The sequence below is a fragment of the Cucurbita pepo genome, chromosome 19, assembly GCF_057944985.1.
Source record: "Cucurbita pepo subsp. pepo isolate OVF chromosome 19, ASM5794498v1, whole genome shotgun sequence".
NCBI classification, from domain to species: domain Eukaryota; kingdom Viridiplantae; phylum Streptophyta; class Magnoliopsida; order Cucurbitales; family Cucurbitaceae; genus Cucurbita; species Cucurbita pepo.
Window position 1 is genome coordinate 8,167,367 of NC_141816.1, and position 54,406 is coordinate 8,221,772.

Here is a 54,406-nt window from a genome sequence, read left to right on the forward strand (position 1 = left end):
TTCTCCCGAATAAAAAGAATATTATTTTAATTATAAATACATGATTGTTTTGTAAGAGAACTGACAATTATTATTATTATTATTTTCACTCCTCACGGCTCACGCGGGAAATATCAATACACAATAAACGAAAAAAAGGAAAAAAAAGAAAAGAATCCGACGTGGCGGATCCTGATGTGGGCCCCACCAGCATCGTTTTTACGAGCTTGTCTTCTTCTTCCATTTCGAGCGCCGAAGCGTCGCGCTCATTTTCTCTCTATTCCTTCTCTCTCAGCTCTCTGAAAGCCCGTGAAATTTCTTTTACCTCTGCATCAAAATGTATATAAATCTCTTCTCACAACGGTGATTTTGTAGGGTTGGCATTCCTTGAATTTCAGCCATGGGGATTGGGATCAAACCTGGTATTCTTGTTTCTCTTCAATTCCTTTTCATCTTCCTCGTTTTTCCTTTTTGTTGGTGCTGAAATCATTACAATGTATCGATTTTTAATGGCCGAGAAAGTGGAGAAGGATTTGGTCTTGGATGTTTGATTTCTAAGAAATTCGTATCTGATTGTTTTGTTTGTCTCTTGCGTTATTGATATCCCTCTCGGTTGGAAAAACGATTGAGATTGAATTTAATTTCGGTTTTTCTTTTTCCTATTTGCTTGATGTTTAATGGTATTGATGAATAGCAAGAAACTGCATTCATTTTGATGCTAGGGTCACTGCATTTTCAATCGAAGATTTATGTGGTTTTTTAGGATATATGAAATGATTTTGATTGAATCTTCTCGTGGTTTTTGATATTAGGCGTGAGGGACCTGGAGAAAAGGCTGCGGCTATCGGTCAGCACTAGCAATCTGTATGAGCTGCAGCCTCCACCTACTCCGACCACACCTACTTTGGTGCTGTCCAACTCGAGCAAGACCTTGCTCGTATCAAATTCCAGCAAGTCTTTGGTTTTATCAAATTCTGGCAAGAGGTTGGATAAGAAGAAGTATGTAAAGCAGGTGACAGGCAGACACAATGATACTGAGCTGCACTTGGCTGCACAGAGGGGTGATTTGACTGCTGTGAGACAGATTTTGGGTGAAATCGATGCTCAGATGGTTGGAACTTTGAGTGGAGCAGATTTTGATGCAGAGGTTGCAGAGATAAGGTCTGCTATTGTGAATGAGGTGAATGAGTTGGGAGAGACGGCATTGTTTACAGCAGCAGAGAAGGGGCATTTGGATATTGTGAAGGAGCTGTTACAGTATTCCACTAAGGAGGGCATGACTATGAAGAATAGGTCTGGTTTTGATCCTTTCCATATTGCTGCAAGTCAGGGTCACGAAGGTATCTTACTGCTCCTATGCAAGCTTCTTTTCTTTTGTTTCTGTCATTTTTCTTACTCTAAGTTTGTCCTTAATCACAGCCTTTTCTGCGTGTATTTATTGTTGGATTGAGTTTTCATGTCTTAGTCTTATTGGGAAAATACCAATCCATGAACTTGTACCATTCCAACAGTCCTGATCAACCAATTTTCGGGGGCTGGACATGATTGCGTTCACAAATCTATTGCTCGATTCCCCGAGTTCAATCAGGCAATAGATTCGACCACGGAAGTCCAGAAATGCTCGTGTTAAAATGCATGCTCTGCTTATTGATCTATAAATGGACTGAAAAATAGTATAGGCATTCGATCAAGTAATATGGATGTAGCTATTGCTTACCGTATATGGTATCCTACTATCTTTCCCTTTGATCGTGCCACATTTTCAGTTGAGTGCTGCCTAGTCTAGAATTGACTCATTTAAGTAGAAATGAGAACTCTGAATAAAAAAGTGACCCTTATAAGTTTAGAACAAAATGCACGATTTGGATGATACTTTTGCAGTTTTTAATAACATAGAATGACGTGTTTCTACTATTGTAAATGCACATGGTTTCTAAAGAGCTGTGGTTGTACCTTCATAAGCATATGGATGATGTAATTTCAATTCAACTCAGTTAGTAATTATCTTTTGCAGCCATCGTCCAGGTATTGTTAGAGCACGATCCGGGACTGAGTAAAACAGTTGGCCAATCAAATGCAACTCCTATTATTTCCGCTGCTACAAGAGGCCATATTGGAGTAGTCAATGTGTTGCTTTCAACAGATTCTAGCTCGCTAGAGATATCCAGGTCCAACGGGAAGAATGCATTACATTTAGCAGCTCGACAAGGGCATGTTGAAATTGTGAGAGCTTTGCTTCACAAGGATCCACAACTAGCACGGAGGAATGATAAGAAAGGGCAGACGGCATTGCATATGGCTGTAAAAGGAACCAGCTGTGAAGTGGTGAAGCTGCTTCTTAGTGCAGATCCAGCTCTTGTCATGCTTCCTGACAGGTTCGGCAATACTGCATTACATGTTGCAACCAGGAAAAGAAGGGCAGAGGTATCAATTGTCATGCATTTTCCGTATTTGACCATGGTCATGGACTGAACATTCTTCTTGTTTTACTTTCTTGTTTTGGTTTTTAGTTTTTCAATTAAGTTTGAGATAAACATGGTTAGTGTAATATCCCAAGTCCATCGCTAGTAGATATTGTCCTCTTTGGGCTTTCCCTTTTAGGCTTCCCCTCGAGGTTTTTATAACGCGTTTGCTAGGGAGAGGTTTCCACCCTTTTATAAAGAGTGCGATCTCACAATCCACCCCTCTTCGGAGCCCAGTGTCCTCGCTGACACTCGTTCCCCTCTCTAATCATTGTGGGATCTCACAATCCAACCTCCTTCGAGGCCCAGCGTCCTTGCTGGCACACCGCCCGGTGTTTGGCTCTGATACCATTTGTAACAACCCAAACCCACCGTTAGTACATATTTCCTCTTTGGCCTTTTCCTTTCGAACTTCCCCTCAAGGTTTTTAAAACGTGTCTGCTAGGGAGAGGTTTCCACACCCTTATAAGAATGCGATCTCACAATCCACCCCTCTTCGGGGCCCAGTGTCCTCGCTAGCACTCGTTCCCCTCTCTAATCGATGTAGGGTCTCACAATCCACCTCCCTTCAAGGACGCTGAGTGAGTCGTATCAGGTAGTTTAAGTTAGTTATTTAACCAATTCTCAGGCAGCTGAATTTATGCATCGAGTTTGTCACATTAGCCTAAGCCTGCTTGACAACATTACAAATTATTAGCTATTGCTTTTTACTAGATAAATACGTGTTAGGAACTACGGACCTCCACAATGGTATGATATTGTCCCCTTTGAGCATGAGCTCTCATGGCTTTCCTTTTCGTTTTCTGAAAAGGTCTCGTACCAATGAAGATGTATGCCTTACTTATAAAAATCCATGATCAACTCCTTAATTAGCCGATGGGGACTCCTCTCCCAACAATCCTCAACAATACTTGCCTTAGATAGAGTCTCTTTACTAAAATATACAATATTCCTGTTCATCAATGTTCCACGGTTAGATCATTATGGTGCTTTCTATATAAGAAAAAAGTCTTTTGAACTACATTCTTATTTGTAATTGTATTTGCATGACTTTCTTTTCCTAAGAAAACTAGACATTTGATTTGTTTACATAATAATTTGTTCCACGGTTAGATCATTATGGTGCTTTCTATATAAGAAAAAAGTCTTTTGAACTACATTCTTATTTGTAATTGTATTTGCATGACTTTCTTTTCCTAAGAAAACTAGACATTTGATTTGTTTACATAATAATTTGTAAATGTGGAAGATTTCGAAACATGTGAGATACTAAATACCAGCTGCATCAGGTAGAAAGGAAAATTTCGAAGTGCATATTCTTCAGTTTCTTTTTATTGGAACCATTTTGGGTGTGAATGATCTTAGATAATTAATATTACTGAATTTCGTTACAAAAGTATCTCTCATGAATCCTTAAAATCTCTTGCAGATTGTCAATGAGTTAGTACGGGTTCGGGATACAAATGTGAATGCATTGACTAGAGACCTTAAAACGCCCCTCGACATTGCCGAAGGACTTCCGCTGTCTGAAGAGACCTCGGAGATTAAAGATTGCTTGGCACGTTGTGGGGCAGTAAGTGCAAATGATCTCAACCAACGTCGAGATGAGCTAAGACAAACAGTGACAGAGATAAAAAAGGATGTCCATATTCAGCTCGAACAAGCTCGCAAGACGAACAGGAACATGACTGGGATTGCTAAGGAACTTCGGAAGCTTCATAGAGCTGGAATCAACAATGCAACCAACTCGATCACAGTGGTTGCTGTGCTCTTTGCAACAGTTGCATTCGCAGCAATCTTCACAGTTCCGGGCGGTGACGACCGTAATGGTATGGCTGTGATGGTAGGCAGTCCAGCATTCCAAGTGTTCTTCATTTTCAATGCCATCGCCCTGTTCACATCCTTGGCAGTTGTTGTGGTACAAATAACAATTGTGAGAGGAGAGACTAAATCAGAGAGACGAGTTGTGGAAGTGATCAATAAGTTGATGTGGTTGGCATCCGTCTGCACTACAATAGCATTTGTTTCTTCATCTTACATAGTCGTTGGACGGCGTAACCTATGGGCAGCAGTTCTCATTTCCATCATCGGTGGCGTGACGATGGCGGGAATTCTCGGTGCAATGACATACTATGTGATCAAGTCCAAACGAATCCGAAGAGTAAGGAAAAAGATGAAGCTTATGAGGGATGGTAACCATTCGTGGCATCATTCCGAGTCCGATTCGGAAGTAAATCCTATCTATGCCATTTGATATGATCCTACACACATTTCAAACATGGTTATGTTGCAAAATCACCCGCCCCATTGCAGTTCTCAGCGGCTAAGGAACTTGCGCTGTGCCAAAGGATGTATTGCTATCACTCCTGGTTCCCATTTTCAGACCATCATTCCTCCACTGATGCAGTCTCTTTTCTTGAACAGATAATGAAGCATATCTGATCCCAAAGCCCATTGGGTTAAGACTTCTGGGATGTCTTAGGCCGATCTTGGAGGCTTAGCTGATTTGAATCGTCCAAGGCAGCTTCAAATATCATCCATTAACGGGTAATTCATAACTCTATGCTCTAATTGTAATTAATACATAGAGAATCTGTTATTTATGACTAAAAGAAAACTAACAAAGGAAAAGAAAATAGTGAAGAGAATTGATTGGTTGTAAAGTGAAATTTTGTACCTTTTGTTTTGCTCTTACTTTTCATGAAGGAAGCCATTGTTAGTGAAGACTAAGGATTCAATTTTGATCATATTAACTTCATTTTAAATATGTTTAAATGTCTAAAATGCCTTTTCGTATATCAATCTTTTATACAGTTTAAATGCTACATAAATTTATTCTTTTTCATTCTCTCCTTGTTTGCTTGACATGTTGATGATGAGGTTATGTGGATAAATTATGCTCCTTTTAGTTGATATATATGATGGTCATTGTGATTTGTTGCCCTGTTTGTAGGAGGGGTATGTTAGCAAATAAATAATTTACCTGTGTGTTAGGGTGAAAAACCCCCCCGCCCACGTGCGAGGTTGGCCACGCGACACAACATAGCTGACTTTAGGTTAAGCACTTGGTACCCCAACCTTAGGTCAAGGTGAAAGAAACCACCCACAAGTACTATGCTCAAGCTCACTTTGAGAATACTTTTAAGTTTATACTAATTTAGCTGACTTTAGGTTAAGCACTTGGTACCCCAACCTTAGGTCAAGGTGAAAGAAACCACCCACAAGTACTATGCTCAAGCTCACTTTGAGAATACTTTTAAGTTTATACTAATTTAGCTGACTTTAGGTTAAGCACTTGGTACCCCAACCTTAGGTCAAGGTGAAAGAAACCACCCACAAGTACTATGCTCAAGCTCACTTTGAGAATACTTTTAAGTTTATACTAATTTCAACATCAAAGCACGTTTGGTAGAACACCACACCCAGTTACCTTTCATAGCCATTTGATCCTTTGGACTTATCCTAGTTGTGTAAGTCTGGCTTACGTGCATAACGAACTCTTGGGTTGAAAACTTTCGGGTTGGGTTGGGTTGGGTTGGGTTACCAATCTAATCAACCCAAACTTTTGGGTTGGTCCAAAAAAATCTCTCAACCCAACCCAACTCAGACAATGAATACGGTAAGTTTCTTAATGTAATTTATAAACTTTTGTTCGGTTCGGGTCAACCTAAAGTTTTTGACCTATAAACTTGAAATCGAATCAGTTCGAGTTCAGAAAACTCCTATAATTTGGGTTGGGTCGGTCCGGATTATCGGGTTGATTGTACACTCCTACACAACAACAATGAATAAAATTTATTATTTTCATAAGATATGTGCATATTAGACATTTGTAGTTGACCTAATTCGGAAATTATTCTACTGTGCTGTAAAGACGTTATAAACCTCCGTTGTAAGGAGGGATTTAAGCTTCCAACCTCAAACAAAAAAAAGCATTGAAATAACCTTTTGAAAGTATGATCTACGATATTAAAAAAAACAAAACACGAAAGTACGAGACAAAATGTTTATGCTCTCTAACGAGTCATATCACGGTTAAAGTTAAGAATGTCGTGAGATTGATCGATGAAGTGAGAAGCATAAAAAGCTGTTTTCAAAGCATTTATAAGAGAACAAGGCTTTGTACATTGACACATAACTCTGCAAAAAAAAAAAAAAAAAAAAAAAAAAAAAAAAAAAAAAAAAAAACTCAAACCAAATTTCAATGTAATCTAAAACAGTCACTCTTTTGTTCTCAACTCTGAAAACTTTACACACTTTTTAAAAATATTTGAATGAACCTTTGTGGGACTGTACTATCTGACCATGAACCTAATATCAACATATTTAAAATACTTTGAAAATGATAGAATTAGAGCGACAAAGTTGAATGGCTTACGCAATTGCTTATTAGATATGTTTGTTCTCGACTTCTGGTGTACCTCGGTACATGTTTATCGTTTAGTCGATAGGAGCTCGTACTTACTTTCTAACCTACCTCGTTTTCATGGGTTTAGCTTGATATTGTCGGTACTACATTGTAGCGACGATATTTCTCAAAAGTAATTTGGCGCTTCTGGTCGCGCCTCTTGAGTTGCCCTGTCTCGATATTGTGTTGATTGGGGGTTATCATGGAAGTAGTGCTCTGAGGAAAGATTCCTGATACGCTCTCCAGAAGATTTGTTCGGAGTTGTTCACTTTCATTTGAGAAAGGAGTTTGATAAAAAAGAGTTTGGGAATGTCCCGTGTAGTTAACAAACATTGAGTTTGGAGTTGAGACAACATGGATATCAAAGAGGGAAGTTTAGTTTGGATACCAAATTTGAGAATAATCAAGGCATTTTTAGTGATTCGGCGTGCCCCTACACTAGACGCTTCACCGAGTTGGTCTTAGAGAAAATAGAACGAGTAGCCCTAGCCTTAGTCTGATTAAGAGTTTGAATTGTTCTATTGCCAAACTACAACGAGAGTTTTGCCTTTTGGCCACACCAGTCATGTTCCAGTGGCTCGGATGAGTAACTACACTCAACCAATCATTAAAATTCATTTCTTTTCGGTTCAACAACGTACGAGATAATGATTCGAACCTCTAGCCTTTAGATCGATCAAAGGTGCAGTATCTTATTTAAGACGAGATAGCTATTAAAACCGTCTTAAGTTACTCATAAACACAATCCAAAACAAAGATAAAGATCAAATGTAAAGAAAACTGAAATGTGGACCAATTGAACAAAGCGTTCGTTCTCATCGAACCCATTTCAAATCCCTAAACATAACTCGAACGAAACGTGAAAATAAAGACGAGATTTCTTTCGGGGAAGAAGATGACAAGTTAGAGTCCAAAAACATATCTGCAAGAAATAATGTTGAGATGCTTTGAATTGAACATTTTCTTTTCTGACAGTCTCCACATGTTCTTCTGCCTTGGTTGCTCCCAATAATGCCATCCTCAAACAAACCTCTTCCTCTTCTTAAACATATCTCCAAACTTCTTTCTCTTGCTTCTTTTCGGGCTTTGTTTAACGATATCAATTTTTGTTTTAGTCTCTTCGTCCCTGCCTGCCTAAGGACTTATGTGTATGTTTTGGAACAGGAACATTCACCTTTTGTAACAAGTAGACCCATGCATCGTACGGTACAATGGGAGGGTTTTGTACCTCCTTTAGATATCTCGAGCCTTTGTGCTCCCAATGTCGAGCTAGAACGAAAGCTCTCGAGAAAATAGAGATAAACCCATTTGCTCATATAAGTTTTACAAAAGAATTACCTCCTTTAGATATCTCGAGCCTCTGTGCTCCTAATGTCGAGCTAGAACGCAAGCTCTCGAGAAAATAGAGATAAACCCATTTACTCATATAATTTTACTAAAGAATGAGTCATTTTCACGGTTACCATATGACTAGATCTTAGTACCAGTCCCTAACAATCAAAGACGCATCGTAAACCTATCAATGAAGCAACAACTGGTACTAGAGGAGCGATCATGAACTGGACACAAGAATTTGTCAGTATTTTCAATGAAATCCTCTTATTTTTGTGGTTCAGGATCGTAGGAGGTCAATATAAACATATCTCGATGACTGTTTAACTCAAGCTTAACTTATTTTTAAGCAAAAAATTTCAAATTTTGAACCGTTATTAAGTCAAAAATCAAACGTTTTAAAAATTTAGGTCTAATTTAAAACAAGTGGTTGGTATACTTACCGAACAAAATCTCCATAGAATCAACCAAATCTTATATTTTATTAATAGCCAAAATATTTATTTATTATTATTTTTTTTTTGTTTTCTTGTGTTGTTTGGTGAATGAGAAATGTGTAAATAAATCAGGTTATGAGAAGAAGATTTATAATTTATTTATTTTTATTTTTATATTCATGAAGAAAACAAAAATATAAATAAATAAATATTATTTGATTTTAAATGTTTTTTTTGTCTTGCGCTAATGAAGGACAATTCAAGTACTTTCACTTAAAATATTATTATATGAATTGTTATATATATATATTATATTTTATCCTTATTGCTAATTTTTTAATAGGAGTGTTTATGGATCGAGTTGGGTCGGAGGTGTGAGACTACGCAGGTGACCTAATAGTTAGCTAGCACTTATAGGTAACTATCTCGGATTTAAAGTGATTTTATGACCCAATGGAACGGTTGTCAGCTAACCTTCCATAAATGATGTTTTAATATGTGGATGTCATATTGTCCTAACAAATTTTAAGAGGTAGCGCCTCAATCCAAGATACTAGACCAAGATACTAGACGGACGAGTTCATATATTTTTTTAGACTCAACTAATTGTTCGAGTTGTAATTTTTCAACTCAAGCAACTTCAGTTAAATAGTGAATTGAACTTAATCCAATCATAGAATATTTGGGTCGGGTTGCTTTGGGTTGTTTTTGTCAATTATTCAATTTTTTAATTTTAATAAAGGTAAATATATATTTTAAAAATTAAAATAGTAATGAAATAAATAACATAATATTATATATATATATATATATATATATATTAATATTTTTTAAAATTAACAATAAATTTAGGTTGATTTAGTTATTCTAAATTAGTTTTACGGGAATCTACAAACCAACTTAATCGAATCAAAACAAGCTAATGACTCAACAAGCTAATGACTCAACCAGGGTTAAGTGTTGGTTGAGTTTGAGTTTTTTTTTAAGACTCCTACAATTTTAATTCTTTGGTTTGAGATCATAAAATATTTGTGTTCGGTATTCTAATATTAATTCAACTTATTAACGCGTATATTATCGACTAAAACGTCAAAATTTTAAACTTTCACATGATGTGTCATTACTTAAAAAAGCAATAAACGCTTTAATTATCAAACTATATTCAGATTGGACAATTAAAACGCTAAAATAATGTTTGAAAAGCTTTAATTTTTATGGATCAAACATCAAATTTTGTATACTTTAATCATAACATAACCTTTAAAGAAATAAATATATATTCAAGATCTATTTAGCATGTGAGGCAGCTAAGTATGGAAATCATCAAACTTTTCTTTTTCTTTTTCTTTTTTTTTTTCCTCAATTTTTTTAAAAAAAATGTATAACCGTCAATCCTACTACTAGCTGATATTGTCTGTTATTGTCTGTTATGTATCACCGTTAGTCTCACGATTTTAAAACGCGTCTATTACAGAGAGATTTCCACATCCCTTCTCCCACGGATGTGGACCCCACAATTTTTCTCGTGATTAAAGCGAAAGAAAATAAATAAATAAATAAATAAAATAATGGTGAGTGTATGCAAATTGGGATATTCTTCCATGGTTGATTGTTTGAGAGTGTGAAGCTGTATAAAGCTGCCTCACAGTTCAGACACCATTTGGAATCTATGAAATTAAAAAGGTTTTTTTTTTAATTATTTTTATTTTTATTTTCTCATTTAAAAAAAAAAAAAAAAAACTTTATTATTATATTTTTTATTTAAAAAAGAAATTGTTTTAATATTTTTTATTTAAAAAAGAAATTGTTTTAATATTTTTTATTTAAAAAAGAAATTGTTTTAATATTTTTTATTTAAAAAAGAAATTGTTTTACTGAGCAGACAATGATAGACATGTTTACTTGTGTGTTCTTTTTAGCTGTCAATGAGTGGAGAAGAGAGAGTACTTCAAAAAACTATGATAATTATGAAAAATATGAACTAAAGGAACCCAAATTTTGGACACTTTTTTTTGTACTTTGGGGGGAGGGGGGTGCCCTTCACATCTATTCTCGGGTTATAAACGTATGTCTTTGACTAAAAGATCAAAGGTTTGAGCCACCCTATGGCTCGAGTAAAGGAGGGTTACATGAACGAACTAATACTATATTCAAATGAGACTGATTTTGAAAATATGAAATTGTGGTTACGAAATTGTGCAAGTACTTAATCGTAAGAACTTCAAAATCAAACATGTTTTGTTTGGACTTTCAAGTGTGGAATTCGGGTTCCAAATCCCAGTTCAAATTCTGGGTATTGGCCGTGGATTGCCTCCATCCTTAGAAACAGATCAAGTCAATTAGAAAACGTAGTCATACCATAGAAAAACATCGGGATTATCAAGTATCGAATTAGGGTTTTAATCCCAATTCAAATTCTGGGTATTGGGCGTGGATTGCCTCCGCCCTTAGAAACAGTTCAAGTCAATTAGAAAACATAGTCATACCATAGAAAAATATCGGGACCATCAAGTATTGGATTAGGATTCTAATCCCAATTCAAATTTGGGGTATTGGGTGTGGATTGCCTCCACTCTTAAAAACAGTTATTGCCTCCACTCTTAGAAACAGTTCAGGTGAATTAAGAAACGTAGTCATATCATAGGAAAGTGTCGAGACCAGTAACGATTGATTTCAGATTTCAAATCCCGATTCAAATTCTGGGTATTGGACGTTACACGATGTAGCAACAAGAACAAATCATAATCGTATGAGAGATGTTTAAGAAAGTAATTAACAATCTAATTATGATTTAGAGCTTAATCTAACAAAAACAACTTACAACAACCAGCCAAGAAGAATCAAACCAAAAAAGAGGAGAAAAAAAAGTGACAAAACTCCAAAGAATTCAAACAAAGAGCTGTTTGATTCAACTCAAACAACTATACAAATTTGTACAGAAAAAACAGAGCATTCAAACAACAGAGTATCCATTTATGAGCTTTTTTTCTTCCCTTTTTTCGCCATCAAATCCTGCAAAGCTCTGAACTTTTTTGATCCCCACGAGCTAAGATCTTTGAAGCTGAAAGAGAACATGTTTGTTCTTGAGATTCAAACAGCTTTTGTGAATGTTTACAGTGAGCTATTGCCCCTTCAATGCAGCTCTCAATCTCTGAATTTGAGCTGATACTTCTCTTAAACAGCAACAGATCCGAAAACCCATTTGAACTAAACGAAAATGATGAAGAAAGAGATGAAGAACTTGAAGAACAAGATGAAGAACTGCTCTGAATCGCCCCAGAAAATGACTTTCTGTGATGAAATTCCTCAACTTTTGGGATCTTCCATTTGTTATAATCAATTCTACCAAATGGATTCTTTTTGGTAACTTTAAGGAACTTTTCTGAACTTCCCCTGTTTTCAAAAATGGTCTCTGTTCCTTCGTTGAACGCAGATTTGGAACAGAGCTTGTTAGAACAAGCTGATTTACTGAACAGAGTCGTGAAATAAGCCATTGATGATTGCTTGAATTGCTTCATTTTCTTTGACCATGATTTTCTTGGTGGGGTTTCCTCTTTGAATCGTAACAAGAACTCATCTGGTTTTAGCTCACAGCTCGGTCTGCATGACTCACTGAGTGAGAAATTGTATGACTCGGGAGGTGGAGATTTAATGGTGATGAAAGGAAACTGAAAGTTTTCTGAAAAAGATTGGTTTTTTCTTGATGGGTTTTGGGAGATTGGGCTGTGGATGAGTTTTTGGATCATTTGTAAACGGGGAGGGAGGTGGAGAGGGAGTAATTTTCCTTTGTAGAACAGTTCATCGGCCGGCGAAGTTCTGGCCTCTGTTTCGCCGGGGAATGACGTCATTTGGACTTGGAACTCGAAATCTCTTGTAGCCGCCGTTGCCGGCGGCGGCGGCGGTGGGGATCCAATGGAATAGCGGAATAAGTTGGAAGAAAGGGAAGAGGTGAGTTCCATGTCTATATAGTCTTCTTCCGGTGGAGGGGCGACGAATGGAGCTTCGACGGTGGTCATTACAGTGCGACGGTGGAGAAGGCGGAGGAGAGAAACAGAGAGGGGAGAGAGTGGCGGAGGAGAGAAACAGGGAGGGAACAGGAGAGAGATCTATATATATATATATACACATTATATTTCCCAAAGTAAAAATAATTATAAAATAATATTTTGATTTTTTAGTTTAACCTGTCAAAATTTCAAAACAGGCTAAATTATTAATAAAAATGTCACTTTCTAAAAAAAAATTAATTTTTTTTTTTAAAATTTCAATAATACTATTATATTTTCAAATTTTTTTTTTTTTTTTGTTAATTTTAGTTTTAATAATGTTTCAAAAATACCATTAATCTTTAAAAAAAGTTTGATTAATATATTTAACTCTTTTTAAAAAGTTAAAAAATATATGGTCCGTTGGTACACCCTTTCCTCTGTGATAAAAAAAAAGTTCATAAAAATTATTACCGTCAAGACAAAAATTCATGAGTTATCTACAAACGTCTTAATGATATTTTAAAAAGTTTATAGGTATTTTCGAGATGTGGTACTAACCGTAAATGTATTTTTTTTTTTAAAGTTGAATGGTATTAATAATTTTTTTGAAAAAGAGTTTTTTTTTAAACACAAAAGTTCAAATATATTTTTTAAAATAATTTTGAAAAGTTAAAAGGTATTTTTCAAACTTTTAAAAATTTAAGTATTTTTTTTTAGATAAAATGCAAAGTTTAAGGATATTAGCCGGCTTTTAATCATACCATACAAATTAAAAATTTAATAAAAAAAAATCTTATTTTTAGAAAATTGAACTAAAATAATTTTAAATGTAAAATTAGTAGAAATGAAATAATTTAAGCTTATGTATATGCTCAAAATTATATAATGTTTGGAAAAATTACTAATGATTCTAAAAACTTTTAAATGAAATTATTTGTTTAATAAAGTGTTTTAAAATATACATTTTTTCTGAAAATGCATAACAATTTTTAATTATTTATTTTATAGTGATTTTAAGTGTATAATAATTTAAACTTTTATAAGCAATTTAGAGGGAATTATATAAAATAAAATTAATTAAATTTAATTTGTATAATAATGATAATAGAACAAGAAAGTTGAAACCTCTTTTGAAAACGTCCATCTTTCTCATCACCTTTTTGGTATAACGTTTTTTCATCATATATGATTTAGACATATCAATATTTTTGTTCTCTTTAAAAATTATTAATAAATTTTACAAAATAATAAAATAAATTATTATTATTATTATTATTATTATTATTCACATGTAAACTAATTTTAGTTATTTAAATTGAATATTTAGAATATGTATATCTAAATATTTAGTGGAAAATAATGATAAAAAGTTAGGTTACAAACACATCACCTGTCTTGCAATATTTTTGTTTCAATCAATTAAATGACAATTTGACTTTAATTACCATTTAAAACTGAGAAAGATAATAACTTAGGGTAATTGTTTCTTTAATTATAGACCTAAAATTACACTTTATATTATTTATATATATAAAAGTAAATAAATAAATAATAATACATGCATCGAATACTTCCAAGGACTAAAAATGTAGGAGAAAGAGAACAAATCTTTTCTTTTATTTATTCTTAGCAGCAATTCAGCCACGTGTATAAATCTCATGCTAACTTAGAGGCCCAATGGGGAAATTTAAATAATTTCATATTTTAAAAAAATAATTAAAAAACTTTTACCATTTTGAATAGGTTCATAAGTATATTATCATTTCTTCTTATTTAAAAATGATGAAACTACATGTCAAAAATCAAATATCTTACTTATCTTAATCAAAAGTACAGTAAAATTTTCAAAATATATACTGATCAATGCTTATGTAAATATTGTAATATACCATGATAAACATGAGTGCTCGTGGAAACACTTTAGGAATTTACATGGATGCTCGTGGAGACACTTTAAGAACATTAGAGGATACCCTTCGTGCTCGTGGAGACACTTCAAGAACATTAGGGGATACCCTACATTTTTAACATTTAAAATTTCTACTGTTATTTTTCTCCAACCACAAAATTTCTGGACATATATGGTTTTATTATTCATGTCCTGCTTTCCCATATCTGTTATTATCAGAAAAATATATATATAATACATCAGATTTGAATAATTTTTTTGCATATGCTCCTCCTCGTTTTGACCTGGTCAAACATGTCGGAAGATCAAACCTTCCTTTGGTTCTTAATTAATTAATTAATCATAATACTAATTGTAAACCAAAGTTCAAAATATTGAATGAAGAGAGAGAGGGGGAACTTCAAAAGCGTTCCATTCTCTCTCATCCACTTTTTAGGAATTTGAATCCCAATCATCTCGCTAAACATGACTCAACTAGATAAATGCATGCATATAATCAGAGTCAGACGTATTTGAATCTCAATCATCTCGCTAAACATAACTCATAAATCAATTAGATAAAGGCATAAATCAAAGTCAGACGTAGTTCACCATAATTTAGCGACTTCTAAAACAACACATTAGATTTTTCGATCGCGACAAAAGAGGGGGAAAGAAAAGGTATAATTTCAAAGAGATGGTGTCACGTGGTAACCAAATAGGCAGTGGGTCTCAGCTGGTTCTCATGCAGTGATAAGGCTTCCACATGCAATACATGATGATGCAGTGTTAGTAGCCTTTGTGTGGGTGTGGGTGTGTGTGTGTGTGTTGTGTGGTCCGGACTCAAAAACTGCACTCTGCAAACAGTAAACCAGAAACTGGACCATACTACCCACCAGCTTTAAATGATTGTTCCATTTCAGCTTAAAGACAGTACACAATCTACAGTACACAGGACATTCTCGATGGCTACTTCCCACCCCAAACCAAAATAAAATAAAATAAAAACAAAATAACAAAAATTTATTTGTTTCAAGGTATAATAATGTATATACAAAATTTCATCAATACAAAGAATTTACACTTGTATTATTGCTTGCTTCAGGAATCTTCCTGGTAAATGGCTTTTTTTTTTTTTTTTTTTTTTTTTTTTTTTTTTCTGTAACAGGCTACTATATGGGCAGGGGGGGTGGTGTAATCATTAAGCGTTACAATAATTTCATGCATTCTCTTAATTTTTTTCTTGCAGTTTATAAAGAATTGAGTTTAAGTATGTACCCGATGAAGTTTCATATTCTTTGGTGGTTGGATGGTGCATCATAGTCCCTTCCGAGTTCGTCAAATTCCCAGTCGTTTATCTCGTCAATTGAGTCGTATGTATCCATCCCCTCGTCCGAATCTAGTTTTGCTATTTCTGCTTCCATGCTAAAATTCTTTGTTCTCTTTACTAAGGAGGAGTCATCCATTTCTTCATAATTTGATCTTCGTACTTCGGCTGTCTGTTTGGACACGGAAGCCAAACTTGAAGTTCTACGTATCCTGTCTTTGACTCGTAACTCTGGTTTTTGCCTAAAAGTTTCGATCAACAATCTCGGTCTCTTGATGGATTCAAATTCTTTTTTTATTTTTTCAAGTGCATCAAATAACTCTTGTACTCGCAGGCCAAGATTCCTGGATCAAGAGTTCATTGTGTAGCCAAAAGTGCCTAAATTAGCAGTCAAGGGCTGAAAAAGTGGAAAACATTGACAACGAATGCATCCTATTTCCTTGCCTAGAAAACACTATGGTAGTACCTGACAACTCCTTTTGTATCGTAGAATTGCATTCTTACTGTATCCACAGTGCTTAAGGTGGAAACAAACTGGCCAGTGAAGAAAGTAAGGAAGTAGACAGACCAGAAATTAAAATTAGATAAACATATTGCACAATTGAAAGACTAAAAACTAAACACTTGCCACCAATTAGAGATTGTGAGTGACAAATGCAGCTTAGTTTTAAGGGCAATAGACCAAATTAGCACCCTATGAATGAAAAGGAAGTTATCAGCATTCATAATGCCACCAATAATAACATACCTTAGATTCGATATCCAAATATTCCTCTTCGAGCTTTTTCCGTTCATTATTGACATCTAAATCTCTATCATCAATATTGGACATTGCATCTGACCTGAGAGAAGTTGGTCTCAGCAGCCTGGTTAATTATATCACACAGTTATTCTCATAAGAATAAAATATTTTTTAAAAGAACCATACCCCTTCATTGAACTCAAGTTCTCCTCAAGTATCCTGATACAAGAAAGTGAGGGCTCCAACTTTCCCTAAGGAGAATAGATGGGTCAATGTGCATGACAGTCATAAGGCAGTAAACTATATCCCATAGAAGCAGTGAATGGCAACTGATGAGGATAAAATAAACAAACTAGATAGCCCCTAACCGGTACCTTGTAAGAAGTGAGAAGGCTGGTGACCAACTTCACAAAATAATCTCCATATTTTTCCAGCTCACCACTTGAAAAAGAGAAGAAAAAAACAATCGAGCAGTTCACTGATACTAGAATGGGAGTGAAACTTAAAAGGGAAAAACATAGTAGATGATTCCATTTATTTGATTCCAAAACAAGCGACATAACTCAAATTACAAATAATATTTAAGCAAATATGATTAACATACTTGACATTCTCCTCCTTTTGTTGTCTTTGGGATGTCTGGAGGTTCCATGTATGCTCTAAAAAGGTTTTACATGCATTTACAGCATTGGCTTCTACTTTATATGAAGCAACAGATCTGAACAGCTCATCTTCCTGTAACCAAAGAAAATCGGTACATAAAGTAAACTAACGAGAGGAGGAAAAACCCATCAAGTTGACACTTTATTGCAAGGGGATATTAATTAACGAGAGCACAATAAATAGCTTGATTACCTTTGTCTTCAAGTGCACAAGTATCTGGTTACTCGCTTCATCAAAATGCTCTCTTTCTTCTTTTGCATTATGAAGGCGCATACGAGCAGCAGACAACAAAGCATTGACCTGAAACAAAACATACATCCCAATAGAAGCTGATAAGTAAAAACAAGGTTCAAGCAGCATGGTGAACAGAGAGTTAAAAATGGCGTGGCAAATATTGGATAAACTCACGAGGAAAATCCAATTCTAAATGTTACTTCACCTATTATCCACATGATAAACAAATATCTGTACTCAATTCAGTCATCAATAAGAGTATATAAGAGTCTAAACGTTACTGGAACTATAATTCAATTGTGTTGTGCCGCCTCGTCTTACTTCATCTTTGTAGTATGGCTGCAGAGGAGTTCATAATAAAGTTCTGCATGCTTCTCGGAATAACCAGTTGAAAATTAAAGGCTTCAGAAATCTTCCACCATAATAGCTCAGCAAAAAGACGAACAAGAGATGATCCAAATCTTCACTATTTTTTTTTTTTTTACTAGAAACAAACCTTGCAAATGGAGAAACTAACAATTTTTCACCAACCACCAGAAGTACTTGTCTAGCAGGACAAGATCAAGTATCAAGATTAAATGAGGTGTGATGATTTCTATCTCTTTCACATATCTTGAAACTGAGAATTCAACTGATTTTTTTTTTCTCCCACACAATAGCTTTGTTTAATTATCAACCAAGATAGACCATAGCTTTGTTTAATTATCAACCAAGATAGACCAAATCTAGGAAATGCTATGGATAAAAAATAGTTCTAAAAAGTGAATCTTGTGCACTGCAGTGAATTTTTGTTTTTGGTTGGCATATTTCATAAATTAAAAGGATCATGTAATAGTCTTGAAAGAGTTATTAAGTGCCACAGGGTTTAGGTAGAAGATCAAGTTTAAGCAACTTAATTGAAAGATTGTTGAAAAAAAAAAAGAAATACCTGGAAGGAAAGAAAAGAGAAGGGATTCAATTCAAGCACTCATCTTCACTCAAGAAAGTCAAACTTCAAAAAGAAATCGTCTCACACAACGCATAAGTGAGACTGTCAATGCTCAAGCAAAGGAGAAAAAATAAGCAAAGAATAATCCACTGAAATTAATAAAGACAGAATGCATAAGCGTGGAAGCTACGAGCTCACACAAGAGAGCACAAGGTTCTGCACAAGTGAATCAAGGCAATGGCAAGTCCTGAAGATTTAAAAGCACATAGGCGATTGTTGCAGCTCTTACAAGCAAAGGCTCTCAAAATAATGTTTGCATTTTTAGAAGCAAAACAGTCGTAAATTTCATGACAACCAAATTGGTTCGACTAAGAAAATGAGAAACCTATTAATCAAGCTCTTGCACGATACTCTGAATATTCATTTAGAACTCAATAGGGATGTAATAGAACTTTTTTCCAGAGTACTTAGGTGCCGCTAACCTCCAAATAGTCATACTTTTTTGTCCTTCGATAAAAGTTTCAGAGATTTGAAGACTTTCTTTCTCCCGTCCAAGTAAGTGGTTTGTCTTACTGGGAGAACCTAGAAAGCAACTAGTTCTTCAATTTTCAGATGGAGATTGGACAATTTTCTACATAGGTTGTTGAATTGTGGGAGACATATTCAATGCATCATTCAAGGCTAGCTTAGTCTAGTTTGTAACCCAAATGTGAGAATAACTGCTGAGAAATGCTTTTTGATGCGATCAACCAGAACATTTTCTCAATGTGGGGGTGAATCTATGATCACAAAGTTGTAAATTTCTCTAGCAAATAACAAGCATCAGTCCATAGTGATATACCAGACATGGATGCTTTCCATGTTACATATGATTGCTCATGTAAATAGGACGTGCATTTTTTTAATGAGGAAAAAAGATTGAGTTCCTTCAAATAAAAATGATGATAGTGTAAAAAGTGTGCAGAAGAAGGATATAGGAAAGACTCCAAACCAGCCATTCCTGGTGCTGCTAGCCTTTCTAACTGTTAAGGGTTATTGATGAAAAGAAAATGATATCTAAAGTTCTGTTAGCTGGTTTATTGGAAGAGTTTATGTGATGTCCCACATTGGTTGGGGAGGAGAACAAATCACCCTTTATAAGGGTGTGGAAACCTTCCCCTAGCAGACGCGTTTTAAAGCCTTGAGGGGAAGCCCGAAAGGGAAAGCCCAAAGAGGACAATATCTGCTAGCGGTGGATCTGGGTCGTTACAAATGGTATCAGAGCCAGTCACCGGACGATGTGCCGGCGTTCTCGCTGTTCCCCGAAGGGGGGTAGACACGAGGCGGTGTGCCAGTAAGGATGCTGGGCCCCAAAGGGGGGTGGATTTGGGGGCGGTCCCACATCGATTGGATAAAGGAACGAGTGCCAGCGAGGACGCTGGGCCCCGAAGGGGGGTGGATTGTGATGTCCCACATTGGTTGGGGAGGAGAACAAATCACCCTTTATAAGGGTGTGGAAACCTTCCCCTAGCAGACGCGTTTTAAAGCCTTGAGGGGAAGCCCGAAAGGGAAAGCCCAAAGAGGACAATATCTGCTAGCGGTGGATCTGGGTCGTTACAGTTTAATGATTTAACGCATATCTCTACTTAAGTGCCGCTTCTAACACACTTGTTATTGAACAGAATTTTTACTTCAGCACTAATCTACTTATCTCATTTTTCAGATAAGCTCTATTCTCGTAGATTAGCTGACCCACCGCCCCTATGAGATATTCGATAATGAACAAAACATTTAGTAAAGCACTAATCTACTTACCTCATATTATCAAATAAGCTTTCTTCTCATGATTTCTATCTATCAATTGTGCACCTTGTACGTCTCTGCGACTAATGAATTAGGTACTGGAGCCTTACTTCAAAGAGTGGTTTGTTTTGATATAATGTTAGTGCATAACAAAACAAGGGAGACCCATTTGACCCATCAGAGACAAGTATCATTACCCATAGAACGTTCAACTTCAAGGTGCTGCAATTGTTCGTGGAAAGGGCGCTGCAGTAAATAAACCTATATTTACAGCTATCAGAGAATGAGAAAAGTTTCAAACCATGAAGCAAGTCAAAAACTTTTCTGGGTCTTGCCACTTTCTATAAAAAGTTCATTAGTGGTTTTAACTCCATCATCACTAAACTTATAGGCTGTGTCAGAAAAGGAAGATTTCAATAGGCAAACAAAAGAAGTGCTTTGAACAAGATCTATATGACATAACAGTCGTGGATCTTACTAGATTTCTCACCCGTTTGAAGTTCCTGCTGATGCCTCGTGTACGGCAGTTGATATCATTCTATCTTAAGAAGGGAGAAGCTACATAGTATGTATTGTTGAAACGTCAGTGATTCTCATCAAACACACCAAAGTATTTACTCATGGCTTTATACCACCTTCCCATTAAAAAATGTATGGGAAAAAATTTCACGACAAATCACCATAAGAGTAAGGAAACTAGATTGATGAGAGAAGGAAAGAGGTAGACCACAGAATCTGTTCAACATGGCAGAAAAAGAAAACAAACCTTTTTTAATTCAGCTTCCAGTTGATCCTTTTGGTTTTCAAGATCTCCAATCTCATCTGTCAATTCCTGAAAAATATCAAATATGATGTTTCATTATGATGAGTAACAAAACCGACAAGTGATCACTATACTAACACAATCATGATAGGAAGCACTTTTAATTCAAGCATGCAACTAAGCTGTTATGCTCATTATGAATAGAATTTTTATTGCTGAGAAACAAATTTCATTGATAAATAAAATATACCAAAAGGGGAAAGAAGTGAAAAGAGGAGAGGGCGCCCAACTAGAAGTCGCAAGAGTAATATAACCCCATTCCTCTCAGAAACATTCCTCATCATCAAAAATTGGAAATTTTGAATAGGTAGCATAATTTTTTAAAATATTTACTGATATTATTTTAGATAAAAAAAATGATGTTTTTTCTTATTAGAAACTAATATATATTTATAGAAAGGAAAACAATAGCCTTGGGGGAGGCCCTGAAGAAACTACAAAAGAAAGGCCTTTCAATTGTAATAAATAATTAAAATACTACTTAAAAACAAACAATGGTAAATATTATCTTTTTTTTATGAAAATAATAAATAAATAAAACTTATTAATCATTATTAACTTTTAACAGTGAATCAATATGTTTTTATTTTATATGATAGTAATTCAAGCATAAATGGGTAAATAACCTTTAATTGATTAACTATAATAATAACAATTATTGACTGTATATCACTTATTGACCTATATTGATTGATCTGCATATTGATTATCTGTAATACCCTATTAATCTACGCATTGATATTGATTAACCACAATCACAAAGTAACCTTCAAAATGGTTAATTTGAATGACTGATACGTGTTCTGATTTTTGCCACATTGTAATTATCTTTTTAGTTGCTATATTTGAAATATTTTATTTTAATTCTTCCAAATTTGCATTAACTTCTTTCATTCCGATCAAAACTTCCAAAAAAGTAGCAAGGAGGCCACAAAGCCACAAAAGTCCCCTTCTTTTCTGGAATGGAAAGCCATAAATCAGCTGATAAATAAACATAGGTACTACTCGATCATGGAAAGCAAAGACCAAAAAGATTTTTTTAAAAAAAAGGTTGTTCCAAATAGATTTTGTAAGCTTGCAGTATAACAAACAAATGCCAAGTCATTTCCTCAATTTGCTTACATAAATACACCACCCGGGCCTAGACAACAACATAAATGTCTTCTTTAAGTAACAAAAATATATGCTCCCTAGCAGAATTTTTTTTAAAAAAAATCCAAAATAGGAACTCATGGAGAAGGACCCGAATGATTTAAGTTCCACAATCCGAGTCCAAGAAAGAATTACATTATTCAATTTTGAAAATAAGCACATTTCTCAATTTCCTGATCTATTAGAGATCTTCTAAAAAGAGATTCAAAGAATTCAAGATATTATTCCAAACCTTCAAGCGTAACACCTTTTGTATCAACCCAAGCACATAACCTTCGAAAAAACAAGACAAAAACTATCATTTATCATACTAACAGTCTTCCCAAAACCTCACTGAAGCTCCCTTTCATCTAGTTGGATGGAAAGATGAAGTTTGAAATTGCTAATTCATTTTCCAATTTAAAAACGTGGGACTTTAGAGACGAATAGGGAGAGGAGCCTGTAAAAGATACAGAGAAATCACTTCCATATTCACTCAAAATTACTTGACGCAAAAAAATGCTCTCTCTAGGAAACCTCCAAAATCATTTTGAGAAAATGCTGCGTTTTTGTGCCTTAAGTTGCAAATATTTAAACCTCCCAAGTTAGAGATAGAATCCCATCTCACCAAGTGACTCTTCAAACACCTCCCAAGAAGTCTCCGAATAGATATTTGAAGGCATATTTGTCATTAGCAGAGATTAGCGAAAAATGGTAATAAATAGAGTGAGGTAGGTGGTCAAAGGTAGACAGAAATTGGAGAGCAATTTTCGGGAAGTCCAAGTCTCTCTAAGTACACTAAGGTTATTGTAGATTTTCTTGTTATTTCAATAATTTTTTCTATCTATTTATGTTGCAACTATTGTTTCCTATCAAATTTCAATTTTATTTGCAGCAATTGCCTATTGTTGCAAAACCACCATAAGAAATCCAACATGACCATATAAACACAGCCATTTTACTTAAGAATTTTGGCAACAATAACCTACTGCACAAACCAAATTGAAATTTGATAGAAACCAGAGATTAAAAAAAAAATTGATAAAAAAAAAAAAAAAAAAAATTGTTAAAATAAGAAGAAAAAACTATGATAACTGAACACCATGAAGTCTGGCTTTAGAATCGCCCAAAAACTGCTCTCAGAAAGTGTGTCTGCCCATAACTCGTTAACTTATTCTATTTATATCCATCTTCACTTACCAACTCTTTGCTAATGAAAAATATGCCCTCCTAATATCTTAAATAATATTTATAAGACTTCCCTACTCATATTCCTAACAAAATATTGAAAGAACGTGGCCCTTAAATCTCGTCAGAAGTCCTTTATAATTCATTATCTACTCCTCTGTCAATCACAGCAACTTCGCTTCATTCTTGTTAGCACAACCTTAAGAAAGCTTTTCCCAGGTTGAAAAAAATTGAAAATTCACAACAGATCAATAGTACATTGTAATGCTAGAAGCAATGTAAACCAATAATGAAGAAAGAATCTCCCTCTCACCGCCATATCTATCACATGATTAAACTTCTGTTCTTCCCCAAAGCCACAGATGGAAGTTACCAAGAACAAGGACTCCTCTTAACCATATTCCCCCTTTCAGCATCCCTTCCCCATAAACCTACGGCCAGTTGGTTTTTGATTCTCTTAACGAAGGAAAAGTCAGCAAGACAGAAAACATGCTCCAAGCTTCTAGCTTCTTTCCAACTGAGGTATTAATAGATCCTTTCTATATGTGGGTTCAAGCTCTAGAACTTCTTCAAAGGCTCCTAAATGGCCATATGGAGGTAGTGACTGACGAGGATTAGAAAGAAGATGAAAATGTACATCTCTCAGCCAAACAGCACGAGTACAATCCATGGATTATGAGAAAGAGGGAAATAGTAACACACTTCAGCCAACCTAACTCTTAACTTCCCTCTCTCTTCAATAAACGAAATTGTAAAAGATTTACTTCCAATCAACAAAAAAAATGTATATCCCTCATCCAAGCAGCACGAGTACAATCCATAGAGTATGAAAAGGGGAGAGATAACAACCCACCTCAACCAACTTAACTCTTCCCTCTCTCTTCCATAAATGGAATTTTGAAATATTTAGCTTCAAACAACGAGAAATATAACAGACGACAATACTAACAGACTTCACACTACAAAATCTCAGGTGAAATCACAAAACATAGTTCTCAGGGGGGTGGAAACAAAAAGAAAGAGAGATTAACTAAGAGTGACTCGCAAAGATAACATCTTAAGAGTTAAGCAGTATTCTACAATCATTTCATCAAACTAAATCACTAGCACAATAAACTTTTTAATGGAGGAGAGAAAACAAGTAGAAAATTGGCACAGCCAGAAGCGTCAAGAAACTGACAAATTTGATAGAAAGATATCAAAACCAAACAATACAAATGAATCTGTAGCATAAAAGAGAGTCCTTACCAGTTGCTTTCAGTTTCTGATATTTTTCTGTTGAGTTTACCAACTTCTAAGGGATAATTATCTCTTTTAGTAGGAAGATTACCTTTTCAGCTTGGACCATTTCCTTGGATTTAGCTACCCGATAGTTAAGTGCCTCCTCTTTCTGCTCTCTGCTAATGACAGGCATAAAAGATAAGAAACGCATTCAACAAGAGAGCCAGATATAAATCTCCACTCTAAGACACCCTTATCACCCTAAGATGCAGTCACTAGTCAAGCATAATGTATCAACTTGATAATAAAAAAAAATACTCTCTGACCCTCTCAGCATCCATACTACTAGAAATGATAATTGAGATTCTTGTAACATGACAAAACAGGTTATAGATTTCTGTTTCACGTGAGGCAACATAATATCTTTTGTTTTCACTTTGATGCCTTTATTTTTGCATTAAAATCTTAAATAGTCACCTGCCTATCACCAGCCCATCAAATATATTAACTATGACACAAGCAAACGTTTATATGTATTCCTAAAGAAACCTAACCATTTCACAGACTGTTTCATCCTATTACCGAACACACTTCTATTGACCCTCCTGCAAGTAGAGGTGTTCAGTACTATAAATCTTCAGAATCTCCTAATGTTTTTCCTATTAATATGAAAAGAGAAAGAGAACAAGTTCCTTGAGATCACTCACTTGGTCTTAAATTTGCTTGATTAGCCCCTTTTTGTAGTTTGGCATTTTTTGTAGGCTGCTTTTTTTTGTATGCCCATGTATTCTTTAATGTTTTCTGATGAAAGATCATTGTCACCAATTTCTTGTGAGGGGGGAAAATCATTAAGATCAAAGTAATTCAGGGTTTAAGTTGGACACTTTGCTTGGAAGGTACTAATACTTTCCAAAATCTCCACAGAAAAAAAAAATGAGGTTTTTGTGTGAAATTGTGAAAGCTTTGGCCTCTCTTTGGTGCTCTCGTGGTAAATAATTTTGTAACTATTTCTTTTGTTCTCAATGCCAATTGAGGTGATACTAAAATTCCTTGACCTTTCAAGAGGATCTCTCATCCTCACCTTACATATTCTTTCATGAGTAATGGAAGTTCGTGTCATTTAAAAAAATAACGCGACAAATATGGCATATTACACATGGAAGCCAAAAATCAAAGCAACAGTAAAGGAACATGAGAGCAACGGTAAAGAAATACATGGAAGCCAAAAATCTGCATTAGTAATATATTAAACCTGTGGTCTACAGTACGTCTTTCTGCTTTCAAGGTAGAATTAGCCAAAGATTCTGACAAAATTCTCAGTTTCTCAACCTGCATTATAAATCGATTTGACATCACTCAAAATTAAAAGCACCAAATACCAATCAATCAATAAATAAAGGTACTATAAAGTTGATTTCCAACTTGTTTTTAAACAACTTATACCAACTTGAAGAACATCATCATGGAGCATACTCTAGTCTTCCATTGGGACCAAAGATTCTTACATCAATTTAGGAACATGTTTCTTATCTCAAAAATTTCTTCTAGTAATCTATCTGAAATATTTTTCTTATTTGAATAAATAAAAGAAAACCAAAACAAGCCTACTTTACAGCACCAACAATTTTGCTCTACAGAATGTGAGAGTAAGGGGAAGGAAGAATAGGCATTGCAGAACATGCAAAGCTCTAGCTTCTGAAATTGATAGAACACATTAAATTAAATCTTATTTAAATTATAAATTTGGCACCTACGGTTTGGGGAAAGTGAGAATTTAGCCCCCATGTTCTTCAAAGTTAGAATCTTGTCCTTATAGTTTGAAAAACCCTCATAAATTGTATCATTGGTTTGATGAAACCTCATATACAGTCTCATTGATTTGATAAAACCCTATAAAATCATAGGGACTAATTCTAATATTGAAAACCATAGGGACAAATTATATTATTTAAAGCCATAGGGACTAAATTCTAACTTCTCAAAACAATAGGGACCAAATTATAATATTTAGATGTGCTCGACATGCACGGAAGTTTGTTATAAGCAATCTAACTCCAGTCACCCAACCAAAAGAATCAGATTAGTTAGTTCCCTTATCCCATTGTTAACCCCAAACCGAGGGATATAAAATGGACCTTTTCAGCATGAAGCTGTGCAGAATTCCCATCATTGAAAAGCTTCTTCTTGACTAGGAGCTCCTCCAACTTGGAGCATAATTGAACTCGTGAAAGTATTTCTTGTAGAATCTGTACTTTACATAATGGATCGAATGTAATATAATACTTTCTTGAAACTAAAAAAGAATAACAAGTTATAGCAAAGATGTAGAAGTACAAACTAAAACATTAAAAGTTGAAGTAAAAAATCGAAGATGGTTAACTAAAAAATTGACCACATTCAATACATGGTTCATATCTATGTCTTTATATATAAATTAAATTCATAACCACCTTAGAAGTTGTACTTCCATTATCAAATGTGTTGTCATGGTCTCCACTTGAAGGCGTCAGCTCTTCCTGCTTTTCATCAAGTTTCTCTTTCACGCTACATGCTTTAGCATCTATTCTGAGAGCAGGAAATTGACAGAAGAATAAATAAATTTGAGTTACAATGTAAATCAGCTCAATGAAAAACTTCAATTGAGAACATTGCAAACCCACACAATGATCATTAATTAAACACATAATATATTGAAAGGTTTGTTTGTCCAACGCATTATAATGAGCACATTGTTAGCACACCACAAGAGAAGCCTTCTATTGGTAGTCAAAGAAGGAATAGAATACAACCAAATCCAGATATTCAAGAGGTCTGGAAAACTCCCCGCATGTCCAATATAATTCAAAAATGGCTATTCTTCCCCCTTCCCTTCCATTATTATTAAATAAATAACTAATTAACTACATAATATTACAGAGAAGACCAGATCCGACATTAGTGATTAACTACTCTTAACTATCCATAGTTTCCCGCAACTTCATACCCATAAGTTCTCTAATTAATATTTCCGGCCACTCTTGGTTTCCTAATCCATCTTTCGAGTTGCACACCTAGTATCAGTAATCCTCGAGTAATTCTCTACTTTTTGTCATGCCACCCTTCAATGCTTTATCAACGGGCTTGCAAGCTAGTGTGCAATTTTTTATTGGAAGCCTATTAAACCCAAAAATCCTTTTATCTTCAATATGCTCTGAGACAATGGTCAAGAGTGCATTGCTTGGATTTTCACTACTCCCGAAATTACAAGGTGCAAATAGTTTAAAGAGCATCCGTTCCATTCTCCACAATTTACCAAGCATCAGCATTACCAAATCATATAATCAAAATTTAACACAAAAGAACTGAAAGTAGAGATTAAATTTCAATGCCTGGCATCAATTTAAGTAGGATGCATGGATTAATACAATATGCTTCTGAATATTGTGTTCTCTAGAGTCTGGACAATTTCATGAGGGCGCATGGATTAATATGGTTGCTCCTCCTGAATATCTATTTCAGGATGTGACTTGAGGAAATTAATAGTCTGGATATTGGATTTTATATCAATCATAATGGGATTCCTGTCCCATTTTTTATTTTCTACTTCGTGCTAATGCACATTTGATTTTGGAATAAGAAGTTTCGGATGTATTTTTCAAAAAAAAAAAACTCTTTAATCTAAGATTCGAGGAGCAGCCAAACACTTCTGTCCTTTCTTCTATACTCAATAAGAAGCCTTCAATTAATTTTGAAAAGTTCACAATAGTCATCCACCACCCCATCCTTCAAATTTCTTCTTACAAAAACTTTCCGCAGGCTGGTTTTCCTCACAAACCTCTAAACCCAACAAATCATTTTCCTTTGAAAGGTCAAAATTTATTGAATATCTCGACGCCAAAGCTTCAGACCCCACCCATGAATCATGCCAGAGAGGTCTCGGTACCATAACCCACTTTTATTGAAGAAAAAATCTTAACCGAAGTTTCAAACTTTTCATGATATTCCACCAAGGGATTCTTGAACTTCCTAACCTTTTAGCATTGGTGAACCACCAAAATTATTTTTCCCAAATTGAACAAGAATATCATGAAAAGTTCTTTTTCTTGTTAAAAAAGAACATAAGAACAAGAATATTAGTAGCGTAGAATGAGAATAAGAATAAAAATAAACCATAAGAAGTTTACTTAGAGTGTATCTAACAAAGAGGAAAACCAACATGGATGACATAAAATGATGGCTAGGAAGAACGAAACATCAGAAGGTTTTTTTTTTTGCAAGCCTCAGTGATGTGAAGTTGGACATCAGAATCGATCATCAATCCAACACAACCATCAGTATTTGAAGCTTTTTATAACCCTTTAATTCTGAGTGTATGTTCCTTTCTCTTATGGTGGATTTTCTATAGAAAATTTCACTTTCTTCACTGGATATTAACAAGGTCGAGGTTATATAGAGGAACAGAGTTATTGTTGTTCATTCAGAGATTTAAAAGAATGGAAAAAAATATATAACCATTTCTTTTATGAGGAAAACAAGTATAATTTTAATGACACTGAGCGGGATAGGGATGAGGTTTGTGACAAAGTTTGACCGTATGCTCTCTTTGGACACATAACTATGGTCATTCTCTATTTTATCACTCATACTGAACTCTCCTTTCTCATCCCATATACTCTCCTTAGAGCCAACTCCAATTCACCCTTGTATAGGTTTCAATTTAGCTGAAGGGTAATTCTGTTAATAAAAATCCACGCACACAAAACTTATCAAATATCTAGTTGTTGAAGACCAACGAGGGAATTATGAAAGATATGCTTATTCACCACCTATCAAAATCAGCATTTATTTTCAGCCCTGAAATTGCATCTTGGACATATTGAAGCAGTTCATCTCGTTTCACCTAAAAATGGGAAAGACAGAGGGAAGTGACTGCTTTGCCCATGCTAATTTTATGCTGAAATTAATTCATGTCTTCATGATATTACCAGTACTTCATCTTGGTATTCTGAAAATGCTTTTGCCAAAGTGTGCACACTCGTCATTACTGCTTGACGTACTTCCTTTCCTCCTGAAAGACAGAGCCTGAATATAGCCATGACAAGGGGAACTTAAAGTCTAATGATATGAGTGTGAAAATGATTATGAGGTGTAGAAATTTCTAATATTGTTTCTTCTCGTCTGCACAAGTAATGTGAGAAGACTTTCTGAAACAGCTGCAAGGCATAATGAACACGTAAGGTGTAGCTGAGAATGAATATTCACCCATATATCTCAAGAAGTAGTGATTCTTCTTCTTCATTAGGTTCCTCGAGAATCTGAGACATAGAAAAGGTTAACCTGCGGTTAAGCTCCAAGGTCAGCAAAAACAAAACCCACGAAAGTAATTGAGAACAAGAAATCCCTCCATTACCGGGAAAATAATGTTTATATTTACGTATAAAATGCAGACGAGTAAAAATTTAGGCCTTTTGTGCACATCAAATTATAACATCATTCCAACAGAACGAGAACTAAATGAATGACTTGATACATTTAGAACTACCTAGCATATTTTTGTACACCAATGTTTTGCGAAAAACAAGGTACTGACATGTATTCGATTCAACTCACCATAGACAACGTAATGCCTTCTAGAGCTTGGCTTGTAAGAAACACATCACGAAAAGTTCTCAGCTCGCTTCCCATATCTGGGTCCAAATAATAGACCTGAGCAAGATATCCAGCAACACTTCATGACGTTCAGTGTCGTGGGAGAAAACGAACGTAAAGCAACTACAAATCCTTCAATTAACTCAGACATGCAAAAGTGTTATGGAAACGCAATAACGTTAATTGATATACATACCAACGCAGGTCTCTTCGGAGAATCTTTATTTTCATCGTTAATCTGATCTGTCGGACTGTTTTTACCCCCCTCGACAGGACCTGATGACAATCTATCCACCTCTTTGAGCGCTATTAGCCACCTTCTCAATAGCTGAACTCTTTCTGGACCTCTAGACGAAACAGAGATTTCTTCCAGCCTTTTTACTGCCTGTTTAAAGCACTGCATATTCCTTCCCTGCCTCGCAAATCAAACCCGAAACTTAACTCGTCTGAGAAACAGAAATTGTAACAAGCAACACACGCGGATACAAAGAAATAATAGGCAATTTGCACAGACGTAATACTACTTAACTAACAACGCCTCGTACGAAACAGAGATCAATACCGAAGGGTTCCATGTCCTAGGGTATCTCGCAAATATTCACAACGACACCAACTGAACCAAACGCCATTAAAAACCGAGGGAATTAAGAGGAAAAGTGAATGAAATTACAATGCGGTCTTGGATGATCTTGGCGCCTCCCACGACAGCATTTCCTGCATGATAAGCGACGGAGCCAGCGTAGTTACGGACGGTGCGGGTGAGGTTATCCTTCCGTCCAGAACTCGCTTCCACCGCCTTGATCACCGCTGCTCTAAGCCACGACATTGCCGCCCTTCCCTCTCCAGGTCTCTCTCTCTCTCTCTCTCTCTTTCTCTCTCAATCTACTATACAAAAAAACGAGATTGTAGCTAAGACTCTCCACCTCCGATCAATGCTAGAACATATGAATATAGATAATACTTCTCTAATGCAGGTGGCCGATTAGATTAATCCAGAAAAAAAAAAGAAAAAAAAAAGGATCGGATACTACGAAATGCCGCACTGATGAAGATCTGGAAAGTGCAGATGAAAGAGATGGAGATTGAAACCTCTGGAAGAGAAGGATCGGAGAATGGAAGAGAAAGGAAAGGGGAGGAAGAAGTCAAGAGGAACCGTGAACCAGTTCGAGGCAATTCTCCTATGAGGTAGTGGCTCGATTCCTCTGCCTGCGATTTCGCTCCAAATTTTATAACGATTACCGGAATGGGTTCCATACAAATCACGCTACTCTTACCCTGAATTGGGCCTGCCTCTGCCTTCGGCCCAAATTGAGCCCATTACTTCAAATAAAGCCCTAATGTCTTTCCATTAAATATTATATATATAAATATTATACTATTAAGTTAAATTATAAATTTAGTATTATAATATTTATTGTTCGAATTTTTTACTTTTATAAAACATAATATTTATTATTTATATTTCACCTATTGAAACTTAATTTCAATATTATTTTTTAAAATTGTTAATCTAATTATTTCATAACATAAACGTGTAAACAATATGAACCAACTAAGCTCATAACATTTTCAACATAACTAAGATAAGCTCGTAAGTCAACCCAAACCGAACGAATATATTAAATGGATAAAGTTTTATAAGTCATCGACTTTTTTAAACATGCGCCGAACAGGTTCATGTAATTCTCTTGTTCCAACCAACCAACCGACCATCATATAATATTTATTTATGAATTATTTTTATGAATTATTGCAGAGTTCATCACTAACCAGACATGCAACCACATCAGCAAGTTCGTCTCTTTAATTAAAAGAGAACTTCATTCACCTATTTCAGTTTGCAAATAAATATATTCTAATAATAAGATTAAAAAAGAAAAAAAAATACAATATAAACAAAAGTCCCTAATCAACTTCAATTAAAGGCGTTCTCCAATAGTTCCAATCGTTGAAATCTTCCTGCAATGGTTGAGAGAAACTAGTGAGATGTCGATATATTTGCTAACGAATTACGGGTAACTCTTTAGGCCTTCTCTTCCGGGTTTTTTCTCAAGGTTTTTAAAACGTGTATGCTAAGGAAAGGTTTTCACACACTTAAAAAGAATGTTTCGTTCCCCTCTCCCACCGACGTGGGATCTCACTATCCACCCCCTTGGAGTCCAACATCCTTGCTGGTACTCATTCCTCTCTCCAATCGATATGGGATCTCACAATTTTAATCAAAATTACTCACAAACGTATGCTTATTCTTACCTGTTCAACCGACGAGGCAGGTGGAAATATTTCATTGACGAGTACGAGCAATGACTTGTAGGACTTAGCATTGTTGCTATGACTATTCATCACCTCTCCCTGCAAGGTGATGCAATTTTATTACTATAGAGTTGGTATAGAATTCTCATACGTTTGACCACCAACCAGCTCAATACCTTAGGATTGATTATAAATATTTTGCCTTTTGGGATCCCCATCTTCATGTAACTTAGTACGTCGGTATTTCGGTTACCGAAGCCCGCATAGAACGGGTTATGATCCGAAGGGAAAAGCCTTCTAATCTCCTGCAGATTTCTCAGAGAAATGGGAGTTTGAGTTTCAGAACTGGTAGAGAATAAACTATTTGAACGGAACGTTGCAACATATTTCATCTTTCATTTACCTCTAAGCAGGCGATCTTAAATTCATGAGGTGTTCTTCTAATTACTGCTCACCATCATAAAAGAAACAGAATAAGATTCAAACATAATAATAACCTGAAACTTCATAAAAGGACCCTATGTGATAATGATTATGTGTAATAACCCATGGCCCAAACCCGGAGCAGATATTGTCTTTTTTGGGTTTTTAAAACGCGTATGCTAAGGAGAAGTTTCCACACCCTTATAAAGAATGTTCCGTTCCCCTCTCCAACCGACGTGGAATCTCACATAATGATAATAAAACCAAATTAAATTGGAAAAAAGATGGAATGTGAACAGGAACATCGATGTAATGTCGGATTTGAAATGGCTTGAACGTAACAATCATTTAATGTTATTTTGTTTGACATATGGACGAAAATGCTATTCTACGTTTGAAATGACTCGACGGAGTTCTATGCAACAAGGCTACTTCGACAAACAAAAAAATTTTACCTTCTCGGTACAACGAAGGAAAAAGTCCATCGGGAGAAATGACGACAGGGCCATCGGGTAAAGCTTCCCCATCCTGCAATGGCAGAAGAATGATCCATTTCCAGAAAGACCAAAAATGAAGAAACAAAAACAACAGCACATTGAACAGCCAAATTGATTTATAGAGCTTAATTTAGATAAACCCAAACATTCGAACAGTCCGATTTCCTATCGAAAGCTAAAAACATTCTTAGCTTATCACTTAAATTGTCTGAGACGATCAACGTTTGACTTTAATAAGGCCGATATCATTTTAGTTATGTTTATATGATGTTACCGATACCTGTTTCAGGTTGAGCAAGAAACTTCGTGTTAAATACGCCTGAACGATTGCACGGGCACTCAAATATAGTAGTTGATATCCATTCTCCTGTAGTAAAACCAAAATTCATAGTGAACAACTAAAAGTTGGTTTACTTTGAATGATCAATTAGGAGAACACACCTTGATTGCAGAGAAAAGTCCAGCCACCCCAGATTGTGTCCAGTCCATTCCAACCAAAGGCATGAACTGGCCTAAGACATCAGACCTGAGAAAAATGTAAACGGAGCACGAGTTATATCCATTATCCAATTTGCGGGATGCCATGCAGAAAGCTGTTAAAGCAAGCCCCGAGCATGACGAACTAGGAAGTTGTATAGTGAAACAAGATTTAGGAAAAATATGTCGAATAAGAGCATAACTCGGTTTACATCAAGGAAGTTGCAGTGTAACTTTCCGTTAGCTATAAATTTAGACTTACTTGGTAATCGTTCCATCGACATCTGAAATTACAATTCGTGCATTCCACTTCCACAAGTAAATATGAGCATCAACCTGCTAATGCATCCGGGGTTTAGTGCCAGTTATACAAAAGAGTCACATTGATATACGTAGTCCTTCAAGTATAATTACGAGACAGTGAGAAACCTTTTGCACTCCAAAAACCTTCGTAGCGAAGGTGAACTCGATCCTATTTTGACCTTCTTTTAAATTCAAAGATGCTATCTGCTCAGTAGTAGGAATATTTGTCCTCGTAATACACTTGCGAGTAGAATCACTGTAGTGTTGGAATGTTAGAGTTGCACTCTGGAACTCGGATTCTGTGTCAAGAAACACCTCCTCATTAGATGTGTCCTCGCCATTGAGCTCATATTTTTTTACCCTTCGAAATGGAATAGGCCAAAGACTCCATCTATTTCCAAACGAAGTGGAAATATTCTCGGATTCCTCATTTTCGGGCCTAGTCAAGTCATCTTGTTCCACAGGAATCGAACCCTTGGGATCCATAGGCAAATCCATTCCAAATGCTGCCATTCCAAGCACTACCGGAGCCACTTTATCCCAATACCAGTACCTCCCTCGAAATCGAATTACTAGATTCTCGTTCTTTATAATTGACATAGCAGAACTTCCAAATGCCTCGGCAGATACACGATGAGCATCAAATGCTTCAGCAGCAGCATTCAATCCCATACCAGAACAAAGTTTACTTCCACAAAGTGAAATTTCGAACTCTGTTGGTTATTGGCATAAACGGATTAAATGAATACTCTGTACAAATGAATCAACAGATGAATTGCTAAGCCAGCAAAAGAAAGCTTACTTGTGGTTTGGAGACTATCTATCCTTCCATTCAAATTTGCTGCACGAAATTCCAAAAGTTCATGTTCGGTGCATTCATCGTCAAGAACAGACCTATCTAATCCTCCATCTCCGTGATCAACTGCCTCAATCACTCGATCACTCTTCAATTGTGTATTATCACTATCAAAGTAAATTGATGGGTCACTTTGATCCATATTTTCCAAGTTCGTCGGCTTCTCAGCCAGGATGCCTGTAATGGGTGAATCGGAAGACAAATAGGCACTGGAGGAATCATGTCCACTTGGTTGGGATAACTCATTGTTGATGAACTTAACAGTGTGCTCTTCTACAGTATCATCGACGCTAGAAAGCTTAGCTTCTGATTTATCAGCCGCTAATGAGGAAGTGAAATCTTTAGAATCTAATTGATCACGTTCAGGATGCTCCGTACAGGATTTAGAAACCTGATCGATATCACCTCCAAAAGTAATATCCACCTGGCTTTTGAGATGAAGAACATGTTCATCATCTCCTTCACAAACTTCAAGTTGGTACTCGCAATCATCAGTATCATTGTTGGCACTGCAAAGGTTATACAAATCAACATCACTTTTGGATGCATTTAGATTATTACAATTACATGGCCGAGAATCTTCCTCGAAATCAAACTTCTCATTACCTTCACCAAAATCCATCCTATCACCAAAACCGGGATGATTTAGAAGTGGAGTCGCTTGCACTTCCTCCGTAACGTTTTCTGAGGCTGTGACGTAAGTTAGCACATGATCATCCACACTCCCTGTACCTAGTATTACTTCCGACGTTTGATCACATGATTCAACAATTTTTTTATTGATATCAATTGACCGATCAATTGACATCTCAACTGAATTGTCCAGCGGAGATTGCTCATCTTCAAGAACATCCTGATCTCCATTATTCTTGCCATCACAATTTCTCTTATCATCTAATATCGAATTGTTCATAACATCGACACCATCACTTCCTTCACTTGTATCAACTTCCCTTACAAAATATGCCTCGCCAGAACTATCAAGATACATATGAAAACCAGCCTCGACGCCATTTACGGTTATACGAACCTTCTCCGCACCCTTAAGCACGCCCTGAAACTTACCAAATTGTATGTGCCAGGGCGTACTCCGAAAAGTCTCGTCCCGCTGCTGAACAACAATCACATCAATGGCTCCTCCAAATGGATGGAAAGGGACAGCAATAGCTAAAACACCCTGAGATATCAAATTACCAACTCTTCCCACCACATTCATCATGCCCAGCTCCAAGAAACTCAGATCAAATTCCCAGAAAACACCAACAAGAAATCAAAAAACAGAACAAAACTTCTCTACTCCAAAATCTCATAAATTACTCCAAATTTCGACTTCTTTTCTTCTCTACTCCAATTACCATATCTTTCAAAGAATCTGCAGCGCATCCCCAAGATAAATCAAATTCATCTTACCAAAGCATAGAAGCATCTCATTTCAAGAACTTAAAGCCAGACATGCAAAATTGAAAAAACCTAGAAACTTCAATTCTTGAACAGAAAAACGATGAATAATAAAACAAATATGGCAGAAATTTGCCTAATAACCAGAAAAATTTATGAACTAAAAACAAAACTCCGGGACTCACCCCAAGAAGAAAATCCAACAAATGCGCTCAAAATCCCCCGATGATCAAATAAATGGAAGAACAAACAAGGCGAGAGCTCGAACTGAAGCTTTAATTTCTCTTCAAATTCTACCAACTGAATGCGCGCAAGGTTTTGGAGCCTTCTTCAGAGTTCGGGGCTTTAACCGATTTATCGACTTGCTGTAATAAAGGCAGGCACAGGAAAATTTCAAGGAAATGAGCCGTAAACGAATAAATAGGTCATGCTGGAACATTATGACCAAAATGGGGCTGATTTTTTGTTAATATTACGAGAATGGCTTCTTGAGAGCGGTGAAATTATGGAGCTTTTGGAGGGTCTTTTGGGTATTTTAATCGTTTGGTTGTTTCGTTTTCCGGCTTCTGGCGTTTTCGACTGTGTTTGGTCAAGAGTCAACGGCAGACACGTATTGATCTTCCGTGCTTCAAAATTTATTGATAATTGTTTGACTATGTAATTTTTATTATTATTTTTTTAATTTTCCGATTTTATGGTTTTATTGTTTTTTAAAACTTCTAAATTAAAATATTAGTTTTGGTTACGTACCTTCAGTTGATTTAAAGTTTGTGGCTTGTGGTTAACTTATAATAAAATAGGTTATATAATAATAACAAAATAATTAATATATTTTCTTAGTTTATTTAAAGAAAGGTAAAAGAGACTTCTTTTAAAAAATTAATAATAAATTTAGTATAATAACTAATGAAATTATAATTAATAAAAATGATATTTAAACCTAATTTTTAATAATAAATATCTAAATTAATTAAAATTAAAACATAACTTTTTAAATAATATTACCGTCGATTGGGAAAAGTTTTTATTTATTAATTTATTTAACTATTACAATTTAATTTTTTATTTGAAAAATCGTAAAAAAAGTATTTTCATATGCAAATGTATATATAAATTAATAAGATATGAAGTAAAAAAAAATCATTAAAATTAACCTATGCTTTTGTTAAAAATTATGAATTTTAATTGAGTTATTCAATTATTAATTTATATGTATAAAACTTGATTAAATTAATGAATTTATAGAAATTTTTACGTTAAATTTGAGAAATCAATAATGATTTAAAATTTTAAAACTAATATAAAATAGTGAATATATTAGCGCATTTCAATTATATTTATGAATTTTAAAATATATTTTAATTATACCTTAACGTTTCAAAATTTTCATTTTAATTCTAGTTTATTTTTGTTGTATACGATGGCTTTTTCCGTAATTTCAACTAAAATTCTATCTTCTCAATTTATTTATTTTTTCGGGGCAATTTAAAATATAATAATAACTCTCCAATTTTTTATAGTTTATGGTCAAAGTATGGCCATATTATATTTCCATCTTCATCTTTTTAAAAAAAATTCTAATAAAATTGTTGAACAACAATTTTAAATATTAAATGTTTCATTAAACACAAAATATAATTGTACGTTTATTATATTTGTTATTTTAATTAAAAAATATATTGATATATCTGTCATTTATTAGAAATAAAATTAAAATTTTAAGATCCCATATTACCATTTAATAATTTATTAAATACAAAATATTAAAAAAAAAAAAAATTTAATAACACGTAAGATATGAAGTTGAAGAATTGAGGACTGTTACCTGCCTGGCCGGTTTCGGGAACAAGACCTTCCAAATCCAAACCGACAATCTTGGGTTAACTAACACAAAACCCCATTAAACGACATAGTTTCATCTCTTTCAATCCCCTGCCGGGAAGATCTGAGCGCGAGGGCAATTCCGTCATTACATATTCTTAACCGCTCAATTCACGCCAGCGTCACATTCTTCTCCTTCTAAGTCCGAACCGCACCTGTATTCGATCTTCTCGAACCTCGCCGCTGAACGCTTCGCTGGGGACGATCTTTGGTGGCAATCGAAATGACGACATCACCCTTCCGCCTCCCTCTCTTCCTCCTCCTCCTCGGCCTCCTCGCCGCCTCCTCCACCGCTGAGATAAAATCCCTCAAGATCTCCTCCGACAACCGCCCCATGATTCTCTTCGAGAAATTTGGATTCACTCACACCGGCCAGGTCTCCATTTCAGTCAAATCGGTCTCTGTTGCTACGTCGGTTGGAGAAACCGAGCCTTCTCGGCTTGGATTCTTCCTGTTATCTGAAGAAGCGCTTCTTCAAGTTCTCCTCGAGATCCAGCAAAACCCTCAGTTTTGCGTTCTTGATTCACACTATATCTTGCGCCTCTTTACCTTCCGGGATCTATCTCCTCCGCCTCAGAGCTCGTTCAACCATTCCTATCCTGTTTCTTCTCCCAATGAATATAGCCTTTTCTTCGCTAATTGCGTTCCGGAATCATCGGTTTCTATGGAGGTGAGGACGGAGGTGTACAACTTGGACCGCGATGGTTCGAAGGACTATCTCTCGGCTGGCCTTACTCAGCTCCCTTCGCTGTATTTTGTGTTTTTCATCGTGTACATTGCCTTCTTAGGGCTTTGGATCTACGCGTGTGTCACGAATAAGCGCAGTGTTCACAGGATCCACTTGTTGATGAGTGGATTGCTGTTGATGAAAGCGTTGAATCTCATATGCGCTGCTGAGGACAAGCATTATGTCAAAATCACCGGAACGCCTCACGGTTGGGATGTGTTGTTCTACATTTTTCAATTTATTCGGGTTGTTTTGCTTTTCACTGTGATTGTTTTGATCGGAACTGGGTGGTCGTTTTTGAAGCCCTTCTTGCAAGAGAAGGAGAAGAAGGTCTTGATGATTGTGATCCCACTTCAAGTCTTGGCTAATGTCGCCTCCGTTGTGATCGGTGAGACTGGTCCTTTTATTAAGGATTGGGTCACTTGGAATCAGGTTTTCTTGTTGGTAGATATCATATGTTGCTGTGCCATAATTTTCCCAATTGTTTGGTCGATTCGATCTCTTCGAGAGACATCAAAGACCGACGGGAAGGCTGCAAGGAATTTGGCAAAGCTCACCCTTTTTAGGCAGTTCTACATTGTTGTGATTGGATATTTGTATTTTACAAGGATCGTTGTTTTTGCTCTCAAGACCATTGCAGCATACAAGTATCAGTGGGTTAGTAATGCAGCTGAGGAGATTGCAAGCCTTGTATTTTATATGGTGATGTTCTACATGTTTAGGCCTTTGGAGAGAAATGAGTATTTCGTTCTTGACGAGGAAGAAGAAGAGGCTGCGGAGTTGGCTCTCAGGGACGAAGAATTCGAGCTTTGAAATGGCATCAAAGAGTAATTTCTAGTTCTTATTGCCATCTTTTGCTTCTGCCATACAAATGCAAGTGATATAGCTGATTTACAAATAGATATTGTTGAAGTCGGGTCTGCCTCTCATTTTTCTGATGTTCTTGTTTTTTGTTTTACCCTTTCAACCCGTGTAGTAGAAACTTGAAATTGTTCTCTGCTTTTTGTTGTCCATGTTTATTTTTCATGTCATACTATTAGTGACTACCACATATAGAGCTCGCTCAGACATGAAATGTCAAAAGCCTCTTTATGCTGTTTCTCTATCATTATCTTGTTCTTTCTGATCCTTCTGCTTGTTGGAGATCATGCTTCAGCTTGCATGTTGGTTAACTTTTGGTCACGTTTGAGAATTTGCTGCAAAATGATCTTTCTAGTTTGTGGTTTCAGGGTAAGTTATAGAATCAGATTGCCTTTCTGTTGCTTGCTGTAGGAAGTCTCGTCTGTATAATGATTAACTCATTTCTTTAGCTTTGCTTATGTTTTACCATCTATGGAGTCCTTGTAACCACCCAAACCCAATGCCGGTAGATATTGTCCTCTTTGGCTTGTTACAGATCGTCGTTAGCCTCACGGTTTTAAAATGCGATTGTTAGAGAGAGGTTTCCACACCATTATAAGGACTACTTTGTTCCCTTCTCCAACCGATGTGGAATCTCACAATCCACCCCCCTTGAGGGTCCAGTGTCCTCGCTGGTACACCACGCGGTGTTTGGCTTTAATACCATTTGTAATAGCCCAAGCCCATCGCTAGCAAATATTGTCTGCTTTTGCTTGTTATGTATCGTCGTCAACCTCACGGTTTTAAAACGTGTATGGTAGGGAAAGGTTTCCACACATTTATAAGGAATATTTCGTTCCCCTCTCCAACCGATGTGGGATCTCATATGCAACCCCCCTTGGGGGTCCAACGTCCTCATGGCACACCGCCTGGTGTCTAGCTCTGATACCATTAGTAACAGCCCAAGTCCACCACTAGCAAATATTGTCTGTTTTGGTCTGTTATGTATCGTCGTCAGCCTCACGGTTTTAAAACGCGTCTGTCAGGAAGAGGTTTTCACATCCTTGTAAGGAATACTTCGTTTCCATCTCCAACCGATGTAGGATCTCACAGTGCTTGTGTGCGAGTGGTTGATACTCCCTACCTTAGCGTTTGTTCTTTTCTCCTTTTTTCTGTTTCTCCCCATTTTGCAGAGTTTGTTCGATTATTCAGCTTTGAGCTGAAAACTGTTCTTGCTTCTTCAGAAGATTGTTGGTGGGAGTATGGGATTGATAGGGAGAATGATTTCTGAATCATGTTTGCTGCTGAAAACCATTTTTGTTTTTAGATATTTGAGGTCATTTCAGTAGAGAGAGAACTGTTTAATACAACCAGATTGTGTTGAGTAAAGAATAAGCAAGAACTGATACTTGTTGAAGTGGTCCTTAGGAGGTTGCCTAAATCTTATTATGTGGGTCTCCTTGAATGTGGAAAGGGGTAAGGAAGAAAAATTATGGGCTGAACCACAAATTTAGTTACTCTACTTTTAGCATCTTATTTAGGCTTGGAACTTTATAATTGCACACGGATATGATCTTTGGAGTATGCTTTTCTTTGTTTGTTAACATGGGAGGATTCGAACTTTTGACCTTTTACCTCGAGATATAATGTTATGATCCGTTGAGTCATGCTTAATAAAGTTAATACCTTGGGAGGGATCTTAAATGGGGCGAGACAAGTTTCCCTCTTCTTAGAAAAGAGATCTTTTGGACATTTCAACTCAGAATACTCATTTCCGCCATACTTGGTGGTTCGATAGTTTCATATGGGGCATGAAAAATGGTTGACCGATTTTTCTTGGAACTACAAAGCTGTTTCTTTTATTGTCAATTCCATCATCCACATGCAAGATCCCTTATCGGGTAAGACATTGTTATGGTAAATCTATTGTGTTGTAGGGCTTACTAATTATTTTATGGGGTCGATATTTATTCCCCACGTTCTCATTTGTCACCTTTTTTGGTACGGAGATTTGAAATTTTGAAATACCTTTTGCTTCAATTAACCTTTTTTTATAACAAATTTGGTTAGTCAACCAAAAAAGTAAAGGGAAGAAAAAAAAGCCCTTAAAGCGTGACCATTTGATCAAATAATTAAACTTAATTTGGTCAAATTGAGACATAGGTTAAAGTTGATAAAATCTAAATTTAAATGGTTAGGTCCAAAATCAATAAAGTATATGTAAACATTATAGTTAAATTTTCAACTGGGTTCAATAATACTTAATTAATAATTTTTTTTTTTTTTTGTCTAATTTTATCATGTTAATAGAATCCTCAAATGTCAAAGAATTCCAAAAGAAAAGGAGTAGGCATCGTAAAAAATGACTAAGACTCCAAAAGAAAAGGATTCGAGCTTTGATTAAGGGGAGACATACTTTGTTCGAGGGGAGGTGTTGGATGAAAGTCCCACATCGACTAATTTAGGGAATGATCATGGGTTGAGTTTATAACCAAGAAATACTATCTCTATTGGTATGAGGTCTTATGGGAGATCCCAAAGCAAAACCAGGAGCGCTGATCCCAAAGCAAAGGCACGAGCGCTTTGGGAGATCCCAAAGCGAAGCCACAAGCGCTTACACTCAAAGTGGAATACTATCTCCATTGGTACGAAGCCTTTTGGGAGATCTTAAAGCGAACCCACAAGCGCTTACACTCAAAGTGGAATACTATCTCCATTGGTATGAGGCCTTTTGGGAGATCCCAAAGCAAAGCGAAACCACGAGCGCTTACACTCAAAGTGGAATACTATCTCCATTGGTACGAGGCCTTTTGGGAGATTCCAAAGCAAAGCCAAGCCACGAGCGCTTACACTCAAAGTGGAATACTATCTCCATTGGTATGAGACATTTTGGGAGATCCCAGATTTCTTGGTCAAGCTATTTTACGGTGTCTTTCTTCTCAAAGCAAAGCCAAGCCACGAGCGCTTACACTCAAAGTTGAGTGGATAGTCGTGCTCATCTAACATTTGTTTTAATAAAATTAGAAAATTGAGAGTTTTAAGATTTAAAATTTATGACTTATTGGATATTTTAAAATTTTAAATACTTAGAAGAATAAATAAGTTAAAATTCGTCCATAAGAGTGAATTTCTTTATTAAAAATCCAGTCGCATTTTATACGCTTATCCAAACTCCAAAGAATGCTCCACATGGTGGCTCCGCCGCAACTCACCGTAATCGCTGCTCGCCGGTCGAAGCAGATTCCGACGAAGGATACCGAGACCAAGCAAGGGCGGAGAACCAATGCAGGGTTCGCAGGCAAAAGAAAGGAGGAATTATGGCAGTGCGTCGAGGGATGCGGCGCCTGCTGCAAGCTTGCCAAGGGGCCTTCCTTCGCCTCGCCAGAGGAAATCTTCCAGAATCCATCCGATATCGAGGTTCGTCATTTCATTTCAACGCAAAAATTAGGGTTTCAGATGGAATTTTCCTTAAAGCATTTGTTTCTTCTTCAGCACTGTGATTTTCAGTATCAATCGATATGGTCTAATCTTATGAATTTCAGCTTTATAAAAGCTTGATTGGCGCAGATGGATGGTGCATTCACTACGAGAAGAGTTCACGTAAATGCTCCATTTACGCCGGTAAGATTTTCCTTAGGCCACAGCTTCCAATTTTGAATTCGAACACTGTTTCAAACATGAGGCTTAATTCTCCATTAACTTTCACAGATCGACCATATTTTTGCCGTGTAGAGTCTCCTGTGTTTGAAAAATTATATGGAATCAAAGAAAACAAGTTCAACAAGGTTGCTTGCAGGTCTTCTCATGAACCTTTATGCTCTTTTATTCCATATTTTGTTGTTCATGAGTGGATATGTTCTGCTTTAAAATCTTTGTTCCTGATCAGCTGATTGTTTATTTAGTTTATAAACTTTGATTAGCAGTTCAAGAAAAATTTGCATCTAATTGGTATCTAACTCTTGAACTGTTCTTAGACATTGAATTTTGAACTACCATTCTAGATAGTCCAGTTTGTTAATATGGTAACATGACTATTCAACACGAATTTCGAAGAAAGTAGATAAACGAAAACATAACAACACACCAAGAACAAACATATTAGACTCCGTTCGATAATCATGAGTTTCTATCTTCATCTCGACTTTGTAAAAATGTTTCCAAAATCTAAACTAAGAATCCAAATGTTTTAGAAAAATTGTTCTTATTTTGAAACTTAGCTGAGAATCCAAATGTAGCACGATTTCAAAAATGGAAAACTAAAAACGAAATCATTATCAAACGGATTTGGGGTTCAAAGTAGTGGGTGAAAGTGAGAACAATTAGTATGCATCTCTGGCGTTTTTGGATACCAAATTCTTGTAAATGGTGGAGTTTGGGCTAACTGTTCATCTTCATCTTCATCTTTGCTGCAGTAGCTGCAGGGACACCATAAAAGCAATCTATGGCTTCCAGTCCAAGGAATTGGAAGGCTTCAACAAGGCAGTTCAGGGCTCTGAGTCTGCATAGAGTGCTCAAAGGTCACATATCTTTCTTATAGATTATCAAGTGTTCGTGCAATATGCTGAAACGTATATTATCATTCTCTCTAGTCTTACACTTTTTCAAAAGGAATAAAGTCTTTATTCCTTCTGAAATCACATATTTGTGAATAGCACAGTAACAGTAGCTTAACAATTCATTCCATTCTTGGTGAACCGATGGAAATTCGAACATCTCACTTTTGGATCAAGAGTGCTTGTCAATTACTCTTGAGGGAATTAATTTATACAAACGAAGAATTACGTACATTTGGAGATAGTTCTTCTCTTACTTAGGCTCGATGTGTATACTAATATTCTTAATATCGATTTTCAAATTTGAAAACACTTATGATTCTTAGAACTTTCATAGAAGTAATAATTTATTCTTAAATTTTTGCTTGTACAACGTAGTTCTTGCCCAATGAAATTTTTGCTTGTATAACGTAGTTCTTGCCCAATGAAATTTTTGCTTGTATAACGTAGTTCTTGCCCAATGAAATTTGTAACATTTTAGTTTTTGAACTTGTACTTTATCGATTCAATCTCTATCTTAAAAATTTCTACCAAATTTAAGTATTGATTTTTACTGCATAATAAATCTTTATCGTTTACAAACACATTTGATCCCTAACAAATTTTCGATCAAGATGGTTAGAAAATTTCATTAAATTTTAATGATGTTCTTTACCTTAAAAACTAAAACCGTAAGAATTTAAAAGTACATTATTAAATTGTTACTAAATGGTTCCAACATTGTTACAAATTATTATGGGTAAAAGACAAACACAAGTTGTAAGAAAATTATAAACAAAACTAATAGGAATAAGTCCAATGCAAGATAAATTTGAACCAATATAGAATGAAAGTTCAATTTAGCTTAAGCCTAAATTATAACTCTTCGACCTAATTCATCTTTAACTTAATTCGCCGTCCTAGTTCATCTTTAACCTGATTCGCAAGGAAAATGTAAGGAATTCAAAATGATTTTTATATAAATATTCATCTTTAACTTAATAAGCCGTCCTAGTTCATCTTTAACTTGATTCGCAAGATTCGCAAGGAAAATGTAAGAAATCCAAAATGATTTTCATATAAATATCTATCTTCTATCTTCAACCGAGGAGAGTAAGTTATTCATCATTCTAAAAGCTCTTGCTACAGTAAAATCCTTTGTTTTAAGCACCACATCACATACAATTTCCATACATGGTGTAACGACCCAGAACAACCGCTAGCAGATATTATCCTCTTTGGGCTTTTCTTTTCAGACTTCTCCTCGAGACTTTAAAACGCGTCTGCTAGAGGAAGGTTTCCACATCCTTATAAAGAGTGTTTTGTTCTCCTCCCCAACCAATGTGGGACATCACACATGGTGTGATAAGCACCCCATCGTACAATTTCTTGTGTGTTAAACACCACATCTTATACAATTTCCTCTTCTTTTACCGGCTACGTTCTCTCAATTAAACAAGTTTATCGTTAGTATTACGTAACTACCAACTATGGTTTCTTTATCTGAACTTGTAAAGAAGAAAAAACATGCTTGTTAATCTTGCACATCATGTTTATGGATGAGCGAAAATGTAGAAAAAAGGAATCAAAATCAGGAGGGAAATGATTCAAATGGAGATCACCATCCACAAAAAAACACAAGAAAAAACATCTTTTAGTAACAACACAAATTAAAGTTTACGAACTAAATTTACCGTTGTTTTCACGTGAAGGACAAATATATTTTTTCCGTCCAGAAGTTGGTAACAACACAAACTAACGTTTATGGACTGAGTTATTACTTTCTCGAGAGAGAGAACGAACGAAATACAACCAAATATTGTTGAGTTGAAGCCATAAAAATGGTGTACTAACATCATTAGTAAATTGCATGTCCAGGGACTGAAAGAGTGCCTTCATTGGCATGTACCTCAGAAGATAAGAGCAATGGTGTGTAGCACATGTTAGCCACTACGCCGACGGTCTGCGCAAGGCATATCTCTTGCCTGAAAACAAAGAGGAAAAGGATTCTTATTCGGCTTCTTGTTTGTTCACAGTGGAGGAAAGAAATTTGATAAAGATGCTTTGGCAACTAACCTGGTGATGATGCCTTTCTTTTTCTCTTCCTTTTGCTGCTTTTCATCCCCTCCAAGAAAGCTGTTCAGAATATTCTCTTACTCAAAGCTAAAAATGTTGCTAAATATGGTGTTTTCTTATCCTTTTTCAAGTTTATATAACAGGGCATACTACCAACACTTTGATCCCACAAGACACAACTTTTGAGTATCTGTTATGAATTGCATTGGCTCTAACTCCATTGGCCTGCTCATGGCCAATGCAAACAGCTACGACTACCCTGGTCGGAACCCCTCTCCATTTTGGACTGGTTTTACAGGCCAACACCAGTTTTCTGATGGAGACCCAATTGAAGATGATCCCGAGGGTGAGCGGACTAACCTCAGTTGTTTCGAGAATTCGCAGAATGAACTCGACTCCTCGGATCTCATCTTCAATGGCCAAGACCCTTATGACAATCAACAAAGTGGCTGCACAACGGAGAATAGAGAACTGATTCTCTTCCACAATGAGGATCAAACTGAGGATTATACTGGTGATCCTAGAAACCTATACTATGAATTTGATTGGGCTTGTTTTCGATCTTGGTTTGGACTTGGAGAAGATGAACAGGACTGGAATGGACAGGAATTGAGACTAGAACAAGACTGCAGTTCTGAGGCTGTGGCCCTTCTAGAATCCATCCTTGGGTATTGGTCATGAACCAGACAACAATTGGCTGAATGCAATGTAATCAGAGTTCTTTTTTTGTTTTCAACTATTTTTTACCAGAAGAAATAAGAAGTTTTCCGTATTCTATTACACCAAAGTAAGCAAAACTCAGGATTCCCTATGGTCGCTCTCCCTCTAGCCCCCTACATATATCTCTTCGTACCATTTTAGAGGATGTTCTTCCTATGATCAATGAACAAAGCAGAAATTTCATGATATTTCTATTCTAACCCGAAGGTAATAAAAGAATATTATGCAAAATGAGTATCTGTACATGTATTTCTCTTTCTTGATGTGTACCAAATCTTCTCAAATTACATCGTTAAGGCCCAATTCATCCTCGATGTCATCACCATCTTCAAACAGCTTCAGGAATCTGGCCTGATCTTGCTCTCTTCTCTTTTTTTGCCAGTACTTGTATCCTATCACCATACCAATAATTAACACAGTTGAAACTATAACACTGATAAGTATGATTGCAGCAGCATGCATTCCCTTTTCTGTATCCTGTGAATGTGAGCTTGAACTGGTAACTGCAAGTATCAATTTGACAAATTCTTAAATGCAGATTGTAATACTTCAAAAACACATGGACAAGTCAACAGAGTCATGGTCACAGACTTGTTTAAAATAATTGAGAAGCAGGCAGGAAGCATGAGTGCACGTTCATTGATTATGCCATGCATTATTTACTAAAATTCTAAAGGTTCTTGGGAGAGTTTTGTTTATTATTATTACATTAACTATCTATTGGGCGCTCATACTTCATTTAGAATCCTCTTGAAGACTTCAAAGTTTCCAAAATGAAAAATGTTACAAGGTGTTCCCTCAAAAGGTGTGGATTAAGGTTTTATATAGTTGCATTCATCTTAACTAAATGTGAGATCTCACATCGGTTAGAGAGGAGAATGAAGCATTCCTTATAGGGTGTGGAAACCTCTCCCTAGTGGACGCATTTTAAAATCTTGAGGGGAAGCCCGGAAGGGAAAGTCCAAATAAAACAATATCTGCTAGCGGTGGGCTTGAGCTGCTACACTAAAAGAGGCGGAATGTAAGGAAAGAAAAAGTGATACAGAACTTCAAGGATACTAAGAACAACAAAGCTTATATCTATATGTTCACGAATCGTGTTTATCTTCAAACTCAAAAGTTTCCATGACAAACAACTAAAATATCTAAGAGAGTGAATCAATAAGATGATTTCCCTTTTTCTTCACATGCTGAGGGAACCACCATTAGTGGAGGAAAGCAATATGATCATTCACATCTAGAAGGGAACTGATTTATTCAGTAATTTAAAACTCAACAATTACTCAAACCATATACAGTTGAAACCTTCTACATAATTTCTGTATGAAGGCCACATTAATTCAACTAAAAGAAGAGTCATAAACTATGGAATATTACTAACCATTGGAATAAGCAGTGCACTCCAAGCACAGAAAAGTGGCATTGAACTCTTTTTTGTTGTATCGAACATATTCCCCATCGGGTGCGGTAAAATCAGATGGACATAACTCCCATTCTTCAAATACATCATCAGATTTAATGCTGTCCTCCTCATAGAACCCACATCGCTTACATTTTTTGCTTTTAAATTCAGTCAATGGCTGAAAGCACAGAGATAGTATTTCAACATTGGAACCAAAACAACAATAGTAAACAGTGCCATTGGTTACTGTGTATGCAATGCAATCCCTTTCCTCAGTTGAGATAAATGAAAGAGGAAATATGTGCTTTTTAACCAAAACAGAACTCTTAATTAAACTATGTTTCTTGCAACAAAGAGTTCAAAAGGTCTTTGTTTTGAATGACATAGAAAAGTTACAATCGTCATATTAAAATCTCCTAATGGTATGTTACTTTCCAATTTGTATGAAGAACTTTAATCATTACAAAATTAGAAGCAAACAAGACACTAAAGTTTCCACCAGTGTGTGTTCTTTTTGTCGGTAAAATTTGACCTACCCCGTTTGATAACTATTTGGTTTTTTTGTTTATGAAAACTAGGCTTGTTTCATCTCAATGTTTTTTTCGATAATTTGTCTTTTTTGACTGAAAATTTTGGATTCTTATCCAAATTCAAAAACAAAAACTAAGTTTTCTTGAAAATGACTTTCTTTAGCTTTCAAACCTATGTAAGCTTAAATCTAAAATCAAATGATTATCAAACGTGAGTGAAATTACAGCTTCCAATAAAGTCAGGCATGAAAAGAAGGAAAAGCAAAGTTGGAAAAGCTTTAAAATTATTCAAAACAACTCAATGAGAGACCACAAACCTGCCAAGATTCTTCACCATTGAAGCTGTATAGAACATGCACTTTCTGTACATCAGGCAATTTCGTCTTATTTCCCCCTTGACATTTAAAATAAACAGTCGGTTTCGAAGCTAACCATTCGTGCGTCTTGTATATTACGATGGAATCAAGCGTAACAACCGCCGATTCTTCGCCCCCTGAAAAACATTTCCAATATTCAAACCCCGACTACAAAATGGAAAATAACAACGAACACAGAAACCAAATCCAACCAAAAACAACAATCTCACATCTATTCGATCAAATTTTACCTGAACAGCAGCTCAGAGATGCCGAAACAAGAAGAAAAACCGTCAAAACTTTGAAACTCGTACTACGCCGAATCGGCATATCGCGAATTAATCAAAACCCTATACGCAACTCGCCTGAATCAAATTCAGAAAACTATAATCACGAATATCGGATTTCTGTTAGAACGACGGGATCAATGAGTTATCCGGCGACGGAGAAGGCGGTGGCCGACTTGTTTTACCTCCGATTCAATCGAACGGAAGCTTCGAGGTTATGACGATTTGGGTCCTTGGCGTGCGAACAAACCCGTGGGGTAATGAAGGAACATGGGGTCTTGCGTTTGTGATACGCTTACACCAATGGTAAACTGTTAGTCTGCCCAAATCTTTGCCACGTGTTGTGATATCCACGTCATCGGCTGATGGTGATTGCGTGGCGTAATCTGGAAGGCTGGGTTTGCATAGCAACCGATTGCGATTTGCCGTCGATTCTCGGCCGTAGTATGGAACTGCTGTACTGGATTATTCCCCCTCCCCCCTGAATGATGTAAGTTTGACTTCTTTTTATCTTTTCTATTCACAACATTTAGGTTGACATTTTATTAAAATAAATAAATTAATGTGGATTTTTAAAATCTATGTAAAATAAATTATATTATGATTCTTTTTTTTTTTTTTGTTTTAAAAAATAGTAAAATATTTATTAGTAAGAACGTTTTACGAAGCATAAATGATACACGTGATGTGACAACCATCTAATAAAACCTCTAAATGCTAAATGTCACGATCGTACTCTTGTAGCTCCAAGATAGTCATTGTGCGCTACTTGTTTTAAACGAGCGAACAAGTTAGTAGTGAGAAATTCAAACTTCGTGGATAACATCGACGTATGCTCGAGTCTCAAATCACGTTTGAGAGAAATGTTTTAGGAAACGTGAGCAAGGAAATCGTTGAAAATAATTTGAAAAAAAGCAATGTTATAAGTGAAAAGTGATTCGGCAACAACAACGATGTTGATAGAATATAACCCGAGTAAGAGGAAGAGTTAACTAGTCATATCCCCTATAGTACATTTTGAGACATTTTAGCGCTCGAGGGTGTAAACATGGTCATACATCCTCATATTGACACAACATGAAATAGTAAAGACTTATCTAAAACGAAAGCATGTAAAAGAGGTTTGGAATGAGCATGTGACCATGGGCAAGCATGACCGAGACATCAGACAAATGGTCATAGATAGCACACCTTGAACAAGCATAATCGTGGCAATTAGCTCGTGTTGTATGTCACAATCGCACTCTTGATGGCAGCGGATTTGCGATTGTGCAGCACTCACTTTCCAACGACAAGTGAGCTAAGCCAATTCGTTCTTACGTTGCCTTCGGCCAAGCGACATATGCTCGAGCCTCTGGCCTCGGTTTAAGAAGAAGGTTTTAGAAACCGAGGGCAGAGAGAGATTTTTGAAATAGAGATTTTGAAAGAGACATTATATATGCAAGTAAGAGAGTAACAACAACGGCTCACGGTATATAACTTTTGGTAGGGAGAAGTTGACAACTAGTCATATCCCCTTATAGGACATTCTGAGGCATTTCATGTCTGGCAGCCCTAGACATGATTTTTCCGAAACGTCATACTTCCTAGAAATACAAAAGTAAAATACTAGAACATGGAAAGACATAAAGAGTTTGGCTTGTCATGGGCATGCGGCCATGGGCAACATGCCTTGGACGAGAATGACCGTGACATCCTCCCCCACCTAATTGGTTGACGTCTTTGTCAACAGACTACTTTCAAACCTGGCGATGTGAGTGGCGGCGGAGTCCAAATCTTCAGCGCGTTTCCTGTTGGTTTCCTCCGTAGGGAGATTCTTCCATTTGACAAGGAATTCGCGAATCTTTCGTACGGGTCTTCCTATCTTCCTAACTCTATCGGCAAGAATCTCCTCTATTTATTTGGTGTCTCTTTGTTTCAGATCGATGCTCAGTCTAGTGATTACATTTCGTTGGTCGTCGTTTGGGTCAAGGTTGTAACGACCCTAACTTTTACCTATTTAATCTAAGGTCATTACTATACCTTGACATGCGGAATATACATTAAATGGGCCATGTTCATAAATGTGACTTACACTCGTCTTTTATTACCTCGTGAAAGAGAAAATAATTACAAGGAGAAGAAAGGAAAAGAACATTATTGAAATAAAGGAAAAGGAACAAAACCGAAATGAATGTCTTATATTACCCTATGGTTTATTATGCAAATACAATTCAACTTATACTAACCTATACTAATGTTGCAAACCGAATTCAACCTAGACTATGAAATAAAAAAAAAAACAAATAAAAAAAACAACTACCCTATGCATGTGCCACGTCCCGAGGTGTACGATGCCGCCGTCGATGTCACATGGGTATCTTGCCCTTATCTGAAAAAGTAAAGTAGCACGAGGCTTGAGTATTTCTAGAATACTCAGTAAGTGACCCCCTATTGGGGTTATGCAACAATCACACGCAATGAAATTATGAGACCTATCGTTTCGTTTCGTTTCATCTTGTTTCATTTTCCCTACGGTGCTGTCCTAACGGGTAATCGTGGATGTGTACCATATACTCTACACACAGCCCATACGTGCGAGTATGAGCTCACCAGTTAGTTCGCACACCGCTGGGCCACTTTCCTTATCCGGTGGGCATACTCTGGGAGCCCCTTATGCCGGGACCCGTTAAAACTAGTAACCGTCACGGCAGCGCTATGTAAAGCATAACGATTGTTGTCCTACCATTGGATGTACGCGTCCGTACCCTCGTGATGGGATAGGGGTATCCCCCAGATGCATGAACACACAATATGCATGAGGTCCCCACTAGTCCTACATTTAACATTAATGAACATAACCCCTTGTCACGTTTCATGTTTACATGTCATTCTCATTTTCATTTCTTTACGTATCATACATATTTCTATCGGGGTTATGTTTCCATGCAGTTTACCGTATTTCATGTCATACAATTCATGCCGTTTACATTCAAATATTTCGTACAATCATGCTATAATCATTCATGAACCACATATTGTCACATGCATATCATATCACATCAAACAAAGCAGCATACATAGCATACATTCACGTTCACATGAGTTTGTACTTAAGCACATTAAACTGGCATACAATTCAATGACACGTGCAAATCCACGGGCACATGCAACATACAACAATTAGCACGTAACCTACGACACGTGAGCCACTTACTTGGTTAGCTTAAGTCGTTGTCACGTATATATCCTTAATAAAAGTTCGATTCCGCCCTTTGAAATCCAGTCAACCTATGTGAGCCCATGATATCAGTTTCAAGTTTGAAGTCTATAAAATTATTTCTCTAATATACGGGTTAAAATTCTGATATTTCTTGTTACAAAATTTAATGGAGTTTCATGCACTTTAATATTTTCTGTTTTATTTTTAAATTCTGTTCAACAAATCTTTCTTTCTTTGTAATTATTTTCCTTTTTTAAATAAATTTTCAGTTATGTAAACATTTTCAATTATGTAAAGAAGATATTCCTCTTATTCTATATTTATTTTCATTTTGTAAACAGATATTGTTGCCCAATTTTAATCGATTATTTGTCTACTAATGGATCTGCCAACTATTGATTCTAACCTTATTTCCTAACTTACGATGCTAACAAAAAAAAATCTAATTAATTGAATATGAGATCTGATTATTACATGATTAGTAAAATATGAAAGAAGCTTCCTAACTTACAATGCTAACAAAAAAAAAATCTAATTAATTGAATATGAGATCTGATTATTACATGATATAGTAAAATATGAAAGAAGATTTGATCATAAATTGATTTCTTATAACCATAAAAGGAATCTGAGATAGGATTTTACGAGACGAAAATCCCCAGGTACATCTGCATCATATAGTTGAAACACCATTTTAATTTTTCCCAAATCTGACATTTTTTTTCTGTTTATTTTTGGATGAACTGTGATATGGTGAGGTAGAGGAAAGAGGACGTGCGACCAGAGGTTAGTGGAGAGAGGTGTGTAAATTTTATTTTTATTTTTATTTTTAATTTTAAGTAATCTTTTTAGTTATTTAATTATGAATCATTATTATTTTTATTATTTTGACGTATAATTGTTGTTATTTGTTTATTTATTATTATTATTATTATTATTGTTATTATTATTATTATTATTGTTATTATTATTATTATTATTATTATTATTATTATGTTTTGGCTATTACAAAGGTGATAGGGCTTCAAGTTGCTCACATGAATTAGTGTGTGGATTTTCATCCATGTGGGTAGCACAACTCTAGAAGTAGCCCCGTCTTTTTAAGGACTTCAACCGGGCCTTCATATTTACAAACTAGTCTCTGGTCCTTTCGACTGCGGAATCTGATCTGTTCTGGTCTCAACTTGATGAGGACTTGGTCTCCTGCTCGGAATTGGAGGGGGCGAAACTTCTTGTCTGTCCACTTCTTCATATGCTTGGAAGCTTTCTCCAAATATGTCCGGGCTATATCTGTTGTCTACTTCCATTCTCTCATGAAATTTTGAGCTTGAGAGTTTTTTACTGCATAAGGATGATCAATAATATGGGGCAAAGCCGGCTGTCGTCCATTTACAATTTTGAAGGGGCTCTTTTAGCTCGAGGAGATGTTTAAAGTCGTTCCCAAGAAGGCGAATAACTCGGTCCAGAATGTCCCAATGAATCTA

The 54,406-nt window shown here is 35.9% G+C and overlaps 7 protein-coding genes across 15 annotated transcripts; 3 read left to right on the plus strand and 4 right to left on the minus strand.

Annotated features, from left to right (window-relative positions):
* Window positions 1–241: 241 nt before the first annotated feature.
* On the plus strand, window positions 242–5,604 carry LOC111781031 (ankyrin repeat-containing protein ITN1). Of its 2 annotated transcripts, XR_015414242.1 has the most exons (5): window positions 242–401; window positions 792–1,319; window positions 1,994–2,403; window positions 3,871–4,988; window positions 5,395–5,604. XR_015414242.1 is itself a non-coding variant. In XM_023661425.2 (4 exons), exons 1-4 carry the CDS (start codon window positions 380–382, stop codon window positions 4,693–4,695), a joined length of 1,785 nt encoding a protein of 594 aa, XP_023517193.2. In that variant the 5' UTR covers window positions 242–379; the 3' UTR covers window positions 4,696–5,188. The 2 variants fall into 2 exon arrangements, 1 of the variants encoding a protein (XP_023517193.2); XM_023661425.2 differs by lacking the exon at window positions 5,395–5,604 and having other exon boundaries at window positions 3,871–5,188.
* Window positions 5,605–11,341: 5,737 nt separating this feature from the next.
* LOC111781851 (putative membrane-associated kinase regulator 4) lies at window positions 11,342–12,715 on the minus strand. Its single transcript, XM_023662569.2, has one exon. The coding sequence runs from the start codon at window positions 12,632–12,634 to the stop codon at window positions 11,624–11,626; it is 1,011 nt and encodes a 336-aa protein (XP_023518337.2). The 5' UTR covers window positions 12,635–12,715; the 3' UTR covers window positions 11,342–11,623.
* A 2,760-nt stretch (window positions 12,716–15,475) lies between these two features.
* On the minus strand, window positions 15,476–31,373 carry LOC111782053 (uncharacterized). 4 transcript variants are annotated; one of them, XM_023662826.2, is made up of 18 exons: window positions 30,833–31,373; window positions 30,359–30,574; window positions 30,124–30,219; window positions 29,776–29,828; window positions 29,499–29,595; window positions 29,340–29,413; window positions 26,985–27,099; window positions 26,670–26,780; window positions 25,787–25,863; window positions 24,644–24,710; window positions 20,938–21,003; window positions 17,420–17,527; window positions 17,169–17,299; window positions 16,939–17,005; window positions 16,751–16,815; window positions 16,571–16,664; window positions 16,289–16,356; window positions 15,480–16,166 (listed from the first exon to the last, which is right to left on the minus strand). In XM_023662826.2, exons 1-18 carry the CDS (start codon window positions 30,986–30,988, stop codon window positions 15,785–15,787), a joined length of 2,043 nt encoding a protein of 680 aa, XP_023518594.2. In that variant the 5' UTR covers window positions 30,989–31,373; the 3' UTR covers window positions 15,480–15,784. The 4 variants fall into 4 exon arrangements, with proteins under 4 accessions (XP_023518595.1, XP_023518594.2, XP_023518593.2 ...); XM_023662825.2 differs by having other exon boundaries at window positions 24,644–24,713; XM_023662827.2 differs by lacking the exon at window positions 30,833–31,373 and having other exon boundaries at window positions 15,476–16,166; window positions 24,644–24,713; window positions 30,124–30,241; window positions 30,359–30,538.
* A 591-nt stretch (window positions 31,374–31,964) lies between these two features.
* On the minus strand, window positions 31,965–36,768 carry LOC111782023 (phosphatidate phosphatase PAH1). 2 transcript variants are annotated; one of them, XM_023662785.2, is made up of 11 exons: window positions 36,555–36,768; window positions 34,918–36,343; window positions 34,242–34,828; window positions 34,075–34,148; window positions 33,777–33,861; window positions 33,616–33,702; window positions 33,294–33,366; window positions 32,819–32,862; window positions 32,592–32,720; window positions 32,416–32,514; window positions 31,965–32,121 (listed from the first exon to the last, which is right to left on the minus strand). In XM_023662785.2, the coding sequence occupies exons 2-11, from the start codon at window positions 36,188–36,190 to the stop codon at window positions 32,068–32,070; spliced, it is 2,505 nt and encodes an 834-aa protein (XP_023518553.2). In that variant the 5' UTR covers window positions 36,191–36,343; window positions 36,555–36,768; the 3' UTR covers window positions 31,965–32,067. The 2 variants fall into 2 exon arrangements, with proteins under 2 accessions (XP_023518553.2, XP_023518554.2); XM_023662786.2 differs by having other exon boundaries at window positions 34,918–36,410.
* A 1,626-nt stretch (window positions 36,769–38,394) lies between these two features.
* Window positions 38,395–40,085, plus strand: LOC111781797 (protein CANDIDATE G PROTEIN-COUPLED RECEPTOR 7). Its single transcript, XM_023662501.2, has one exon. The coding sequence runs from the start codon at window positions 38,474–38,476 to the stop codon at window positions 39,788–39,790; it is 1,317 nt and encodes a 438-aa protein (XP_023518269.2). The 5' UTR covers window positions 38,395–38,473; the 3' UTR covers window positions 39,791–40,085.
* Window positions 40,086–42,939: 2,854 nt separating this feature from the next.
* On the plus strand, window positions 42,940–44,606 carry LOC111781942 (zinc/iron-chelating domain protein). 2 transcript variants are annotated; one of them, XM_023662685.2, is made up of 4 exons: window positions 42,940–43,234; window positions 43,360–43,438; window positions 43,526–43,613; window positions 44,230–44,606. In XM_023662685.2, exons 1-4 carry the CDS (start codon window positions 42,998–43,000, stop codon window positions 44,321–44,323), a joined length of 498 nt encoding a protein of 165 aa, XP_023518453.1. In that variant the 5' UTR covers window positions 42,940–42,997; the 3' UTR covers window positions 44,324–44,606. The 2 variants fall into 2 exon arrangements, with proteins under 2 accessions (XP_023518453.1, XP_086976402.1); XM_087120276.1 differs by having other exon boundaries at window positions 43,550–43,613.
* Window positions 44,607–45,940: 1,334 nt separating this feature from the next.
* On the minus strand, window positions 45,941–49,996 carry LOC111781731 (uncharacterized). 3 transcript variants are annotated; one of them, XR_002813009.2, is made up of 6 exons: window positions 49,685–49,993; window positions 49,395–49,570; window positions 48,527–48,725; window positions 47,390–47,648; window positions 46,426–46,485; window positions 45,941–46,334 (listed from the first exon to the last, which is right to left on the minus strand). XR_002813009.2 is itself a non-coding variant. In XM_087119810.1 (4 exons), exons 1-4 carry the CDS (start codon window positions 49,761–49,763, stop codon window positions 47,425–47,427), a joined length of 567 nt encoding a protein of 188 aa, XP_086975936.1. In that variant the 5' UTR covers window positions 49,764–49,996; the 3' UTR covers window positions 47,315–47,424. The 3 variants fall into 3 exon arrangements, 2 of the variants coding, with proteins under 2 accessions (XP_086975936.1, XP_023518189.1); XM_087119810.1 differs by lacking the exons at window positions 45,941–46,334; window positions 46,426–46,485 and having other exon boundaries at window positions 47,315–47,537; window positions 49,685–49,996; XM_023662421.2 differs by lacking the exons at window positions 45,941–46,334; window positions 46,426–46,485 and having other exon boundaries at window positions 47,315–47,648.
* Between the last annotated feature and the right edge of the window lie 4,410 nt (window positions 49,997–54,406).

Bases quoted from the DNA above. Each gene is read 5' to 3' on its own strand.
- LOC111781031 (XM_023661425.2), top strand. From the start codon at position 380: ATGGGGATTGGGATCAAACCTG. The intron at 402-791 runs GTATTCTTGTTT...TTTTGATATTAG, and splicing joins GGGGATTGGGATCAAACCTG to GCGTGAGGGACCTGGAGAAA. The intron at 1,320-1,993 runs GTATCTTACTGC...TATCTTTTGCAG, and splicing joins TGCAAGTCAGGGTCACGAAG to CCATCGTCCAGGTATTGTTA.
- LOC111781731 (XM_023662421.2), bottom strand. From the start codon at position 49,763: ATGCCGATTCGGCGTAGTACGAGTTTCAAAGTTTTGACGGTTTTTCTT. The intron at 48,726-49,394 runs GTTTGTGGTCTC...CTGTGCTTTCAG, and splicing joins ATGGTGAAGAATCTTGGCAG to CCATTGACTGAATTTAAAAG. The intron at 47,649-48,526 runs GTTAGTAATATT...TGATACTTGCAG, and splicing joins GTGCACTGCTTATTCCAATG to TTACCAGTTCAAGCTCACAT.
- LOC111782053 (XM_023662825.2), bottom strand. From the start codon at position 30,988: ATGTCGTGGCTTAGAGCAGCGGTGATCAAGGCGGTGGAAGCGAGTTCT. The intron at 29,414-29,498 runs GTAATATCATGA...TCCCATTTTTAG, and splicing joins AATACCAAGATGAAGTACTG to GTGAAACGAGATGAACTGCT. The intron at 21,004-24,643 runs GTAATCTTCCTA...GATATTTTTCAG, and splicing joins AAATGGTCCAAGCTGAAAAG to GAATTGACAGATGAGATTGG.
- LOC111781797 (XM_023662501.2), top strand. From the start codon at position 38,474: ATGACGACATCACCCTTCCGCCTCCCTCTCTTCCTCCTCCTCCTCGGC.
- LOC111781851 (XM_023662569.2), bottom strand. From the start codon at position 12,634: ATGACCACCGTCGAAGCTCCATTCGTCGCCCCTCCACCGGAAGAAGAC.
- LOC111781942 (XM_023662685.2), top strand. From the start codon at position 42,998: ATGCTCCACATGGTGGCTCCGCCGCAACTCACCGTAATCGCTGCTCGC. The intron at 43,439-43,525 runs GTAAGATTTTCC...TAACTTTCACAG, and splicing joins TAAATGCTCCATTTACGCCG to ATCGACCATATTTTTGCCGT. The intron at 43,614-44,229 runs GTCTTCTCATGA...TCTTTGCTGCAG, and splicing joins TTCAACAAGGTTGCTTGCAG to TAGCTGCAGGGACACCATAA.
- LOC111782023 (XM_023662785.2), bottom strand. From the start codon at position 36,190: ATGATGAATGTGGTGGGAAGAGTTGGTAATTTGATATCTCAGGGTGTT. The intron at 32,863-33,293 runs GTAAAATTTTTT...GATGGTGAGCAG, and splicing joins TCCTTCGTTGTACCGAGAAG to TAATTAGAAGAACACCTCAT. The intron at 32,122-32,415 runs GTAAGAATAAGC...CAACCATTGCAG, and splicing joins CTGCCTCGTCGGTTGAACAG to GAAGATTTCAACGATTGGAA.